The 52,311-nt window shown below is 37.8% G+C and overlaps 2 non-coding genes across 2 annotated transcripts; one reads left to right on the top strand and one right to left on the bottom strand.

The window, feature by feature from the left end:
• The first annotated feature begins 4,279 nt into the window (after nt 1-4,279).
• Nucleotides 4,280-4,387, top strand: LOC130964456 (small nucleolar RNA R71). Its single transcript, XR_009080550.1, has one exon. It is a non-coding gene; the product is annotated as a small nucleolar RNA R71 (small nucleolar RNA).
• Nucleotides 4,388-45,474: 41,087 nt separating this feature from the next.
• Nucleotides 45,475-45,582, bottom strand: LOC130964887 (small nucleolar RNA R71). The gene has a single exon (XR_009080953.1). It is a non-coding gene; the product is annotated as a small nucleolar RNA R71 (small nucleolar RNA).
• Between the last annotated feature and the right edge of the window lie 6,729 nt (nt 45,583-52,311).

Here is a 52,311-nt window from a genome sequence, read left to right as displayed (position 1 = left end):
ACCACCGGATACATACATGCCACAGACACATAATTGGGTGAACCTTTTCAGATTGTGACTCAGCTTTGCTAAAGTCCCCAATTAGAGGTGTCCAGGGTTCTTAAGCACACTCTTATTTACCTTGGATCACAACTTTATTTTTTTCTTTTTCTTTTTTTTTTCGAAATTTTTTTTTTTTTCGTTTGCTTTTTCTCTCTTTTTTTTCTGCTTTTTCTTGCTTCAAGAATCATTTTTAATGATTTTTCAGATCCTCAGTAACATGTCTCCTTTTTCATCATTCTTTCAAGAGCCAACATTCATGAACCACAAATTCAAAAGACATATGCACTGTTCAAGCATACATTCAGAGAACAAAAGTGTTGCCACCACATCAAAATAATTAAACTATTATAAAATTCAGAATTCATGCAATTCTTTCCTTTTCAATTGAGCACGTTTTTATTCAAGAAAGGTGATGGATTCATAGGACATTCATAACTTTAAGGCATAGACACTAAGACACTAATGATCACAAGACACAAACATGGACAAACATAAAGCATAAAAATCGAAAAACAGAAGAATAAAGAACAAGGAAATCAAGGAATGGGTCCACCTTAGTGATGGCGGCTCTTTCTTGCTCTTGAAGATCCTATGGAGTGCTTGAGCTCCTCAATGTCTCTTCCTTGTCTTTGTTGCTCCTCTCTCATGATTCTTTGATCTTCTCTAATTTCATGGAGGAGAATGGAGTGTTCTTGATGTTCCACCCTTAGTTGTCCCATGTTGGAACTCAATTCTCCTAGGGAGGTGTTTAGTTGCTCCCAATAGTTTTGTGGAGGAAAGTGCATCCCTTGAGGCATCTCAGGGATCTCATGGTGAGAGGGGTCTCTTGTGTACTCCATCCTTTTCTTGGTGATGGGCTTGTCCTCATCAATGGAGGTATCTCCTTCTATGTCAACTCCAACTGAATAACAGAGGTGACAGATGAGATGAGGAAAGGCTAACCTTGCCAAAGTGGAGGTCTTGTCCGCCACCTTGTAGAGTTCTTGGGCTATAACCTCATGAACTTCTATTTCTTCTCCAATCATGATGCTATGGATCATGATGGCCCGGTCTATGGTAACTTCGGACCGGTTGCTAGTGGGAATGATTGAGCGTTGTATGAACTCTAACCATCCTCTAGCCACGGGCTTGAGGTCATGCCTTCTCAATTGAACCGGCTTTCCTCTTGAATCTTGCTTCCATTGTGCGCCCTCTTCACATATGATTGTGAGGACTTGGTCCAACCTTTGATCAAAGTTGACCCTTCTAGTGTAAGGGTGCTCATCTCCTTGCATCATAGGCAAGTTGAACGCCACCCTCACACTCTCCGGACTAAAATCCAAGTATTTCCCCCGAACCATAGTGAGATAATTCTTTGGATTCGGGTTCACACTTTGGTCATGGTTCTTGGTGATCCATGCATTGGCATAGAACTCTTGAACCATCAAGATTCCGACTTGTTGAATGGGGTTGGTAAGCACTTCCCAACCTCTTCTTCGGATCTCATGGCGGATCTCCGGATATTCACCCTTTTTGAGTGAAAAGGGACTTCGGGGATCACCTTCTTCAAGGCCACAACTTCATAGAAGTGGACTTGATGCACCCTTGAGAGGAATCTATCCATCTCCCATGACTCGGAGGTGGAAGCTTTTGCCTTCCCTTTCCTCTTTTTAGAGGTTTCTCCGGCCTTGGATGCCATAAATGGTTATGGAAAAACGAAAAAGCAACACTTTTACCACACCAAACTTAAAATGTTTGCTCGTCCTCGAGCAAAAGAAGAAAGAAGAGAGTAGAAGAAGAAGAAATGAGGAAGAGGGGGAAAGTGGTGTGTTCGGCCAAGAAGGGAAAGAAGGGGTATTTAGGTTGTGTGAAAATGAAGGGTTGAAGAAGGGTATTTATAGGAGAGAGGGGGGTAATGGTTCGGCCATGGAGGGTGGGTTTGGGAGGGAAAGTGGTTTGAATTTGAAGGGTGAGGTTGGTGGGGATTTATGAAGGATGGATGTGAGTGGTGAAGAGAAAGATGGGATTTGATAGGTGAAGGGTTTTTGGGGAAGAGGTATTGAGGTGATTGGTGAATGGGGGAAGAAGAGAGAGAGTGATGGTGGGGTCCTGTGGGGTCCACAGATCCTGTGGTGTCAAGAAAAAGTCATCCCTGCACCAAATGTTGCTCAAAATCACGTTTTGAGCTATTTCTGGCGTTAAACACCGGGCTGGTGCCCATTCCTGGCGTTTAACGCCAGGTTGTTGCCCTTTACTGGCGTTTAACGCCAGTCTGGTGCCCCTTTCTGGCGTTAAACGCCCAGAATGGTGCCAGACTGGGCGTTAAACGCCCAACAGCTAGCATTACTGGCGTTTGAACGCCAGCTTCTTCTCCTCCAGGGTGTTCTGTTTTTCTTCCTGTTTTTCATTCTGTTTTTGCTTTTTTCATTGTTTTTGTGACTTCTTATGATCATCAACCTACAAAAAAGATAAAATAACAAAAGAAAATAGTTAACCATAAAACATTGGGTTGCCTCCCAACAAGCGCTTCTTTAATGTCATTAGCTTGACAGAGGACTCTCATGGAGCCTCAGAAATACTCAGAACCGTGTTGGAACCTCCCAACACCAAACTTAGAGTTTGAATGTGGGGGTTCAACACCAAACTTAGAGTTTGGTTGTGGCCTCCCAACACCAAACTTAGAGTTTGACTGTGGGGGCTCTGTTTGGCTCTGTTTTGAGAGAAACTCTTCATGCTTCCTCTCCATGATGATAGAGGGATGTCCTTGGGCCTTAAACACCAAGGATTCTTCATTCACTTGAATGATCAACTCTCCTCTATCAACATCAATCACAGCCCTTGCTGTGGCTAGGAAGGGTCTACCAAGGATGATGGATTCATCCATGCACTTCCCAGTCTCTAGGACTATGAAATCAGTAGGGATGTAATGGTCCTCAATCTTCACCAAAACATTCTCTACAAGTCCATGAGCTTGTTTTCTTGAATTGTCTGCCATCTCTAATGAGATTCTTGCAGCTTGCACCTCAAGGATCCCTAATTTCTCCATTACAGAGAGGGGCATGAGGTTTACACTTGACCCTAAGTCACACAAGGCCTTCTTGAAGGTCATGGTGCCTATGGTACAAGGTATAGAAAACTTCCCAGGATCCTGCCTCTTTTGAGGCAGTTTCTGCCTAGACAAGTCATCCAGTTCTTTGGTGAGCAAGGGAGGTTCATCCTCCCAAGTCTCATTTCCAAATAACTTGTCATTCAGTTTCATGATTGCTCCAAGGTATTTAGCAACTTGCTCTTCAGTGACATACTCATCCTTTTCAGAGGAAGAATACTCATCAGAGCTCATGAATGGCAGAAGTAAGTCCAATGGAATCTCTATGGTCTCATTTTGAGCCTCAGATTCCCATTGTTCCTCATTGAGGAACTCAGAGGAGATTGGTACACGCCCACTGAGGTCTTCCTCAGTGGCGTCCTCCTCCTCTCTTTCCTCTCCATATTCGGCCATGTCTATGGCTTTGCACTCTCCTTTTGGATTTTCTTCTGTATTACTTGGGAGAGTGTTAGGAGGGAGTTCAGTAACTTTCTTGCTCAGCTGACCCACTTGTCCTTCCAAATTCCTAATGGAGGACCTTGTTTCAGTCATGAAACTTTGAGTGGTCTTTATTAGATCAGAGACCATTGTTGCTAAGTCAGAAGTATTCTGCTTAGAACTCTCTGTCTGTTGATGAGAAGATGATGGAAAAGGCTTGCCATTGCTAAACCTGTTTCTTCCACCATTATTGTTATTGAAACCTTGTTGAGGTCTCTCTTGATTCTTCCATGAGAAATTTGGGTGATTTCTCCATGAAGAATTATAGGTGTTTCCATAGGGTTCTCCTAGGTAATTCACCTCTTCCATTGAAGGGTTCTCAGGATCATAAGCTTCTTCCTCAGATGAAGCTTCCTTAGTACTACCTGGTGCATTTTGCATTCCAGACAGACTTTGAGAAATCAAATTGACTTGTTGAGTCAATATCTTGTTCTGAGCCAATATGGCATTCAGAGTGTCAATCTCAAGAACTCCTTTCTTCTGACTAGTCCCATTGTTCACAGGATTTCTTTCAGAAGTGTACATGAATTGGTTATTTGCAACCATTTCAATCAATTCTTGAGCTTCTGCAGGCGTCTTCTTCAGATGAAGAGATCCTCCAGCAGAGCTATCCAAAGACATCTTGGATAGTTCAGAGAGACCATCATAGAAAATACCTATGATGCTCCATTCAGAAAGCATGTCTGAGGGACATCTTCTGATTAATTGTTTGTATCTTTCCCAAGCTTCATAGAGGGATTCTCCATCCTTCTGTCTGAAGGTTTGGACTTCCACTCTAAGCTTACTCCATCTTTGTGGTGGAAAGAACTTTGCCAAGAAGGCATTGACTAGCTTTTCCCAAGAGTCCAGGCTTTCTTTAGGTTGAGAATCCAACCATATTCTAGCTCTGTCTCTTACAGCAAAAGGGAATAGCATCAGTTTATAGACCTCAGGGTCAACCCCATTAGTCTTGACTGTGTCACAGATTTGCAAGAATTCAGCTAAAAACTGATGAGGATCTTCCATTGGAAGTCCATGGAACTTGCAATTCTGTTGCATTAGAGAAACTAATTGAGGCTTAAGCTCAAAGTTGTTTGCTCCAATGGCTGGGATAGAGATGCTTCTCCCATAAAAATCAGGAGTAGGTGCAGTGAAGTCACCCAGCACCTTCCTTGCATTGTTGGCATTGTTGTTGTTTTCGGCTGCCATGTGTTCTTCTTCCTTGAAGAATTCGGTCAGGTCCTCTAAAGAGAGTTGTGCCTTGGCTTCTCTTAGCTTTCGCTTCAAGGTTCTCTCAGGTTCAGGGTCAGCTTCAACAAGAATGCCTTTGTCTCTGCTCCTGCTCATATGAAAGAGAAGAGAAAAAGAAAATGTGGAATCCTCTATGTCACAGTATAGAGATTCCTTGAAATGTCAGAGGAAAAGAGAAATAGAAAGAAGAAGGAGAAGAAGAATTCGAACTTTAGTTAGATAAGGTTCGAATTGTGCATTCAGAAGGAGTGGTACTCCATAAATAGAAGGATGTGGGAAGGAGGGAAGAGAATTTTCGAAAATTCATTTAAAAGATTTTGAAAACATTTTGAAAATCTGATTGATAATTTTCGAAAATTAAAAGTGAAAAAGAAATCAAGTGATTTTGAAAAAGATTTTGAAATTAGAAATTAAAAAGATTTGATTGAAAACTATTTTGAAAAAGATGTGGTTAAAAAGATTTAATTGAAAAGTTATGGTTTTAAAAAGATGTGATTGAGAAGATATGATTTGAAAACAATTTTAAAAGATATGATTTGAAAACAATTTGAAAAGATATAATTTTAAAAATTAATGACTTGCCTAACAAGAAAAGATATGATTCAAACATAAAACCTTCCTCAACAGAAAAGGCAACAAACTTGAGATGTTCAATCAAATCTTTAATTGTTAGTAAGTATCTTTTGAAAAAGGAAAGAAATTGATTTTGAAAACATTTGATTGAAAAGATATGATTTGAAAAAGATCTGATTTTGAAAAACTTTGAAAACTTGAAAAAAATTGATTTTGAAAACAAAATCTTCCCCCTAGCACCATCCTGGCGTTAAACGCCCAGAATGGTATACATTCTGGCGTTTAACGCCCAAAATGCTACCTCTTTGGGCGTTAAACGCCCAACCAGGTGCCCTGGCTGGCGTTTAAACGCCAGTCTGCCTTCTTCACTGGGCATTTTTGAATGCTCAGCTTTTTCTGTATAATTCCTCTGCAGTATGTTCTGAATCTTCAATTCTTTGTATCATTGACTTGAAAAGACACAAATTAAAAATATTTTTGGATTTTTAATAATCAAAATGCAACAAGAATCAAATAACAATGCATGCAAGACACCAAACTTAGCAGTTTGTGTACTACTGACACTAACAATATGAGAATGCATATGAGACACACAAAATACTTCAAGTCAATAGAATTCAAAGATCAAAACAAAGAAATATATGCATGGATTCGAAAATTATAACAAAAACATGCATTTGACACCAAACTTAAGATGAGACACTAGACTTAAGCAAGAAAAAAGAAGAAATAGAAAATATTTGATGTTTCTTGAAAAATTTTTTTTTTTTGGTTTTTATGGTTTTTGTGAAATTTTTTTTTTTTGTGTTTTTCGAAAATTAAGTGAAAACATCAAAATTCTTGGTGAGAATTCCAGGAATCAATGCAATGCTAGTCTAAGAATCCGGTCCAGGAATTAGACATGGCTTCACAGCCAGCCAAACTTTCAAAGAAAGCTTCGGTCCAAAACACTAGACATGACCAAAGGTCAGCCAAGCCTTAGCAGATCACTGCTCCAAAAGCAAAATTGATGAAAATCAACAAGCTCTTGTGGTGATAAGTTGAAACCTCGGTCCAATCAGATTAGACATGGCTTCTCAGCCAGCCAGATTTCAACAAATCATCATGAAACTCTAGAATTCATCTTCAAGAATTTCGAAAAAATAAATACCTAATCTAAGCAACAAGATGAACCGTCAGTTGTCCAAACTAGAACAATCCCAGGCATTGTTACCAAAAGCTTGCTCAAAACATGAACAATCCCCGGCAACGGCGCCAAAAACTTGGTGCGCGAAATTGTGAACAGTACTTTTTCACAACTCTCATAATCCCCGGTAATGGCTCCAAAAACGTGGTAGCTCAATACCATGGCATTACACAACTTCGCACAACTAACCAGCAAGTGCACTGGGTCGTCCAAGTAATACCTTACGTGAGTAAGGGTCGATCCCACGGAGATTGTTAGCATTGAAGCAAGCTATGGTCATCTTGTAAATCTTAGTCAGGCAAACTCAATTGTATATGATGATGAACGAAAATAATATAAAGATAAAGATAGTGATACTTATGTATATCATTGGTGTAAGAGCTTCAGACAAGTGTATGAAGATGCCTTCCCTTCCGTCTCTCTGCTTTCCTACTGCCTTCATCCAATCCTTCTTACTCCTTTCCATGGCAAGCTCGTGTAGGGTTTCACTGTTGTCAGCAGCTACCTCCCATCCGCGCAGTGAAAGCTAATGCACGCACTCTGTCACAGTACTGCCAATCACCGGTTTGGTTCCCTCCCCTACCGGAATAGAATCACTCTTTTGCGTCTGTCACTAACGCCCAGTAGGTTACAGGTTTGAAGCACGTCACAGTCATTCAATCATTGAATCCTACTCAGAATACCACAGACAAGGTTAGACCTTCCGGATTCTCTTGAATGCTGCCATCATGTCCTGCCTATACCACGAAGACTCTGATCTCACGGAATGGCTGGCTCGTTTGTCAGGCGAGCACTCGGTTGTCAGGCGATCAACCATGCATCGTGCAATCAGGAATCCAAGAGATATTCACTAAGCCTCAGATGCTTGTAGAACAAGAATGGTTGTCAGTCACCTTGTTCATGGGTGAGAATGGTGATGGGCGTCAATCATCACCTTCATCATGTTGAAGAACAAGTGATATCTTGGACAAAGAACAAGCGGAATTGAATGGAAGAACAATAGTAATTGCATTAATACTCGAGGTACAGCAGAGCTCCACACCTTAATCTATGGTGTGTAGAAACTCCACCGTTGAAAATACATAAGAACAAGGTCTAGGCATGGCCGTGAGGCCAGCCTCCCAATGATCTAAGATAGCATAAAACTCAAAGATAGCTACCAAGATGTCCCTAATACAATAGTAAAAGGTCCTACTTATAGAAAACTAGTACATAGATGAGTAAATGACATAAAAATCCACTTCCGGGCCCACTTGGTGTGTGCTTGGGCTGAGCAATGAAGCTTTTTCGTGTAGAGACTCTCCTTGGAGTTAAACGCCAGCTTTAGTGCCAGTTTGGGCGTTTAACTCCCAATTAGGTGCCAGTTCCGGCGTTTAACGCTGGAATTTCTTGAGGTGACTTTGAACGCCGGTTTGGGCCATCAAATCTTGGGCAAAGTATGGACTATTATATATTGCTGGAAAGCCCAGGATGTCTACTTTCCAACGCCGTTGAGAGCGCGCCAATTGGGCTTCTGTAGCTCCAGAAAATCCACTTCGAGTGCAGGGAGGTCAGAATCCAACAGCATCTGCAGTCCTTTTGAGTCTCTGGATCAGATTTTTGCTCAGGTCCCTCAATTTCAGCCAGAAAATACCTGAAATCACAGAAAAACACACAAACTCATAGTAAAGTCCAGAAAAGTGAATTTTAACTAAAAACTAATAAAAATATACTAAAAACTAACTAGATCATACTAAAAATATACTAAAAACAATGCCAAAAAGCATACAAATTATCCGCTCATCAAGAATCTGTCTTCACAGAGGGGTTTTGTAAAAATGTCAGCAAGTTGGTCTTCAGATTTTACAAATTGAATATCAATAGTACCCTTTTGCACATGTTCTCTAATAAAATGATATTTGATTTCAATGTGCTTAGTTCTTGAGTGCAAAATAGGATTTTTTGAAATATTTATAGCACTCATGTTATCACAAAACAAGGGTATACTATTGATTTTTAATTTATAATCTTCCAACTGCGTTTTTAGCCAAATTAATTGTGAACAACATTCAGATGCAGAAATATATTCAACTTCAGCTGTGGATAGGGCCACATGTTGAGTGATCTCCCAAGGAAGCAACACATGCCTGATGTGCTTCTTCTATCCACTCTATCTCCCGCATAATCTGCATCACAAAACTCTACAGCACAAAAATCATCAGATTTTGGATACCACAAGCCATAATCACTAGTTCCCTTAATATATCTAATGATTTGTTCAACGGCTGAAAGATAGGATTCCTTTGGGTGAGATTGAAACCTTGAACATACACCCACACTTTGAACAATATCCGGTCTAGAGCAGGTAAGATATATTAGTGAACCAATCATTCCTCTATACCATATTTCATCGACATCTTTGCCATCATGCTTCTTTTCAAGTTTAGTGTTTGGATGCATTGGTGTTCCCATTAGTTTAGAGTTTTCTAGGCCAAACTTTTTGATAAGTTCTTTTGCATACTTTTCTTGGTGAATAAAGGTACCACTAGGAGTTTGTTTAATTTGGAGGCCAAGAAAGAAAGAAAGCTCTCCCATTAAACTCATCTCAAACTCACTAGTCATGAGTTTTCCAAACTCTTCACACAAGGACACATTGGCCGATCCAAACACAATGTCATCCACATAAACTTGAACTAGAAGAATATCATCATTAGATGCTTTAATGAATAAAGTTGTGTCCGTGGTACCTCTTTGAAATTGATTTTCTAATGGGAAGGTACTAAGCCTTTCATACCAAGCCCTTGGAGCTTGCCTATGGCCATAAAGAGCCTTTGAAAGTTTGAAAATATGATTTGGAAAATCCTTATGTTCAAAACCGGGGGGTTGTGCCACAAATACTTCTCTATCAATAAAGCCATTAAGGAAAGCACATTTTACATCCATTTGAAATATTTTAAAACCCTTATGGGCAGCATAGGCAAGAAGCAACCTAATTGCTTCCATTCTAGCTACCGGAGCAAAAGACTCATCAAAATCTATTCCCTCTTCTTGATCATAACTTTGGGCCACTAATCTAGCCTTGTTACGAACAACTTATCCATCCTCACCAAGTTTATTTTTAAAAACCCACTTAGTACCCATTACCTTCTTACCATCCAGATGAGGTACTAGTGTCCAAACCTCATTCTTGTCGAATTGAGCAAGCTTTTCTTGCATGGCTTTGACCCAAGATGGATCTTCAAGAGCTTGTTTCACATTGTTAGGCTCCATTTGTGACAAGAAGGCAAGATTGCTTGGTTCGGATTGCTTTTTGGTTGAGGATCTTGTTGTTACACTTTGAAAGGGATCACCAATGATAAAGTCATGACGATAACCCCTCATGGACTCCCATTCTCTAGGCTTCCAGAATGGTGTTGAACTTTGATGAGCTTCTGTGGGTCTCACTGTTTCAGTTTTTCGTGCTGGCTCAGGAGATAAAATAGAAATATCTCCTCTAATATGACGAGAGAAAACTGGACTGGCAGATTCTTCATTTTGAGCAGACTTGGGATTTTCACCACTGGTTTCCTTGACAACTTCTTCACAATTTGTGTCATCATCTATCACAGTACTGGGAATTGAATTAGAATCACAAAAAGTCACATGTATGGATTCCTCTATGCTCCTATGTTCTTTGAGATAAATCCTATAGGCCTTGCTAGTAGTGGAATATCCAACAAACATTCCCTCATATGATTTTGGATCAAATTTACCAAAATTTTCTTTGTTGTTAAGAACAAAACATTTGCATCCAAAAACATGAAAATACTTAAGATTTGGAGGGGTTCCTTTCCATAGTTCATAAGGAGTTTTCTTCAACCCTTTTCTAATTATTGTCCTATTCAAAATATAGCATGATGTATTTACAGCTTCAGCCCATAGGAATTTTGGAATTTCATTCTCACATAACATAGCCCTAGTCGTATCTTGAAGGCTTCTATTCCTTCTTTCAACAACTCCATTTTGTTGAAGTGTTCTAGGACATGAAAAATTATGAGCAATTCCAAAATCATCACAGAATTTTTCAAAACCTTGATTTTCAAATTTTTTTTCGTGATCACTTCTCAAATGGGCTATCTTTAAATTTTTTCATTTTGAATTCATTTGCAAAGGGTTGAGAATGCATGAAAAGCATCATTTTTATGAGCAAGAAAAAATACCCAACCAAATCTAGAGTAATCATCCACCACCACTAAACCATAGTGTTTACCTCCTAAACTTTGAGTTCTTGTTGGATCAAAAAGATCAACGTGTAACATCTCTAATGGTCTTTTGGTTGAAATTTCATCTTTTGGTTTAAAAGAATATTTTACTTGTTTGCCTAATTGACAAGCATCATAAGTAAGATCCTTATCAAATTTGATACTTGGAATTCCTCTCACCAAATTTTTCTTGACTAGTTTAGAAATTTGGTACATGCTAGCATGACCCAACTTTTTTATGCCATAGTCATTTTTCAGATTCAAGAGAGGTAAAACATGTTGCATTTTGTTCTTTCAAGTCCTCAAGAGTCAATCCATACACATTATTGCATCTTTTAATCTCAAATAAAATATCCCCAGTTTTTTCACAAACAACCAAACAAACAAACTTTCTAAAAATGACTTCAAAGCCTAGATCACACAATTGGCTTACACTAAGTAAATTATGTTTCAAACTATTTACAAGAAGAACATCATTTATACAAGATGAAAAGCTTTTACCAACTTTTCCAATGGCCACTATCTTTCCTTTTCCATCATCACCGAAAGTGACAAGTCCTCCATCATACTCATCAAGCTTTATGAAGAAGGTTGTCTTTCCGGTCATGTGCCTAGAGCATCCGCTGTCCATGTACCACATATTTTTCTTCCGTTTGGATGCTAGGCACACCTACAAAACAAGCTCAAGTGAGCTTAGGTATCCAAATTTTCTTGGATCCTTTCACGTTAAACCATCTCTTATGACCTAGTCCATTATAATAAAAAAACAACTTTGCAAACTTTATCACCAATCATCCTTTCACCAAAAAAATATTGAATGGGAAAGTGGCCATTTCGGTTGCATAGTCTACAAAACCTTGGAGTTGCTATTTTGTTAAAGTAGGTTGGGTTTTGAAACCTTGTGTCATTAGAAGATGAAGCAATATTTCCAAAACAAGGTTTTTCAACAGATTTGAAAGTCTTTTGAAATCCCAAGCCAGCTTTATCAAAAAGTGGTTTTTGACTAGCCAAAATTTGATTTAAATTTTCAGAACTTTGAGTGAACTTGGCTAGGTCATTTTCAAGGTTTTTTTATCCCTTTTTGCAACTCTTCATTTTCTTTAAAACAGTTTACATATGCAACAACAGAATGGTTACTTTTACAGCTTTTAAGTTGAGCTTTTAACTGCTTATTTTCTTCAACAAGTTCAGTAGCAGTTTCGGCCTCCCTTAGCTTTTCCTTGAAAAAATCGTTTTCAGCTTTAAGGATGGTGATTTGTTGTTCAAGATCTTGGTTATCAAGCAAAAAATATCTTATTTTTTCAGAAAGCTGGTCTATCATAAGATGAAGATCTTCAGTGTTAGGGTTATGAAAGACTACCTGTTCAATGTTATCTGCCATGAGACATGGTTGTGACTTGGTCTCGGATTCTTCATCACTGTCTGAGTCATTTTCCAAGTCCTCCCATGATGCCATCAGCCCCTTTTTCTTTCTTCCTTTTGGCTTCTCTTCTTTCTTCAACTTAGGGCAATCTGTCTTGAAGTGCCCGGTTTCTTTACAGTTGTAGCATGTAACCTTGCTGAGATCCTTTCTTTGTTTTCTAAAGCTGCTTCCTTTGCCTTTCTCCTTCGACTTCATCATTTTCCTGAATTTTTTGGCAAACAACACAAACTCATTTTCAGAAGAATTATCACTGGATTCATCATCCAGGGGGTTAGTCATAGATGTAAAAGCAATTCCTTTCTTTTTTGAGTCTTTTTTCAAATAAGTATTTTCAAAAGCAAGTAAGTTTCCTCTCAAATCATCATATGTCATGGAATCTAAACTACTGCTCTCAGAAATGATTAAAGCTTTTGTTTCCCACTCTTTAGTGAGATATCTCAACACTCTTCTCACAAGCACAGAATCAGAATGTGTTATTCCCAGAGCATCTAAGCCAACAATGATGGTGTTAAACCGTTCGAACAGTTCATCAATAGATTCTCCTTCCTTCATTGCAAACATTTCATACTCTCTATTTAACATGTATATCCGAGTCTTCTTCACAATGGTGGTTCCTTCATGAGTGATTTGCAATTTGTCCCAGATTTCCTTTGCCATTGTGCATCATGATACCCTTCGGTATTCCTCAAAGCTGATAGCACAGTTGAGTAGATTTACAGCCTTGGCATTTAGCTCAACCTTCTTTCTATCTTCCTCGGTCCAGCTAGCTTCTGGTTTAAGTGTGACTACTCCTTCAGCACTTGTGTTGGTTGAAAATTGAGGACCCTCTAGGATGATCTTCCAAAGCTTGTAGTCTACTACTTGCACAAAGATTTTTATTCTCTCCTTCTAATAGGTATAGTTTTTCCCATTGAAAAGAGGCGGTCTGTTGCTTAACTGTCCTTCTGTAAGGTTGTAGGACACCAGATTTGAGCCACTACTTTCTGCCATGTGGATCTTTTCTCCAAGCTACAAAACTTGATCTCTTTAAGACCAAGCTCTGATACCAATTAATGGTTTTCAGTGGCTAAGAGAAGGGGGGGTTGAATCTTAGCCCCCTTTTTGCTTGATTACATTTGCTGGTCTTTGAGGAGACTTTTTTATTTTTGTCTCGTCCCTAGCCACGAGACTTTTATTTTTGTCTCGTCACTTGGCACGAGATATTTTTTCAGTTTTAGCTCCTGTGCAGTAGAAACAAAAATAGAGTAGAAAAGAGAGAAAATTACACCCAGATATATCCTAGTTCAGCTGCTAAGTGCAGTGCAGCCTACATCCAGTCTCCATCACAACAATGATGGAATTTCAATATAATCTTCTTGATTATAGACTGTAAAGTGCTAACCCAACTTACAAGGGGATTCTCACAGAATCATGAAACACAACACAGATGTATAAAGGAACTCTAAGGACATCTATGGCTTTTTCTTTTAATTTTGCACTCTCTGTCTTTTTCCGCTCTATGGCTTTTTCATACAAACCTCACTGTTTGCCTTTTTTCATGAGACTCAAGACATGACAAAATTAAACAGAAAAATTACAAAACAGAATACATTGAAGGAGAAGAAAATTTGTTAGCTTAGGTAGCTCTGAGAACTCTGTGCCTTGCATTCTCACCCTTTCTCCTTGCTTTAAACCGTGACTGTTCACCCTTTTTATAGAAGGGGGAAGCCTCCATAGTTGAAACCAAAGCCCAAGCTTAACTTCTTTTCCTTCACACATAACTGGTTCGGCCAGAGAGAGAGAAGAGGTAACTCATGCAAAACCCAACATTCAAATACCTCTAGTTCTTCCTTGGTCATTAGACTTCATCAATCCGAGCGCTCCATCCTTGGCTTGCTCTCCAAGATAGATTTCTGGCCCTTGATGCTTCATGATGATGATAGCTTCATCTGCTCCAATCTCTGCCTTTTCCATCACGTAGCCACCCTAGCTACCTCCTGTGGTGGTTGAGCAGAGTCAGAGACAAGCCATCCCTCCAAGGATCTTTACCTTGCTGGCCGAGATCTTTACTTCCATTTTTGGTATGGAGGAGCCAAGATCTCTTCACAATATCTTACCATAAATGAATGAGAATCTTAGCCACAGCATACTTTATGTTTTCTTTTTCTTGCCATCATTGAGATGGTCTTGTAGCTTGCCTTCCCTTCTTTTTGATTGCTCAAAGTCTCCATGGTTTGCTGTGTAATGACCGAAGAAGAGAAAAAAAGTGATGAGAGAGAAGAAAGAAATTTGAACATCATTGAATTAGGAAAGAGAATGAAATTAATTGAAATGATTCTTCCCTTGTTGAGTAGCGTGTAGCATTAGATGCTGCAATCAAATCAGATGCCTTTTTCTCTCTCATTGTTCCCATGCAATAAATGATAATTGAATAAATTTGGAATCCATCACATGGTAATAAGCTTAGATCCGTTGGAAGAATTTTTTGCTTTCTTCTTCACTTGGTTTTGGATCAAGCATGAGTGATTACTCATCAAAAATTAAATTTGGGCTTTCTAGTAACAACATTCAATCTGGCCCATATATAATAATTAATTCAGCCACACAATATAGAAAACATGCAACAAAAGCTGAATATATATTTTGATTTGGGCCTGCAACAATTTTTATTTATCGGCCCAATAGTAAACCTGCATCACAAAATTATTAACTAACACATGTTACATGAAAATCATAATTAATAATTTTGCAATCAATCATTTCAATAATGTTTATTCATCATCAAAATAAATCTGAATTTTCCAAAATCATCACTCATCAACGCCGGCTTCATTCAGGAATCAGAATCACAACATGGTTGGCGAATGTCGTCATGGTAAAAAAACATAACAATAAATGGCGCATGTGCGTTGATTTCACCGATCTCAACAAAGCATGCCCAAAAGACTCCTATCCATTACCATCTATTGATTGCTTAGTTGATAATGCCTCTAGTTATAAAAAACTTAGCTTTATGGATGCATACTCTAGCTATAACCAGATCCATATGCATCCATCTGATCAAAATAAGACAGCCTTTATTACTGAATATGGAAACTAATGTTATAAAGTCATGCCATTTGGCCTTAAGAATGCAGGTGCAACATGTCAACGCCTAATGGACAAAGTATTTTCCCAACAGATCGGCAGGAACATTGAGGTCTACATTGACGACATGGTCGCCAAAACAAAAATCGACAACAGCCACCTTGATGATCTCGCCAAGATCTTTGGTCAAATAAGAAAATACAACATTCGATTAAATCCCAAAAAGTGCGCATTCGGTGTACAAAGTGGCAAATTCATCGGCTTCATGCTCACTAGCCAAGGTATTGAAGCGAATCCAGAAAAGTGTCGAGCTGTTTTGGATATGACTAGCCCACAAACTATCAAAGAAGTCCAACGGTTGACAGGGAGACTTGCTGCACTTTCTAGATTCTTACCTTGCCTAGCTTCTAAGTCTTTATGTTTCTTCCAAACTTTAAAAAAGAAAAAGACTTTCCAATGGACCAATGAATGTGAGAAAGCATTCACAACCATCAAAGAAACTCTTTCAAAACCACCAATTTTACAAACTCCCTTTAAGGGGAACCATTATTCTTATATTTATCTGTCACTAACTAGGCTGTAAGCTCTGCTCTTGTTGCAGAAAGGCAAAAGCAGCAGTTGCCGATCTATTTCATTAGCAAAATACTACAGAATGCTGAACTTTGCTATCCGAGCATTGAGAAGCTGGCTTTAGCTCTTGTTTTCTCAGCCAGAAGATTACGGCCGTACTTCCACGGTCATGTCATCCATGTTCGGACAGATCAATCTTTGCGACAAGTACTTAAGAAACCAAAACTGGCTGGCCGACTAGTAAAATGGTCGGTGGAACTTTTGAAATTTAATATCAGATACCAGGGCCGATCATCTATCAAGTCCCAGTTTTTGGCCAACTTCATCGCCAAATTCTCAGTACTAGACACAGCCGAAGATTACGTTGAATGGTCTTTGTACGTTGACGGCTCTTCCAACCCACAAGGATGTGGAGCAGGAATCATACTCGATGATAGCCATGGTAATGTCATCGAACATTATCTCCACTTTTCCTTTAAAGCAAGTAACAATCAAAGTGAATACGAAGCCCTCATTGCCGACCTTAGACTCACTGCCGACCTAAACATCACCGAAATTAAGGTATACTGCGACTCCGTACTCATCGTTCAACAGGTAAATAACCTATACCAAGTAAAAGACCATTTGCTTTCTAAATACCTTGAAATCGTCCAAAATTTACTTTCAAAAGTTTCTAAATGCGACATACAGCATATACCTAGGGAGAGTAATGGCCGAGTTGACATCCTGTCTAAACTCGCCAGTACTCAACCAAATGGGTCATCTCTTTATCAATCAACATTACTTAAACCGAGCATTAAACTCACAGAAATTTTAAGTGTTACACAGGATACTGATTGGAGAACACCTTACATAACTTATCTCAAAACTGGAGCATTGCCAAAGAATATTGAAAATCTCTGGTACTTTCACCGACAAGATTCATTTTTTACCAATATATAACAACTGCCTATATAGAAGAGGTTTTGCTCGTCCTCTGCTCAAATGCCTTAACATGTCCGAGGACAATATTACATTATCCAAAGCACACGAAGGCATCTGTGGTACACACCTCGGTGCTCGAAGCCTCTGTTCAAAGATCCTACATGCTGGCTTCTACTGGCTGACATTACAAAAAGACTGCAAAACAAAGGTCAGACACTGTGATAACTACCAAAGACACATCCCGATAACACGCTTGCCAGCCAAATTATTGCACAACTTTGAGGTAACTTGGCCCTTCAACCAATGGGGTATAGATATCCTAGGCCCTTTCCCGACAGCAGCAGGTCAGGTAAAATTCTTGGTTGTAGGAATTGATTATTTTTCAAAATGGATAGAGGCCCAACCTCTAGCCAAGATTACCTCACAACAAATGCTTTGTTTTGTATGATAATATATTATTTGTCAATTCGGCATACCTCGGCACATTACCACAGATAATGGTCACCATTTTGCCGATCAAAAGTTCACATCCTTTTATTAGACTTGGAAATCAAAAAATATTTTTCATTAGTAGAGCACCCGCAAACAAACGGGTTAGCAGAGGCTGCAAATAAAGTCTTACTCCATGCTCTAAGAAAGAAACTGCACGATGTAAAAGGCCTCTGGGCCGAACTTATACCAGAAATCATATGGGGGTACAATACCATGGTCCACTCAACGACAAAAGAAACACGATTTCACCTGGTATATGGCTCCGACGCTATGACACCAGTGGAGATCTCCTAAGCCTCATTGCGAACTCAATTGGCCGACCATACAACCGCAAAAACAGCTCGGCAGGCCGACCTAGACCTCGTCGAAGAAATTAGATCCTCAGCAGCAATCACACACCGAGCAAAAACAACGCTCGTAAGGAGTCCTATTGAAACCAAGAAATATAGTCCTGCCTGCCATTCACACCAGAATAAATGAAGTTTCTCGAAAAAAAAAGAAGGGATAAAAAAAATGGCTAATTAATCAAATAAAAGAACTATTTTTTTACGGAAGTTTAACTTTGAACTTTGTAGGATATTTCCATTTACGACATGTGATTAAAATGGATATTACATAAAACTAGAATGTATTTGTATTTCATTCATATTCAATTCAACAATAAATAAAAATTCCATTTAGATCAATCAAATTTCAATATTTTATTGCAAAGATTCAGTTGTTCGAAGCAACAGCATATAGCTTAGCGCTATAATCAGAAACTACACCCAAGGTCCTTTCAAGTGAATGACTTGGTGCTCAGAAGAACCGAACAGGCCAGAAAACCATCAAACCATGGAAAACTAGCAGCTAACTGGGAAGGCCCTTACTGAATCATAGAAGTCATCGGCAATGGAGCTTACCGATTACAAACCTTAGATGGTAATGATTTGCCTAACACTTGGAATGTATCATCTTTAAAGTTATATTACAGTTAAAAGTAAGGGACAGACAAGTACTCTTTTTCCTACTACCAAGATTTTTCCCAAAAACGGGTTTTGCTTGGAGAGATTTTAATGAGATTTGCCTACCTGCGCCTTTATAATTAAAGGTTATTCAATAAATAAATTCTTGCTTTCATCAAATTACGATTCTCACAGTTTATACTTCTCCCTTATCTATAAATTGATAAATGTTATCCTGCCGATCTATACTCCGAAAACCGACTATTCGGAACACTCAGTCAAACAATATAGCCGATCTTACCCAAAATCCGACTATTCGGAATTTATCAGTCAAACAGATTGCCGATCAATACTCGGAAACCGACTATTCAAAAAATTATCAAAATTACAGCTGATCTTTACACTGAATTCGACTACACCGAACATTATCGATCAAAATTCCTAATCCGACTACTCGGCATCTATCCTACAGACAGAAAAGTCGGCAAAGTTAGCCTACTCGGCCTTTACTTAACATTATCACTAACATATCTTTTCCAGATAAGAACATTAAATCACCACTAAGGTGACACAAACAGTCAAACCACATGGTATGTTTTATCCATATAAAAACAACATGCATTCATAAAAAGCGCTAATCAAACAACTAGGTAACATTCACCTATCATAAAAATATATTTTCTAAAAATCAACATGTGCAAAACAGCACGTATCCAGAAGCCAAATAAATTGTTTCCCTTAGAACAACAGTAAAATTACAAAATAAACAGTCATAAGCTCACTCCCGGAGTAACACAGTCTACCAACAAAATAAATGTTTAAAACACAACAAAATAAGACCTACACATGCTGATTAACTATTTTCGTCCTCTTCCTCGGCGTCACCATCATCCTCGACCATCTCCCCGCCTCAAATGATCTTCCCATGATCCATTTAGGTGAAATCAACCTCTGGAACCAAAAATTTTGCCTGGAGAGAAGTATGTTCAAAACCCTCAATAAAGGAATCCAACACAGCTGTCTCCTTACTCTTTTCCATCTCGTTTAGGCTCGCCGTAAGTTCAATGACCCTAGAACTCCGACTGGATAGGTCGACCTTTTTCTTCTTTACATCTTCTATTTCCTTCGTATAATTTTCCTTGGTCAACTTCAGCTCTTTTTCAACCTCAGATACCCTATTTTCAAGCTCGGTAACCCTAGCAATCTTCTGATCTAATTCCTCTTTCAAATTGGGATCCAACTTTGGAGCAGCCATTCTCTCATGTATTTTTTCTCGGCTATGTCCTAAGCTCGCCAGCCGAAGACCAACCACCTTCAAAACAACAAATACAGACAAACTACATTTAACTCCATACATCAAAACACAGAACATCATACATCAAAAACTGAAAATACCTGCATATATCGATCGATAGCAACGTCACCGATCTCCTCAGCCAATTTTACATCAACCAACGATTGACACACTTCGTTGGCAACCATCATATAAGGGAAATCTCTCCCCCACAGTGAAGACCCGTCACTCTGATCAGCCACTTCATGCAACTTTTTTTGGTTTTCACTAAAAACCCGAACCTCTTCTATCGGTACCTCATCCATAACATCCTCAAAGTCATCGGACAAATCCACAATATCTTGTTTTCTTTTCCTCAATATCACCTTTTTTCTCCTTGGTCTCGGCTAGTCCACTTCGCCAGCCCCAACTTTCTCCGCTTTTGACGAAGATCCTTCCTTATCCAAATTTTTACTCTTTACCCGAGCTGGAGGGTAGCAGCAGAAACCCCTGGATATTTTCCTCCTGCAAAACAAACACAACAAACCTCAGTCAAACATTAATCAGAATATAATCAAATCAATACTCCACAAGACTCACCTAAATATTCTACAACGGCCAGCTTATTATCCTCCCGTTGGAGCAAGTCAAAAATCGATATAAGCTCCTTCCAATCAACGGCCTCAACCAGATATTCAATAATACACTCATTCCTCGCAATAATAGTCTCCGGCCCCAAAATACTCTGAGGTTCCGAATACCACCATATCGGAAACTTATCCCCCAGATGCTCGTCGATATAAAACAGAAAATTCCCTTCAACAAGGAGTTGTACATTTTGAAAATACCAAATCTAGGTGAACTATTCAAGTTCACCCAAACCCCCTTCCAAATGCCTTTGGCCTGGAACAACATAAAGAACAACTCCACTGTCGGTTTCTCCTCCAGAAAATTCATAAGAGTCACAAAACTACGAAGAAATGTCCACCTGTTAGGATGAAGTTGGGATGGTGCACAATTTAACTGCTTCAACACTTGACATTCAAATTCAGTAAATGGAAGCTTCACCCTGAACTCCTCCAACACACTACTATACATATAAAAATACTCTAAACCCTCCCCTCTATGAAACACTCAGTCACTGGAAGAACAAGGAAGAAGTTCCAAACGAATCCCAGAACCAACCCTCACAAGACTGTTTTTGTCTATTTCTTTTACATCATCTTCATCAAGAAACAAAGACCCACGAACCCTCACATCATCATTCACCCAATTATAAGACCAATTGATTTTCCCCTTTTTCGTTTTTTCTTTCTCTATCCCCATAATTGAAAAAACAGTCGATGAAGATGAAAACAGCAAAGAAAAGATAGAGGAAGAAGCAGAGAAGTCAAAAAACAAACAGATTTATAACATACCTCTTTCACTCAATTTTTTTTGAAACACTTCTGATGACAAGAAGCTTAACCAAGCAAAAACGAAAACCTTCAGGATTTCAAACTGTTTACATTAGCACATTAAACCAACTCCTCGATTCCATTGCCATCAATCACATCTGTTACATCAAAAAAAGTGAAGGGCATTGGAAACATGCACGCTCTGAAACGTGCATTTAATTTTTTCTCTCTCCTAATTATACCACTACTTAACATTAACAACTGTTTAATAAAGCAAATTGAATTGGGGGGCTGCAAGGCAAAACCAGCCGCCGAGCTATTCAGCAGCCGACTTATGATTCTTTAAAAGCTCAACCTGCTTCATTAAACACATTCCCAGGCTAAGCTTGGGGCTTATGATCCGACTATTACAGATCTAACCTCATAACTCAGCTTTATGGTCAATAACTCGGCTCCACACCTCATAACTCGGCGACATGCATTATGGTCAGACACAACGGATGCATTCTCGAATAAAAACGTCCGATCATGCATTAAACTTGAATAACTAGTCTTCAATGCAGATGACTAGCAACAAGCATAACTGACCTATCCTACCCCACCTATAAAGGTATGAATGATATGTGACCCTTAAAGGACACATTAAATTTTTAATACTAACTTAACCTTCGGAGTGCCTTTGCAGGTACACTCCCCCTTGTTTCTTGCTCACGCTCTGCGCAATTGGACATCTCCCCCGGAGTGAAGCTCAGACTTTCCCAAAGCTTAAAGATTGGCACCGAAAATAATAATTCGGTGCCAACTCTCAGAAACGAAACTCTCTCTTTAGGTATCCCCACAGAAATACATTTCATATTAAGTGTCTCTATTTAATTGTATACAAGTATTAAGATAATCACAAAATTTTGTTGAAAATATAAGTAATCAAGAGAGAAAGACTAAAATATTCTTAATACTATTTTTTTCTATTAATTTTGTAGTCTTTTTTACTTTTTCTTTCAATTTAATAGTATAGGATATAATAGATAATAATTAATTAATAATTTTTAAAATTAGAAAATTATACTTAATTTTCAACAAAAATAAAAATAAAAACAGACACATAATATGAACTAAAAGAGTATATTTTAAGGTCCAAAACAAAAGAGAAAATTAACAATTCTATCATCAATTAATCACTTTCAAATTAGGTCCCCAAATTACTTTTACAAATAGTTGCACAATCACATCACAAATGATGACAAGCTAGGTCACTTGTTATTCTCATGGTTCTTACTTCAGTACGGTAAATATATCATCATCATAAAACTGTCCATATTTATTGTTTTAAATAATGCTAAACACTGGACAAAAGTGAAACTCAACATCACAACTTAAGGAGAACTCTCTCCAACAGTGCACGGCGTTGGAGGTTGGAACCATTAATTAACTACAGTACCTCAGCCTATGCAAGACGTAACATTAGTCGATTATGTAAAAGTAGAATTTAGTTCTCTAAATTTTAAATTTTTATTTTAAAAGATAAAATATGATCTTTTATTTTTGAATAATCTTTTTTATATTTTTTTGTCTTATTTATAAAATAAATAGTAAAAAATTACACTTTATCCTTTAAAGTAAAATTCAAAATTTAGAGAATATAAATTTTTAAAAATAGAGGTGGCAAACGGACTAAACTTTATCGAATTGACTCATTTAACTCGCCAAAAAAAATAGGTCGAATTAAAAATTTGATATTATTATAATAAAAAAATCGCCTAATCTATGAATTTCGGCGGGACAGGACGAACTTACTCGATGAACTTTTGAATTTAAGATGATAATTAAATTTTGAACGTTATTTTTGTACTTGTATTTAAAATGTTTTATTCGTTTTACTTTAATAAAGACTATGTTTAATGATTAGAAATTTGGACAATATTTAATTATATATTTTAGATAATATTTATTTTATTATTTTATTTCAAAAGATTTAGTTGATGATTATATTTATTAAATATTTAAAATTATAAAGACTTTAAAGTGTATAAATTTAAAAATTATAATTTTTTTATATATTTAGAAATTAAAAATTTATTAAAATATTTGTAAAATTATATATTCTTTTAATATTTAATAATTTGGTAATTAAAAAAAATATTTGATAGGTTTAGCTCATCAATCCATTAATTCGTCGTTAAATAAAATGAAATAAAAATTTAAGACTCTCTCAATAAACGAGACAAGATGAAGCAGAATGGACTAATCTACCAATCACCTCTATTTAAAAGGGTCTAGTTGTTATTATTCTAACTACCTCTTACCTGACTAACAATAGGGAGTGGTATCCACCACGTTTAGTGTATCCACCACGTCTTACCTGTCAAAGTATATCATTAAGGAGTTTAACCTTCATCTTTTCGTTTTATAATACAGGTTTAAAATAAGAGTGCATTTCATTTTTTGATAGGCCGCAAAGTTGACAAAAATTTTATAAACATTTAGTAATAACTTTTTAATGCAACTATGGTGTCTTTCTTCTTCAATAATTATATGAAGGATAAATTTTAGGGCAAAATTTTTTAATATTGGATAACATAACTTAATTTATGTTAATATCAAATTATTTTGGTATACTATATTGATATGAATTATATTTAGAAAGAAAATAAATTGTATATCACAATTTCATTAATTAAGAACAAATTTATACTTTGAGAAATTGTAGATGACAATTTCACAACAGACCAAATTTTGAAAAAAAATTTGTGACCAAAGATTTTTTTTTCCAGATTTTTCAATTTTTTTAAATTGTAATAGTGGCTAAAGATTTTTTGTAAAAAAATTTGCCTATATATAACAAATTTGTTACTTTGTTTATTTACAACGTATCTTACTTTTCCACTTCTTCTTGTTCATCTAGTTATATATTTATTCTTCTTCCAGTAACATTTTTTTTTTGTGTGCGTTGAATGAGTTAGTAAAGATTTTTAAGAAGAAAATGGATAAGATATTAGTTTGAGAGCATATTATAATAAAATTTTATCACATACACCTAAAGGTGTGATATTTATGTACGATAATTCATGTACATTTATTTTTTTTAGCGATATTGTTTGAAGAGTTTAAGAATATTATTTTTTAAAGTACAGATTATCATATACTAAAGAGGGTGATAAATATTTTATATAGACATCTTATATGGTATTTGGTAGATTTATTCAATTTCAGACGATGTATAACATTGATGATGCAAGCTTCAATCTATTATCAATTTGAACTACAAGTGTCCATCATTGAACTATATGTAAAATTTAAACAGTTATCTTATAATTCGACAAATCTAACCCGATATCAATTGAAAAGTTATAATACTGAAAGTGAAGTGGAATATGAAGACAACTATGAAGTCACTGATCTAAATACAGATGAAGATCAAAATAACTGTACTATTGAGTCAGATAAAGGATTCATTCGGGAGGCCATCTTTCATGCGCACTTTGATTTTTGATATTATGAATGTACCATAGTTTTCTTATCGGTATGCCAATTCAAGTATGTAATTGTAAGAATCATATTTACATTAGTAAGTTAAATATTTACTTTGTATATTAAGATGTTGTACTGTCTAAATATATTTCGTGGTATTATTGCAGATCTAATTGTAATCACAGACAATGAATTTGCTATCTGAATAAAATTTTATTTTAAAGATGTGGTGATAAAGGTAATAAAAAATTCTACCATTTTTATTACTGGTGTATAAGTTTGAACCGATTACATTTTACGATAAAATATTTACAATATGGTATTAGTTGTGATTGACTTATTAGGATTAACATAATGCGAAAAAAGTATTGTTGAGAGATAAAATAATACAATAATAATCACACTTATATTAAAATAGTCATTTTTCAAGATCATTTTGAGATAGACCGACACAATTGTAAAAGCAACTAAGCCATTAATAAAAGGCCAATCAATCTATAAAAATGTGATATGTAATTGCAGATGTCCAATCAAAATTTAACAACATAATTAATTAGCATAAATCATGAATGACTAAACAAAAGATGGTAGAAAAATTTTTTAGTGGTTGAGAAGTCTCTTGCAAAGTGTTACTCATATGTTTGAATTAATGGTATGATTCAAAAAGAGCCATTAGTAGTAGTGGAATATGAAACATTATTTAGGCCATAATAAGTATTTTATTTATAAAAAATAACATATGTATTTTTGTTGAGCATTTTAAATTTCCTACTATTTTATGTATGTAGTTGTTATTCTATTTGTTTTGAATTTCTTCATTAATATTATATTATAGATAATTTTAAATGATAAGTTGGCATCTGCATATTTTATTTTAATTATTTAAATTAATTTTTATTATAATTTTATATATTATTTATTTATTACTGAATTAAACTGATCCATAAACCGAATATTCAAATAACTTGACTCGGTTAATTGTCTAGTCGAGATAACTATGATATTAACTTTGATAAGATGAGAATTGTTTTAAAAAAATCCTTTTACTCTAAATACATGGATATAAATTTCGATCATATATTAGGTGTACATCAAAATTAGTTACTAGTATAAAATATATTTTAAAATATAAAATATACATTAAAAATAAATTAAATAATATATATATTTATACACAAATATATAATAACTAATTTTAGTATATACATAATATTTTTGTATAAACTTTCGTAATATATATGTACAATTGAAGGGCAAAATGTACGAATAAATTAAATAATGACCAAAATTATCTAAATAAAAAAAAGTTACATTTCAATTCTCTTTTATTTTTATATAATTTATTGGAGGCTTTCACAAATTATACATTTGAATTGCAGAATCCTAGAATTACTATTGCTAAGCATTTGAACATAAAATGTGGGAGGATAGTACAGATCATGTGCGAGTGGAATACGTGGAAATGAGCCACTAACAATGTTGAAATAGAGGCATATAATACACTGGAGTTCTCACGTAGGCTCGCACAGATTATGAAGAGAGAGTCGTGCAGTGTGTTGAACAATTAGTTTGTAGTACATGTATTTATATGCAAATTTTTAAAATATCATACTAAAAAAATTAAAATATAATACGATATGATTGATGAGAATACAGTTGATAAAATACTGTATTTTTATAGTATTTCAAAATTTTGAAATACTATATTTTATTAACAGTACTCCCATTATCTATACAATATTATATATTGTATTTTAAAAACTGTAGAGTACTATATTTTAAAATTTTTTGCATAAATACATATATTAAAAATTAATTCGTTTAACACACTAACGTTTAAGCTATATTTATACTTCTTCAAACAAATATTTTCTCATCATTTTACAATAACTCTCCGTTTTAATGTAGCTTTTGACTCCCTCCTATGTATCCTACTTGAACATAATCCATGTTACCTTTCTACTATTGGAAAATTTTAACAAAGGTTTAAACAAGAATCTGTTTAACAGCAGAAGCATCAGAAATAAATTTTTCACAACCTGTGCGATTAAATAGGTAAAACCAAAGATATTCTAAGCAGTAAATATAATGGCAAAAATCAAATAGTCAGACATCAAAATTTTAACGTGAAAAAATCTCTAAAAGAGGGACAAAAAATTCACGGGACCTAGTCTAGTAAAATCTTCTATTATCAAAATAATGAATACACAATCAGTCTTCCTAGTAGCACTAGGGCATCTCAACAATCAATAAGATACATCATCAAAGCTAATGGAATCAACATAAATTTTCCACAAAGTGAGTATCTCAAATCAGACAAAAAGAGAAGGCAATACAACTAGCAAGTTATATCCTAATGTTCATCTCTACACCAGGAATAAAATACTAAAATTTCATAAGAAATGGAGCACGTTTACCGGCTCAATCGGATAAAAAATGGCTTGCTCTTTTTCCCTAATTTTCTTCTCCTCTTCGACGCCAAAAACACTCCTCACTCTCTCTTTTTGTTTTGTTTCAAAAGTGAGGGCTTTTTCAAAATCTCTCTCTCTTTCCTTACCGTGGCTTAGCCACTTTCTTTTATTAATTTTTTTGTTTTGTTTTAACTTGTGGGTCCCACTTAATTGGGGATCCACCAACAAATCTCTCCCTCACCAACTTAAGTGGGGATAGGCTGCTCCACCAAACCCGCCTTCTCTTTGCAGGAATCAAACTTCACTGTAGGTAAACTCTTAGTAATCATGTCTGAACCATTATCATCAGTATGGATCTTCTCAAGTGCATATGACTTCATCTCAAGCGCTTAATGTATCCAATGATACCTCACCTCTATGTGCTTCGATCTGGAATGAAACGTCGGATTCTTGCTGAGATTGATGGTACTCTGACTGTCACAAAATAACACAAACTTCTCTTGATTGATACCTATCTCTTGTAGAAATTTCTTCATCCACAAGAGTTCCTTAGAAGCTTCAACAATAGCAATGTATTCTGCCTCTATAGTAGACAAAGCAACACACTTCTGAAGTCGAGATTGCCACGACACAGCTCCCCCTGCAAAAGTCGTCATATAACCAGAAGTAGACTTTCTTGAATCAAGATCCCCAGCCATATCCACATCTGTGTAACCATCCAACACAAGTTGGCCACTCCCAAAGCATAAACAAACTCTGGAAGAACCATTAAGGTATCTGAGAATCCACTTCACTGCTTGCCAGTGTTCCTTGCCAGGATTAGAGAGAAACCGACTAACAACTCCAATAGCATGAGCAATATTCGGCCTGGTGCAAACTATGGCATACATCAGACTGCCAACCGCAGATGCATATGGAATCTTCTTCATTTCTGCTTTCTCTTTCTCACTTGTAGGACATTGCCAAAAACTCAACTTGAAATGACTAGCAAGTGGAGTACTAACAGGTTTGGAATTACTCATGCTAAACCTCTCTAAAACCTTCTCAATGTACTTCTGCTGCGACAACCACAGTTTTCCATTCTTCCTGTCACGAGTGATACTCATGCCAAGGATTTTCTTTGCAGGACCCAAATCCTTCATAGCAAAGGATCTATTCAAGTCTTTCTTAAGATTTTCAATCTTCTTAGTGTCATGACCAACAATCAACATGTCATCAACATAAAGCAAGAGAATTCTAAAATCACCATCAGAGAATTTCTTAACATACACACAATTATCAGAAGAAGTCTTACTATACCCATGACCTTCCATAAAGGAATCAAACTTTGTGTACCACTGTCTTGGTGCTTGCTTCAGCCCATATAAGCTCTTTTTCAACTTGCATACAAGGTGCTCCTTTCCTTTAACCTCGAAACCCTCTGGTTGCTCCATATAACTTTTTTTATCTATGTCACCATGAAGGAATGCAGTCTTCACATCAAGCTGTTCAATCTCTAAATTTAAGCTAGCTGCCAATCTAAGCACAGCTCGAATAGAGGACATCTTCACAACTGGAGAGAAAATCTCCTCAAAATCAATACCTTTCTTTCCTCAAAGCCTTTCACAACCAATTGAGCTTTGTACCTTGGTCGTGAGACATTTTCATTTGCTTTCAATTTGAACACCCACTTATTCTTGAATGCTCTCTTACCCTTCCGCAACTTCACCAATTCAAACGTATGATTCTCATGCAAGGATTTCATTTCTTCTTGTATGGTCTTCAACCAAACTTCTTTATGCTCATCAGACATAGCTTCTTGATAGCTTTCTAGCTCCCCAGTCTCAGTGTTCATCACATACTCATGAGGAGAGTATTTCTGAGAAGGATGACGTTCTCTAGTAGATCTTCTCAATTCAGACTCAACTGGCGGTTCAGGTGAAATTTTAACATCTGGTGGGATTTTAACATCTGGTGGAACTTCTGCATTTGGCACCTCAAGTTGAGGTGTTAGTTCATCATGCAAATCATCACCAATATTATCAACTTGTACATCTCTCCCATCAAGAGGAGGTTTAGTGGAAGGACCAGATTCATCATCAGTAGATCGTCTAACCGTTATTGGCTTATTTGTCTTCTCAAGATCTTCAATAGTTTGATCTTTAAGAAAAATCACTTCTCGGCTTCTAATTATTTTCTTACTCACTGGATCCCATAATCTGTAACCAAAGTCTTCGTGACCATAACCCATGAAGATACACTGCTTTGACTTTCCATCAAGTTTAGACATTTCATCTCTTGAAATGTGAACAAAAGTCCTACAGCCGAACACTCGCAAGTGACTATAGGAGTCATCTTTCCCTCTCCAAACTTTCTATGGAACATCACCATATAGTGAAACTGAAGGAGAAATGTTGATCAGATCTACTACAGTCCTCATCGCTTCACCCCAAAAGGATTTAGGCAACTTTTCATGAGAGAGCATACACCTGACTCTATCATTGATAGTGCGGTTCATTCTCTCTACAACTCCATTATGTTGAGGAGTCTTAGAAACCGTCTTCTCAAGCTTGATCCCATGTCGTTTATAATACTCTTCAAACAGACCCCTGTATTCACCACCATTATCTGCTCAAACACATTTTAGTTTCCTTCCAGTTTCTCTTTCAACACTTGCATGAAAATGTTTGAAGATACCAAGCACCTGGTCTTTAGATTTTAAAACAAAAGCCCACACATTTCGAGAATAATCATCAATAAAAGTAACAAAATATGATGTACCATCTAGTGTCTTAGCATCCATAGTGCAAACATCAGTGTGAACTAAATTTAGAACATGTGATCTCCTATGAGGTCTAGAACTATTAAATGATACTCTAGCATGCTTACCAACAAAACAATGAGTACAAGTATTTAAAGTTTTACCTTTCACTGGAAGTGAGTGCCTCTTGGCTAAGACGCTTAGCCCTTTCTCGCTCAAGTGACCAAGATGTATATGCCACAAATCAGAAGAGGAATCATCAGCTACATTCATCTCTTCTTTGCACAACTTTGCTTGCAACTGGTAGAGAGTAGTGAAACTGTTATCTTCTTTAGCAACAATGAGAGCCCCTTTGGTAATTTTGTATTTTTCACTACCAAAGAAAGTGCAATACCCCTCTTGATCCAATGCCTTCACTGAAATGAGATTAAACTGCATATCTGGCACATGCTTAACATTCTTCAACTGCAACTTGCATCCCATGTTGGTTTCAAGCCACATATCACCAATACCAATGATATCACACACTCCTTTATCTCCCAACTTGATCTTATCAAAATTTCTAGCAGTATAGGAAGTGAAAAATTCACATCTCGAAGTGACATGACATGAGGCAGCAGAGTCCATAATCCAAGTGGAATCATCACAGACAAGATTCATATAATTTTCATCATATGTGATAAGAACATCTTCATGAACAATAGCAACAGTTTCTTTATCACTATCTTTACATTTGTCTTCGTTTCTTCTCCTTAATTGTTCTCTTTTCAAGAACCTACAATACCTCTTGATATGCCCCCAGCTTGCCACAATGGTGACAAGTGAACTCCTTTCTTGACTTGTACTTTCTTCAAAACTGTGAGATTTTCTACTTTGACTTCTCCCCCGTGACTCTGAAATAAGTGCTTCTGACTGAGAGGAGGCATTAATCAAACATCGCTCTCTTCTTCTGACTTCTTTATTCAACATACTCTCTTTAACCATTGCTAACGTCAACTTTCCTTTTAGAGCTGAGTTAGTTAGTGTCACAACCAGAACTTCCCAACTATCAGGTAAAGAGCTCAACAACAACAAGGCTTGCAACTCATCATTCAAAGTGATTTCATTATTTGTCAGTTGGTTTACCGTCTCCTAAAAAGTGCTCAAGTGCTCTGGCATTGATTTACCTTCAATATACTTCATATTGACAAGCTTTCTAATCAAGAATGCTTTGTTTTGCACATTCTTTCTCTCATATAACTCCTTTAATTTCTTCCACATCTTCTCAGCATTTGTTTCGGTGTCAACATATGGATACACGCTAAGATTAAGCCATTGCCTAATCGAAGCAACTGCCTTTCGATTCAGCTTCTTTCACATACAAGCCCTGTGGTGGACGAAATTGTGATCACATGTTATTTGTTTATAAAGGATGTTTACTCTTAGGGCACTGTTTATTTTCTTCACAACTCCGTTCAACTAACCAGCAAGTGTACTGGGTCGTCCAAGTAATAACCTTACGTGAGTAAGGGTCGAATCCACAGAGATTGTTGGTATGAAGCAAGCTATGGTCACCTTGCAAATCTCAGTTAGGCAGATAAAAAAGGGTAATAGTGATAATTGGATTGTTAAATAAAAAGGAATCATAAAAGGGATAGAAATACTTATGCAGATTCATTGGTGGGAATTTCAGATAAGCGGAATGGAGATGCTGTAGAGCTCTCGGACGCCTGCCTTCCTACTGCTTCCACCCAATCCTTCTTACTCCTTTCCATGGCAAGCTTTGTATAGGGCATCACCGTTGTCAGTGGCTACATCCCATCCTCGCAGTGAAAGCTAATGCTCACGCACTCTGTCACAGTACGGCCAATCACCGGTCGGTTCCCTCCCCTACCGGAATAGAATCCCTCTTTTGCGTCTGTCACTAACGCCCAACAGGTTACAGGTTTGAAGCTCGTCACAGTCATTCAATCCTAGAATCCTACTCGGAATACCATAGACAAGGTTTAGACTTTCCGGATCCTCATGAATGCCGCCATCTATCTAACTTATACCACGAAGATTCTGTTGGGGAATCTAAGAGATACACATTCAAGCCTTGTTGCATGTAGAACGGAAGTGGTTGTCAATCACGTGTGTTCATAGGTGAGAATAATAATGAGGGTTGTCTAACTCATCATCATTCATCATGTTCTTGAGTACGAATGAATATCTTGGAATAAGAATAAGATAGAGAATTGAATAAGAGAAAATAGAACTTCATTAATCCTTGAGGTACAGCAGAGCTCCACACCCTTAATCTATGGTGTGCAGAAACTCCACCGTTGAAAATACATAAGTGAAAGAGGTCCAGGCATGGCCGAATGGCCAGCCCCCTAAAACGTGATCAATAGCCTCTTAGGATGAAGAATAAAACAAAACTGAGACCAAAGATGTCTAATACAATAGATAAATGTCCTATATATACTAGACTAGCTACCAGGGTTTACATGAGTAAGTAATTGATGCATAAATCCACTTCCGGGGCCCACTTGGTGTGTGCTTGGGCTGAGCTTGATCTATCCACGAGCTGAGGCTTCTCTTGGAGTTGCATTTCGAGTTATGATGTGTTTTGGGCGTTCAACTCCGGATCATGACGTTTTTCTGGCGTTTAACTCCAGATAGCAGCGTGTACTTGGCGTTCAACGCCAAGTTGCGTCGTCATTCTTCGAATAAAGTATGGACTATTATATATTTCTGGAAAGCCCTGGATGTCTACTTTCCAACGCCGTTGAGAGCGCGCCAATTGGAGGTCTGTAGCTCCAGAAAATTCATTTCGAGTGCAGGGAGGTCAGAATCCAACAGCATCAGCAGTCCTTTTCTCAGCCTTTTTCAGAGTTATGCTCAGATCCCTCAATTTCAGTCAGAATTTACCTGAAATCACAGAAAAACACACAAACTCATAGTAAAGTCTAGAAATGTGAATTTAACATAAAAGCTAAGGAAAACATCCCTAAAAGTAGCATGAACTTACTAAAAACTATATAAAAACAATGCCAAAAAGCGTATAAATTATCCGCTCATCACAACACCAAACTTAAATTGTTGCTTGTCCCCAAGCAACTGAAAATCAAATAGGATAAAAAGAAGAGAATATACTATAAAGTCCAAAATATCAATGAATATTAATTTAATTACATGAGCGGGACTTGTAGCTTTTTGCTTCTGAACAGTTTTGGCATCTCACTTTTTCCTTTGAAGTTCAGAGTGATTGGCATCTTTAGGAACTTAGAATTTCAGATAGTGTTATTGACTTTCCTAGTTAAGCATGTTGATTCTTGAACACAGCTACTTTATGAGTCTTGGCTGTGGCTCTAAGCACTTTGTCTTCCAGTATTACCACCGGATACACAAATGCCACAGACACATAACTGGGTGAACCTTTTCAGATTGTGACTTAGCTTTGCTAAAGTCCCCAGTTAGTGGTGTCCAGAGCTCTTAAGCACACTCTTTAGCTTTAGATCACGACTTTAACCATTCAGTCTCAAGCTTTTCACTTGGACCTTCATGACACAAGCACATGGTTAGGGACAGCTTGATTTAGCCGCTTAGGCCTGGATTTATTTTCCTTGGGCCCTCCTATCCAGTGATGCTCAAAGCCTTGGATCCTTGCCTTAAAATTTTCGCCATTTTTTTTTCACTGCTTTTTCTTGCTTCAAGAATCAATTTCATGATGTTTTTCAGATCATCAATAACATTTCTCTTTGTTCATCATTCTTTCAAGAGCCAACAATTTTAACACTCATAAACAACAATATCCAAAGACATATGCACTGTTCATTCATTCATTCAGAAAACAAAAGCATTGTCACCACATCAATATAATTAAACTAAATTCAATAATAATTTCGAAAATTATGTACTTCTTGTTCTTTTGAATTAAAACATTTTTCTTTTAAGAGAGGTGAAGGACTAATGGATTTTATTCATAGCTTTAAGGCATGGTTACATACTAATGATCATGAAATAAAGACACAAAACATAGATAAACACAATAATTAAAAACCGAAAACAGAAAGAAAATAAAGAACAAGGAATGAATCCACCTCTAGTGGCGTCTTCTTCTTGAAGGACCAATAATGTTCTTCAACTCTTCTATGTCCCTTCCTTGCCTTTGTTGCTCCTCCCTCATTGCTCTTTGATCTTCTCTTATTTCTTGGAGAGTGAGGGCGTGTTCATGGTGTTCCACCCTTAGTTGTTCCACATTATGGCTCAAATCCTCTAAAGAGGTACTGAGTTGCTCCCAATAGTTGTTGGGAGGAAAGTGCATTCCATGAGGCATTTGTTGATGATGAACTTCCTCATGTTCTCCTTGGGGGCCGTGAGGAACTTCCCTTGTTTGCTCCATCCTTTTCTTGGTGATGGGCTTGTCTTCTTCAATGGAGACATCTCCATCTATGATAACTCCGGCTGAATAACATAGATGGCATATGAGGTAGGGGAAGGCTAGCCGTGCCATGTATGAAGGCTTGTCAGCTATTTTGTAGAGTTCATTGGATATGACTTCATGAACCTCTACTTCCTCTCCAATCATGATGCTATGAATCATGATGGCCCGATCCACAGTAACTTCAGATCGGTTGCTTGTAGGGATGATGGATCTTTGGATGAACTCCAACCATCCTCTAGCTACAGGCTTGAGGTCCAGTCTTCTTAGTTGGACCGGTTTGCCTTTGGAGTCTACTCTCCATTGGGCGCCTTCCACACAAATGTCCCTAAGGACTTGGTCCAACCTTTGATCAAAGTTGACCCTTCTAGTGTAGGGGTGTTCATCACCTTGCATCATAGGTAAATGAAACGCCAACCTCACATTTTCCGGACTAAAATCCAAGTATTTCCCCCTAACCATTATGAGATAATTCTTTGGATTCGGGTTCATACTTTGATCATGGTTTCTAGTGATCCATGCATTGGCATAGAACTCTTGAACCATTAAAATTCCAACTTGTTGTATGGGGTTGGCTATGACTTCCCAACCTCTTCTTTGAATTTCAAGTCGGATTTCCGGATACTCATTTTTCTTGAGTTTGAAAGGGACCTCATGGATCACTTTCTTCTTTGCCACAACATCATAGAAGTGGTCTTGGTGGCTCTTGGAGATGAATCTCTCCTTCTCCCATGACTCGGAAGTGGAAGCTTTTGCCTTCCCTTTTCCTTTTCTTGAGGAAACTCCGGCCTTGGGTGCCATTGATGGTGAATGAAAAATAAAAAGCTTAGGCTTTTTACCACACCAAACTTAAAGTTTGCTCGCCCTCGAGCAAAAAAGAAAAGAAGAGTAGAAGAAGAAGAAGAGAATATTGGAAGAGAAGGAGAAGAGTGGTTTCGGCTATATGGGAGAAGAAGGTGTTTGTGTTGTGGGAAAATGATGAAGAATGGAAGGGTATTTATAGGGAGGGGGGAGGGTATAGGTTCAGCCAATTTGGGTGGGAATGGGTGGGAAATTGAATTTGAAAGTAGTGGGGGTAGGTGGGGTGTATGGGGAAGAGGAGGTTGATGTGAATGGTGAATGGGGTAATTGGGAAGAGGAATTGAGGTGATAGGTGAAGGTTTTTGGGAAGTGTGACATTAAAAATGAGATTTGGATTAGAAGAGTGTGATTAGGATTAAAAGAAAGGGCAGGTGAGGATCCTGTGGGGTCCACAGATCCTGAGGTGGGGATCCTGTGGGGTCCACAGATCCTGAGGTGAAAACAAATACCATTCCTTCACCATATAGGCATGTAACATGCCTTCATGCATCATTCTGGCGTTCAAACGCCCATTGATGCACGTTCTGGGCGTTAAACGCCCATGTTATGCATGTTTCTGGCGTTGAACGCCAGTTTCATGCTTGTTTCTGGCGTTCAGCGCCAGATTGTCCTCTGTGTGCGCATCCTGGCGTTAAACGCCAGGTTGTTGCTTGTTTCTGGCGTTCAGCGCCAGAATGATGCTCTGTTCTGGCGTTGAACGCCAGCCAGATGCATCTTCTGGGCGTTGAACGCCAGTCTGCGCTGCCTCCAGGGTGAAAAATTTTTTTCTTCTGTTTTTGACTCTGTTTTTAATTTTTTTGATTTTTTCGTGACTCCTCATGATCATGTACCTAATTAAACACAAAAATAACAAAGAAACAAAATAAAATAAAATTAGATAAATAAAATTGGGTTGCCTCCCAACAAGCGCTTCTTTAATGTCAATAGCTTGACAGTGGCTCTCATGGAGCCACAAGATGATCAGGTCAACGTAAGTGTGGTATTCCCAACACCAAACTTAGAGTTTGGATATGGGGTCTCAACACCAAACTTAGAGTTTGGTGGTGGCCTCGCAACACCAAACTTAGAGTTTGACTGTGTGGGCTCTTCTTGACTCTGAACTGAGAGAAGCTCTTCATGCTTACTCTCTTCTGTCACAGAGGGATGGCCATGTGCCTTAAACACAAGGTATTCTCCATTCAATTGAAGGACTAACTCTCCTCTGTTGACATCTATCACAGCCCCTGCTGTGGCTAGGAAAGGTCTTCCTAGGATGATGCATTCATCATCTTCCTTCCTAGTGTCTAGGATTATGAAATCAGTAGGGATGTAGAGGCCTTCAACCTTTACTAGAACGTCCTCTACTATTCCATAAGCTTGTCTCACTGACTTGTCTGCCAGTTGTAATGAGAACAAGGTAGGTTGTACCTCAATGATCCCCAGCTTCTCCATTACAGAGAGTGGCATAAGATTTATCCCTGACCCCAGATCACATAGAGCTGTTTCAAAGCTCATGGTGCCTATGGTACAAGGTATTAGAAACTTGCCAGGATCTTGTCTCTTTTGAGGTAGAGTTCTCTGAATCCAAGTATCTAGTTCACTAATGAGCAAGGGAGGTTCACTTTCCCAAGTCTCATTACCACACAGCTTGGCATTCAGCTTCATGATAGCTCCTAAATATAGAACAGCTTGCACTCCAGTCACATCTTCATCCTCTTCAGAGGAAGAATAGTCTTCAGAGCTCATGAATGGCAGAAGGAGGTTCATTGGAATCTCTATGTTCTCTGTATGAGCCTCAGATTCCTTTGGATCCTCAATAGGAAACTCCTTCTTGCTTGAGGGACGTCCCAGGAGATCTTCCTCACTAGGATTTTCGTCCTCCTCCTCCCTAGTGCATTCGGCCACTTTGATTAAATCAATGGCCTTGCACTCTCCTTTTGGATTTTCTTCTGTATTGCTTGGGAGAATACTGGGAGGAGTTTCAATAACTTTCTTACTCAGCTGGCCCACTTGTGCCTCCAGATTTCTGATGGAAGATCTGGTTTCATTCATGAAACTGAAAGTGGCCTTTGACAGATCAGAGACTATATTGGCTAAATTAGAATTATTTTGTTCAGAGTTCTCTGTCTGTTGCTGAGAAGATGATGGATATGGCTTACTATTGTTCAGCCTTGTACGTCCACCATTGTTAAAACCTTGTTGAGATTTTTGTTGATCCTTCCAGGAGAAATTTGGATGATTTCTCCATGATGAGTTATAGGTGTTTCCATAAGGTTCACCTAAGTAATTAACCTCTGCCATGGCAGGGTTTTCAGGATCATAAGCTTCTTCAGAAGCTGCCTCTCTAGTACTGTTGGATGCATGTTGCAATCCATTCAGATTTTGAGAGATTATGTTGACCTGTTGAGTCAACATTTTGTTCTGAGCCAGTATGGCATTCAGAGCATCAATTTCAAGAACTCCTTTCTTCTGAGGTACCCCATTATTCACGGAATTCCTCTCAGAGGTGTACATGAACTGGTTGTTTGCAACCATGTCAATGAGTTCTTGAGCCTCTTCAGGCGTTTTCTTCAGGTGAATAGATCCACCTGCAGAATGGTCCAATGACATTTTTGAAAATTCAGAGAGGCCATAATAGAATATATCTAAAATGGTCCATTCTGAAAACATGTCAGATGGACATCTCTTGGTCAGCTGCTTGTATCTTTCCCAAGCTTCATAGAGGGATTCACCATCTTTTTGTTTGAAGGTTTGAACATCCACTCTCAGCTTGCTCAGCTTTTGAGGAGGAAAGAATTTATCTAAGAATGCAGTGACAAGCTTATCCCATGAGTCCAGGCTATCCTTGGGTTGTGAATCCAACCATACTCTAGCTCTGTCTCTTACAGCAAAAGGGAAAAGCATGAGTCTGTAGACTTCAGGATCAACCCCATTTGTCTTTACAGTCTCACAGATCTGCAAGAACTCAGTTAAAAACTGGTAAGGATCTTCAGATGGAAGTCCATAAAACTTGCAGTTTTGTTGCATTAAAGCAACTAGTTGAGGCTTAAGCTCAAAGTTATTGGCTCCAATGGCAGGAATGGAGATGCTTCTTCCATCAAACTTGGACGTTGGCTTTGTGAAGTCACCAAGCATTCTCCTTGCATTATTATTATTATTATTTTCGGCCATCTCCTTCTCTTGTTCGAAAATTTCTGAAAGGTTGTTTCTGGATTGTTGTAATTTAGCTTCTCTTAATTTTCTCTTCAGAGTCCTTTCAGGTTCTGGATCAATTTCAACAAGAGTGCCTTTGTCCTTGTTCCTGCTCATATGAAAGAGAAGAAAACAAGAAAAGAAGAGGAATCCTCTATGTCACAGTATAGAGATTCCTTTATGTTAGTAGAAAAAGAAAGGGGTAGAAGAAAGAAGAAGAAGGTTCGGATTTTAGATGAAGAGAGGTGAAGAGAAGTGTTAGTAATTAAATAATTAAATAGAAGAAGAAAAGAGAAGAGAGAATTCGAAAATATTTTTGAAAAAGGGTTAGTGATTTTCGAAAATTAGAAATAAATTATAATTAAAATTAAAACATGAAACAATTAATTAATTAAAAAGAATTTTTGAAAAAGAGAGAGATATTTTCGAAAATAGAAGAGGGAGAATTAGTTAGGTAGTTTTGAAAGAGATAAGAAACAAACAAAAAGTTAGTTAGTTGATTGAAAAAGATTTGAAATCAAAATTGAAAAAGACAAGAAGATAGCAAATTAGATAAGATATTTTGAAATCAAATTTTGAAAAATATAAAATTTTTGAAAAAGATAAAATAAAAGATAAAAAGATTTAATTCAAAACTTTTGAAATTATTTACTTCACTAACAAGAAACTACAAGATAAGATTCTAGAATTTAAAGATTGAACCTTTCTTAACAAGAAAGTAACAAACTTCAAATTTTTGAACCAATCACATTAACTATTAGTGAATTTTCGAAAATTACATATAAAGATAAGAAAAAGATTTTGAAAATAATTTGAAAAAGATTTTTGAAATTTTCGAAAAATAGAAAAATTTGAAAAAGATATGATTTTTGAAAAAGATTTTGAAAAGATAAGATTTTTAAAATTGAAATTTTGACTTGACTTGTAAGAAATAACTAATTTTGAAAATTTTTGACCAAGTCAACCCAAAATTTCGAAAATTTGGAGGGAAATAAGGAAAAGATATTTTTTTTATTTTTGAATTTTAATTATGAGAGAGAAAAACAACAAAAACACTTTATGCATGAAATTTTTAGATCAAAACCATGAATGCATGCAAGAATGCTATGAATGTCAAGATGAACACCAAGAACACTTTGAAGATCATGATGAACATCAAGAACATATTTTTGAAAAAATTTTTAGTGCAAAGAAAACATGCAAGACACCAAACTTAAAAATCTTTAATGCATGGAAAATATGAATGCAAAAATGCACATGAAAAACAACAAACAACACTAAACAAGAAATCATCAAGATCAAACAAGAAGACTTATCAAGAACAACTTGAAGATCATGAAGAACACTATGAATGCATGGATTTTCGAAAAAAATGCAAGAAAAATTTTAAAAGCATGCAATTGACACCAAACTAAAAAATTGACTCAAGATTCAAACAAGAAACACAAAATATTTTTGGTTTTTATGATTTTCTAATTTTTTTGTATTTTTATTAATTATTTTCGAAAATTAAGTTTTGAAAAACGAAAAATAAAAAGAAAAATGTTGAAAAAGATTTTTGAAAAGAAAATTACCTAATCTGAGCAACAAGATGAACCGTCAGTTGTCCATACTCGAACAATCCCCGGCAACGGCGCCAAAAACTTGGTGGACGAAATTGTGATCACATGTTATTTGTTTATAAAGGATGTTTACTCTTAGGGCACTGTTTATTTTCTTCACAACTCCGTTCAACTAACCAGCAAGTGTACTGGGTCGTCCAAGTAATAACCTTACGTGAGTAAGGGTCGAATCCACAGAGATTGTTGGTATGAAGCAAGCTATGGTCACCTTGCAAATCTCAGTTAGGCAGATAAAAAAGGGTAATAGTGATAATTGGATTGTTAAATAAAAAGGAATCATAAAAGGGATAGAAATACTTATGCAGATTCATTGGTGGGAATTTCAGATAAGCGGAATGGAGATGCTGTAGAGCTCTCGGACGCCTGCCCTCCTACTGCTTCCACTCAATCCTTCTTACTCCTTTCCATGGCAAGCTTTGTATAGGGCATCACCGTTGTCAGTGGCTACATCCCATCCTCGCAGTGAAAGCTAATGCTCACGCACTCTGTCACAGTACGGCCAATCACCGGTCGGTTCCCTCCCCTACCGGAATAGAATCCCTCTTTTGCGTCTGTCACTAACGCCCAGCAGGTTACAGGTTTGAAGCTCGTCACAGTCATTCAATCCTAGAATCCTACTCGGAATACCATAGACAAGGTTTAGACTTTCCGGATCCTCATGAATGCCGCCATCTATCTAACTTATACCACGAAGATTCTGTTGGGGAATCTAAGAGATACACATTCAAGCCTTGTTGCATGTAGAACGGAAGTGGTTGTCAATCACGTGTGTTCATAGGTGAGAATAATAATGAGGGTTATCTAACTCATCATCATTCATCATGTTCTTGAGTACGAATGAATATCTTGGAATAAGAATAAGATAGAGAATTGAATAAGAGAAAATAGAACTTCATTAATCCTTGAGGTACAGCAGAGCTCCACACCCTTAATCTATGGTGTGCAGAAACTCCACCGTTGAAAATACATAAGTGAAAGAGGTCCAGGCATGGCCGAATGGCCAGCCCCCTAAAACGTGATCAATAGCCTCTTAGGATGAAGAATAAAACAAAACTGAGACCAAAGATGTCTAATACAATAGATAAATGTCCTATATATACTAGACTAGCTACCAGGGTTTACATGAGTAAGTAATTGATGCATAAATCCACTTCCGGGGCCCACTTGGTGTGTGCTTGGGCTGAGCTTGATCTATCCACGAGCTGAGGCTTCTCTTGGAGTTGCATTTCGAGTTATGATGTGTTTTGGGCGTTCAACTCCGGATCATGACGTTTTTCTGGCGTTTAACTCCAGATAGCAGCGTGTACTTGGCGTTCAACGCCAAGTTGCGTCGTCATTCTTCGAATAAAGTATGGACTATTATATATTGCTGGAAAGCCCTGGATGTCTACTTTCCAACGCCGTTGAGAGCGCGCCAATTGGAGGTTTGTAGCTCCAGAAAATCCATTTCGAGTGCAGGGAGGTCAGAATCCAACAGCATCAGCAGTCCTTTTGTCAGCCTTTTTCAGAGTTATGCTCAGATCCCTCAATTTCAGTCAGAATTTACCTGAAATCACAGAAAAATACACAAACTCATAGTAAAGTCCAGAAATGTGAATTTAACATAAAAACTAAGGAAAACATCCCTAAAAGTAGCATAAACTTACTAAAAACTATATAAAAACAATGCCAAAAAGCGTATAAATTATCCGCTCATCACCCTTGCTATACAACATACTTCCATGAGGGTCTTTCAAATTGAATAATTTTGGAAATTCAATTTGACTATACTTGGTCCATGAGTCTTTTCCTCCATTTAATCAATACAGAGATAAACAACCAAAGCTCTAGATACCACTTTATTGGAAAAACTCAACAAAGGTTCAAACAAGAACCTGTCTAATAGCAAAAATACCAGAAATAATTTTTTCACAACCTATGCGATTAAATAGGCAAAACCAAAGATACTCCAAGCAATAAATATAATGGCAAAATTTAAATAATCAGACACCAGAATTTTAACGTGGGAAAACCCCCAAAAGAGGGACAAAAAATCCACGAGACCTAGTCCAGTAAAATCTTTCACTAGCAGAATAATGGGTACACAATCAGTCTTCCTAGTAGCACTAGGGCATCTCAACAATTAACAAGATACATCATCAAAACTGATGAAATCAATATAAACCCTCAACAAAGTGGGTATCTCAAATCAGACAAAAAGAGAAGGCAATATGATGAGCGGATAATTTGTACGCTTTTTGGCATTGTTTTTAGTATGTTTTTAGTATATTTGGTTGAGTTTTTAGTATATTTTTATTAGTTTTTAGTTAAAATTCACTTTTCTGGACTTTACTATGAGTTTGTGTGTTTTTCTGTGATTTCAGGTATTTTCTGGCTGAAATTGAGGGACCTGAGCAAAAATCTGATTCAGAGACTGAAAAGGACTGCAGATGCTGTTGGATTCTGACCTCCCTGCACTCGAAGTGGATTTTCTGGAGCTACAGAAGTCCAATTGCCGCGCTCTTAACGGCGTTGGAAAGTAGACATCCTGGGCTTTCCAGCAATATATGATAGTCCATACTTTGCCCAAGATTTGATGGCCCAAACCGGCGTTCAAAGTCACCTTCAGAATTCCCAGCGTTAAACGCCGGAACTGGCACCAAAATGGGAGTTAAACGCCCAAACTGGCAGAAAAGCTGGCGTTTAACTCCAAGAAGAGTCTCTACACGAAAATGTTTCAATGCTCAGCCCAAGCACACACCAAGTGGGCCCGGAAGTGGATTTTTATGTCATTTACTCATCTTTGTAAACCTTAGGCTACTAGTTTTCTATAAGTAGGACCTTTTGCTTTTGTATTTTCATCTTGGTTCTTCTGGTTCCCTCTCTGGGGCCGAAACCAATGATCACTCTTGTTCTTATGTATTTTCAACGGTGGAGTTTCTACACACCATAGATTAAGGTGTGGAGCTCTGCTGTACCTCGAGTATTAATACAATTACTATTGTTCTTCTATTCAATTCCGCTTGTTCTTTGTCCAAGATATCACTTGTTCTTCAACTTGATGAATGTGATGATCCGTGACACTCATCATCATTCTCACCTATGAACGTGTGACTGACAACCACCTCCGTTCTACCTTAGATTGAGTGAATATCTCTTGGATTCCTGATACACGATGCATGGTTGATCGCCTGACAACCGAGTGCTCGCCTGACAAACGAGCCAGCCATTCCGTGAGATCAGAGTCTTCGTGGTATAGGCAAGAACTGATGGCGGCATTCAAGAGAATCCGGAAGGTCTAACCTTGTCTGTGGCATTCTGAGTAGGATTCAATGATTGAATGACTGTGAAGTGCTTCAAACTCCTAGCAGGCGGGGCGTTAGTGACAGACGCAAAAGAATCAATGGATTCTATTCCGGCCTGACCGAGAACCGACAGATGGATAGCCGTGTCGTGACAGGGTGCGTTGAACATTTTCACTGAGAGGATGGGAGGTAGCCACTGACAACGGTGAAACCCTTGCATAAGCTTGCCATGGAAAGGAGTAAGAAGGATTGGATGAAGACAGTAGGAAAGCAGAGAGACGGAAGGGAAGGCATCTTCATACGCTTATCTGAAGCTCTCACCAATGATATACATAAGTATCTCTATCTTTATCTTTATGTTTCATTCATCATCTATACCCATTTGAGTCTGCCTGACTAAGATTTACAAGGTGACCATAGCTTGCTTCATACCAACAATCTCCGTGGGATCGACCCTTACTCGCGTAAGGTTTATTACTTGGACGACCCAGTGCACTTGCTGGTTAGTTGTGCGAAGTTGTAGTGATCACAATTCCGCCCACCAAGTTTTTGGCGCCGTTGCCGGGGATTGTTTCGTGTATGGACAACTGACGGTTCATCTTGTTGCTTAGATTAGGTATTTATCTTCAGAGTTCTTAAGAATGAATTCTAGTGTTTCAAGGTGATGTTCTTATCATCACCAAAGCTGATTGATTCTCATCAATTTAGCTCTTGAATGCAATGTCCTGCTGAAGCTTGGCTAGCCATGTCTAATTCCTTTAGACTGTAGCTTTAGACTAACATTGCATGATTCCTGGAATTCTCATTAAGAATTTTGATTCCTTTATTTTTCTTTTCACTTAATTTTCGAAAAATCCAAAAAAAAAATAAAATTACAAAATCATAAAAACCCAAAAATATTTTATGTTTCTTGTTGAGTCTAGTGTCTCATATTAAGTTTGGTGTGAATTGCATGCATTCATTCATGTGTCTTCATCAATCTTCAAGTTGTTCTTGATGATTTCCATGCTCTGATCTTTAAATTCTCTTGACTTGATTGTTTTGTTGTTTTCCGTATGCATTCTCATTTTGTTAGTGTCGGTAGTATACAACTACTAAGTTTGGTGTCTTGCATGCATTGTTATTTGATTTTAGTTGCATTTTGATTATTCCTCATTATAAAAAATCCAAAAATATTTTTAATTTGTGTCTTTTCAAGTCAATAATACAGAGAATTGAAGATTCAGAACATACAGCAGAGGAATTATACAGAAAAAGCTGGGCGTTCAAAACGCCCAGTGAAGAAGGCAGACTGGCGTTTAAACGCCAGCCAGGGTACCTGGTTGGGCGTTTAACGCCCAAAAGGGTAGCATTTTGGGCGTTAAACGCCAGAATGGATACCATTCTGGGCGTTTAACGCCAGGATGGCACAAGAGGGAAGATTTTGTTTTTAATGCAGATTTTTTTTAGCTTTCAAAATCTTTTCAAAATCAAATCTTTTTCAAATCAATTTTTCAATCAAATCTTTTTCTTTCCTTTTTCAAAAATACTTGCTATCAATTAATGATTTGATTCAATACTTCAAGTATGTTGCCTTTTCTGTTGAGAAAGGTTTAATTTTTGAATCATATCTTTTCTTGTTAGCCAAGTTATTAATTTTTAAAATCAAATCTTTTTTAAAATGTTTTTCAAATCATATCTTCTCAATCACATCCTTTTAAAACCAATCATATCTTCTTAACCACATCTTTTTCAAAATAGTTTTCAATCAAATCTTTTTAATTTCTAATTTCAAAATCTTTTTCAAAAATCACTTGATTTCTTTTCCACTCTTATTTTCGAAAATAAATTAGTGTTTTTCAAAATGTTTTTAAATCTTTTACTTAATTTTCGAAAACTTCTTTCCCTCTTCTCACATCCTTCTATTTATGGACTAACACTATTCCTTAATGCAAAATTCGAACTCCATCTTCTTTGATAAGTTCGAATTTTCTACTTCTGCCTTCTAATTTTCTTTTCCTCTGACACCTCAAGGAATCTCTATACTGTGACATAGAGGATTCCACATTTTCTTGTTCTCTTCTCTTTCATATGAGCAGGAGCAAAGACAAAAGCATTCTTGTTGAGGCTAATCCTGAACCTGAAAGGACCTTGAAGCGAAAGCTAAGAGAAGCTAAGGCACAACTCTCTGTAGAGGACCTAACAGAAATCTTCAAAGAAGAAGACATGGCAGCCGAAAATAACCACAATGCAAACAATGCAAGGAAGGTGCTGGGTGACTTTACTGCACCTACTCCCGACTTCTATGGGAGAAGCATCTCTATCCCTGCCATTGGAGCAAACAACTTTGAGCTTAAGCCTCAATTAGTTTCTCTAATGCAACAGAATTGCAAGTTCCATGGACTTCCATTGGAAGATCCTCATCAGTTCTTAGCTGAATTCTTGCAAATCTGTGACACTGTCAAGACTAATGGGGTTGACCCTGAGGTCTACAGACTTATGCTATTCCCTTTTGCTGTAAGAGACAGAGCTAGGACATGGTTGGACTCACAACCTAAAGAAAGCCTGGACTCATGGGAAAAGCTAGTCAATGCCTTCTTGGCAAAGTTCTTTCCACCTCAAAAATTGAGTAAGCTTAGAGTGGAAGTCCAAACCTTCAGACAGAAGGATGGAGAATCCCTCTATGAAGCTTGGGAAAGATACAAACAATTGATCAGAAAATGTCCTTCTGACATGCTTTCTGAATGGAGCATCATAGGCATTTTCTATGATGGTCTCTCTGAACTATCCAAGATGTCTTTGGATAGCTCTGCTGGAGGATCTCTTCATCTGAAGAAGACGCCTACAGAAGCTCAAGAACTAATTGAAATGGTTGCAAATAGCCAATTCATGTACACTTCTGAAAGGAATCCTGTGAACAATGGGACAAGTCAGAAGAAAGGAGTTCTTGAGATTGATACTCTGAATGCCATATTGGCTCAGAACAAAATATTGACTCAACAAGTCAATTTGATTTCTCAAAGTCTGTCTGGAATGCAAAATGCACCAAGCAGTACTAAGGATGCTTCATCTGAAGAAGAAGCTTATGATCCTGAGAACCCTTCAATGGAAGAGGTGAATTACATGGGAGAACCCTATGGAAACACCTATAATTCTTCATGGAGAAATCATCCAAATTTCTCATGGAAGGATCAACAGAGACCTCAACAAGGTTTCAACAACAATAATGGTGGAAGAAACAGGTTTAGCAATGGCAAGCCTTTTCCATCTTCTTCTCAGCAACAGACAGAGAATTCTAAGCAGAGCCACTCTGACTTGGCAACCATGGTCTCTGATCTAATCAAAACCACTCAAAGTTTCATGACTGAAACAAGGTCCTCCATTAGAAATTTGGAGGCACAAGTGGGACAGCTGAGCAAGAAAATTACTGAGCTCCCTCCTAGTACTCTTCCAAGCAATACAGAAGAAAATCCAAAAGGAGAGTGCAAGGCCATCAACATGGCCGAATTTGGAGAGGAAGGAGAGGCAGTGAATGCCACTGAGGAAGACCTCAATGGACGTCCACTGGCCTCCATTGAGTTCCCCAATGAGGAACCATGGGAATCTGAGGCTCAAAATGAGACCATAGAGATTCCATTGGACTTGCTTCTGCCTTTCATGAGCTCTGATGAGTATTCCTCCTCTGAAGAGGATGAGTATGTCTCTGAAGAGCAAGTTGCTAAATACCTTGGAGCAATCATGAAGCTAAATGACAAGCTATTTGGAAATGAGACTTGGGAGGATGAACCCCCTTTGCTCACCAAAGAATTGGATGACTTGTCTAGGCAGAAATTACCTCAAAAGAGGCAGGACCCTGGGAAGTTCTCCATACCTTGTACCATAGGCACCATGACCTTCAAGAAAGCTCTGTGTGACTTAGGGTCAAGTGTAAACCTCATGCCTCTCTCTGTAATGGAGAAGCTAGGGATCTTTGAGGTGCAAGCTGCAAGAATCTCACTAGAGATGGCAGACAATTCAAGAAAACAAGCTTATGGACTTGTAGAGGATGTTCTGGTGAAGATTGAAGACCATTACATCCCTGCTGATTTCATAGTCCTAGAGACTGGAAAGTGCATGGATGAATCTATCATCCTTGGCAGACCCTTCCTAGCCACAGCAAAGGCTGTGATTGATGTTGATGGAGGTGAACTGATCATTCAAGTGAATGAAGAATCCTTTGTGTTTAAGGCTCAAGGATATCCCTCTGTCACCATGGAGAGGAAGCATGAAGAGCTTCTCTCAAATCAGAGTCAAACAGAGCCCCCACAGTCAAACTCTAAGTTTGGTGTTGGGAGGCTACAACCAAACTCTAAGTTTGGTGTTGAACCCCTACATTCAAACTCTAAGTTTGGTGTTGGGAGGTTCCAACATTGCTCTGAGCATTTGTGAGGCTCCATGAGAACCCTCTGTCAAGCTACTGACATTAAAGAAGCGCTTGTTGGGAGGCAACCCAATGTCATATTTTATCTATTTTCCTTTGTTATTTTATGTTTTTTGTAGGTTGATGATCATGAGAAGTCACAAAATCAATTGAAAAAGCAAAAACAGAATGAAAAACAGGAAGAAAAATAGCACACCCTGGAGGAAGAACCTACTGGCGTTTAAACGCCAGTAAGGCTAGCAGATGGGCGTTTAACGCTCAGTCTGGCACCATTCTGGGTGTTTAACGCCAGAAAGGGGCACCAGACTGGTGTTAAACGCCAGGAAAGGGCAAGAACCTGGCGTTAAACGCCAGAAATGGGCACCAGCCCGGCGTTTAACGCCAGAATTGGCTCAAAACGCATTTGTGCATGCCATTTGGTGCAGGGATGACTTTTCCTTGACACCTCAGGATCTGTGGACCCCACAGGATCCCCACCAACCCCACCACCCTCTTTCTTCTTCACCCATTCACTAATCACCTCTCCCACTCTTCCCCTAAAACACCACCTACCTCACCATTCAAAATTCAAACCACTTTCCCACCCAAACCCACCCATAATGGCCGAACCCTACCCCTCTCTTCACCCCTATATAAACCCATCTTCACTCCTTCATTTTCACACACCCTAAACACTACTTCTTCCCCCTTTGGCCGAACCACAAAGCCACCTTCTTCTCCTCTATTTCTTCTTCTTCCACTCTCTTCTTTCTTCTTTTGCTCGAGGACGAGCAAACCTTTTAAGTTTGATGTGGTAAAAGCATTGCTTTTTGTTTTTCCATAACCATTTATGGCATCCAAGGCCAGAGAAACCTCTAGAAAGAGGAAAGGGAAGGCAAAAGCTTCCACCTCCGAGTCATGGGAGATGGAGAGATTCATCTCAAGGGTGCATCAAGACCACTTCTATGAAATTGTGGCCTTGAAAAAGGCGATCCCTGAGGTCCCTTTCAAACTCAAGAAGGGTCAACTTTGATCAAAGGTTGGACCAAGTCCTCATAGACATTTGTGAAGAGGGCGCTCAATGGAAGAGAGATTCAAAAGGGTGGAGCACCAAGAACACTCCATTCTCCTCCATGAAATTAGAGAAGATCAAAGAATCATGAGAGAGGAGTAACAAAGACAAGGAAGAGACATTGAGGAGCTCAAGCACTCCATAAGACCTTCAAGAGGAAGAACAAGCCGCCATCACTGAGGTGGACTCGTTCTTTAATCTCCTTGTTCTTTATTTTCTTGTTTTTCGAATTTTTATGCTTATGTTTGTCCATGTTTGTGTCTTATGATCATTAGTGTCTTAGTGTCTATGCCTTAAAGTTATAAATGTCCTATGAATCCATCACCTTTCTTAAATGAAAACTATTTTTAATCACAAAAGAACAAGAAGTACAGGATTTCGAATTCATCTTTAAAACTAGCTTAATTAGTTTGATGTGGTGGCAATACTTTTTGTTTTTTGAATGTATGCTTGAACAGTGCATATGTCTTTTGAATTTGTGGTTCATGAATGTTGGCTCTTGAAAGAATGATGAAAAAGGAGACATGTTACTGAGGATCTGAAAAATCATAAAAATGATTCTTGAAGCAAGAAAAAGCAGTGAATACAAAAAAAAAAGAGAGAAGGAGAAAAACGAAAAAGAAAAAAAGGGAGAAAGAAAAAGAAAAGAAAAAGAAAGAAATAAAGTTGTGATCCAAGGCAAAAAGAGTGTGCTTAAGAACCCTGGACACCTCTAATTGGGGACTTTAGCAAAGCTGAGTCACAATCTGAAAAGGTTCACCCAATTATGTGTCTGTGGCATGTATGTATCCGGTGGTAATACTGGAAGACAGAGTGCTTTGGGCCACGGCCAAGACTCAATAAGTAGCTGTGTTCAAGAATCATCATACTTAACTAGGAGAATCAATAACACTATCTGGATTCTGAGTTCCTAAAGAAGCCAATCATTCTGAATTTCAAAGGATGAAGTGAGATGCCAAAACTGTTCGGAGGCAAAAAGCTACTAGTCCCGCTCATCTAATTTGGAGCTAAGTTTCATTGATAATTTGGAGTCTATAGTATATTCTCTTCTTTTTATCTTATTTGATTTTCAGTTGCTTGAGGACAAGCAACAATTTAAGTTTGGTGTTGTGATGAGCGGATAATTTGTACGCTTTTTGGCATTATTTTTAGTATGTTTTTAGTATATTTGGTTGAGTTTTTAGTATATTTTTATTAGTTTTTAGTTAAAATTCACTTTTCTGGACTTTACTATGAGTTTGTGTGTTTTTCTGTGATTTCAGGTATTTTCTGGCTGAAATTGAGGGACCTGAGCAAAAATCTGATTCAGAGACTGAAAAGGACTGCAGATGCTGTTGGATTCTGACCTCCCTGTACTCGAAGTGGATTTTCTGGAGCTACAGAAGCCCAATTGGCGCGCTCTCAACGGCGTTGGAAAGTAGACATCCTGGGCTTTCCAGCAATATATAATAGTCCATACTTTGTCCAAGATTTGATGGCCCAAACTGGCGTTCAAAGTCACCTTCAGAATTCCCAGCGTTAAACGCCGGAACTGGCACCAAAATGGGAGTTAAACGCCCAAACTGGCAGAAAAGCTGGCGTTTAACTCCAAGAAGAGTCTCTACACGAAAATATTTCAATGCTCAGCCCAAGCACACACCAAGTGGGCCCGGAAGTGGATTTTTATGTCATTTACTCATCTTTGTAAACCTTAGGCTACTAGTTTTCTATAAGTAGGACCTTTTGCTTTTGTATTTTCATCTTGGTTCTTCTGGTTCCCTCTCTGGGGCCGAAACCAATGATCACTCTTGTTCTTATGTATTTTCAACGGTGGAGTTTCTACACACCATAGATTAAGGTGTGGAGCTCTGCTGTACCTCGAGTATTAATACAATTACTATTGTTCTTCTATTCAATTCCGCTTGTTCTTTGTCCAAGATATCACTTGTTCTTCAACTTGATGAATGTGATGATCCGTGACACTCATCATCATTCTCACCTATGAACGTGTGACTGACAACCACCTCCGTTCTACCTTAGATTGAGTGAATATCTCTTGGATTCCTGATACACGATGCATGGTTGATCGCCTGACAACCGAGTGCTCGCCTGACAAACGAGCCAGCCATTCCGTGAGATCAGAGTCTTCGTGGTATAGGCAAGAACTGATGGCGGCATTCAAGAGAATCCGGAAGGTCTAACCTTGTCTGTGGTATTCTGAGAAGGATTCAATGATTGAATGACTGTGACGTGCTTCAAACTCCTAGCAGGCGGGGCGTTAGTGACAGACGCAAAAGAATCAATGGATTCTATTCCGGCCTGACCGAGAACCGACAGATGGATAGCCGTGTCGTGACAGGGTGCGTTGAACATTTCCACTGAGAGGATGGGAGGTAGCCACTGACAACGGTGAAACCCTTGCATAAGCTTGCCATGGAAAGGAGTAAGAAGGATTGGATGAAGATAGTAGGAAAGCAGAGAGACGGAAGGGAAGGCATCTTCATACGCTTATCTGAAGCTCTCACCAATGATATACATAAGTATCTCTATCTTTATCTTTATGTTTCATTCATCATCTATACCCATTTGAGTCTGCCTGACTAAGATTTACAAGGTGACCATAGCTTGCTTCATACCAACAATCTCCGTGGGATCGACCCTTACTCGCGTAAGGTTTATTACTTGGACGACCCAATGCACTTGCTGGTTAGTTGTGCGAAGTTGTAGTGATTACAATTCCGCCCACCACAATACAACTAGCAAATTATATCCTAATGTTCATCTCTACACCAGGAATAACATACTAAAATTTTATAATAAATAGAGCAAGTTTACCGGTTCAATCGAATCAAAAATAGCTTGCCTTTTGTTCCAATTTTCTTCTCCTCTTCGATGCCGAAAACACTCCTCCACTCCCTCTGTTTTGTTTTATTTCAAAAGTGAGAACTTTTTCAAAATCTCTCTCTCCCTCCTTACCGTTGCTTAGCCACTTTCTTTTATTTTATTTTATTTTATTTTGTTTTAACTTGTGGTGTAACACCCTACCACACAGAGCCTTACGCTTAAGTCGTAAAGCAGAGGTGGCGAAGTATTACGACTTCTAAAAAAATAAAATACATACTTATAGTAGTAGAAAGAAGATAATAGACTAGGAGCCTTGAAAAATGGGTAAAACAAAATCGCAAAATGAAAAGCGCCACGCTCCGAAAATGGAACAACTTGCGTGTGAGTCAAACTATAACTATCAAACGTAAGATAATAAAAGTATGAATAGAAAGCCAAAGGTACAAAATAACAAGCTCCTCACTCAATCCACGAAGTCAAGGCTGGCTGGAGAATATATATATATATATATATATATATATATATATATATATACATATCCAAAATCCAAAATGTACATAAACAAAACCCTGCCTCTCCATAAACTTCTAGGAGGATCAAAAAGAATAAGTTATGCGGAGAGAAAGCTAAGTACGTGTATATACATCACTACACACCAAAATAACCCAGTAACCACTTCGCTTAGGTGTCCAGACGCCTAATGAGATACCTTTCGACCTGCATCTGAAAAACAACAACATAGTATGGAATGAGAACTGAAGGTTCTCAGTATGGTAAAGGTGCCCGCATAGTTAATATAAAAGGTCCCGGGAGAGCCAGAGGCATTCCTATAACTCCAACACTCAGAATCATTCTTAAGGAAAATAAACTAAACCAAAAGTTTGGTAAGCTATCTAAGGTATTCTAGTTCTGAATCTAACTTTAACTTAATACTTCACTTTCTGACTCCTCCAATCATCCGAGACATTGGTGGAACAACCCTCTCTCCTCACACCTTCGTCAAGAGGAATTTCTAAGAAAACATACATATACAGTTCAAACAAGAAAAACACAGATAGAGAAGCATTTACAGTAAGTAGAACAAGTAGCGGATAAGCAGAATTAAACAGTTAAGCAAACCAAAACAATGCATACTCAAGCAAACAAACAAATGCATATGATGTATGCCTGTCCT

This window comes from Arachis stenosperma, chromosome 2 (genome assembly GCF_014773155.1).
Source record: "Arachis stenosperma cultivar V10309 chromosome 2, arast.V10309.gnm1.PFL2, whole genome shotgun sequence".
Taxonomy (NCBI): domain Eukaryota; kingdom Viridiplantae; phylum Streptophyta; class Magnoliopsida; order Fabales; family Fabaceae; genus Arachis; species Arachis stenosperma.
Note: the sequence above shows the minus strand (reverse complement) of the source record. Positions and strands in the feature narration are given on the sequence as shown.